The following is a 60,948-nucleotide window of genomic DNA, read 5'->3' on the forward strand; positions in this document are numbered from 1 at the left end:
TGAAGAAAAAAATATCAATTGACATTCACATGGAAGTAAAAAATACTTTTTCCCTTTGCATAATGAAAGAAGCTGAGTACAATGACAGCTGCAATTTCCTGCTTGCAGCTTCTCATAACAGAAGCTGTATAGTTTGTGCTTGCTGTATGTCAAAGCTGTGTCCCTTCTGTAAACCATTATATTCTAATTATTGAGTCACTCTACTACAGACTACAAGTCATAAAATGGAGAAAAAATAGTTTTCATGAACTCTACAATCAAATCAAGTCATTATTGATTTTAAAGTATTTATAAATAAGTTTTATAAATAAGTTTTATAAGATTTAAAGTCTTTATAAATATAAAGAAATAAATTAGTGGATAAGAGTTGGGTGTCATGCATTTTTTTTAATAGGGTGTAAAAGAAAACAATTATGTAGTCAGTAGTATAATTGCCAGTATTTCTTTCTTTTTTTGACTTAGTAGCAAGAGAAGACATCTTGACTTTTCTGGAACCATTGGTGTTTGAGTAAACATGTAGTATACAGTTTCAATGTAAACACTTTTCATTCCTTCACTCAAAGATGAACCCAAAGGAGGGTCAACTAGGCACAGTTAAGTTTATACACATAGACAAACTTACTGACATTAAGTCTTATTGTGAACACATGAAGTGTTGCTGCCCTTGAGAAAGGTAGCAGAGCTCCAACTGACTTCTATAGCAGCAACTTTTGCCCATTGAATCCAGCTGGATTTTCATGTGAACAAGAGTTTGGTGCAAAGAAAACAGGGACTGTATATGACTGTAGTGGTTGTGGCATTGCATTGCACCCGAGGTCTGTGTTTGTCGACCGACCATCTACAGCATCGGTAGAAACCAAATATTCACATGGTACAGGTGAACCTTGGTATTGTGAAAACACTTGATCTGCAAGAAAATTAGCCTAAATGCACCTATGTAGTAAGCAAGACTGGGCAGAAGGGACACCAGAGTGAGAGTTGAAAATATGACAGCCTGTATTTATTTAAAAAATTGAGCACCCATTAAGCCACAGGTTCAGGCTGCTCCTCTTCACATGTCTCTGTCTGCACTGTGACTTTCTAAATATGCTAATGTCCTTAGGTTGAAAATGTCTCAACATGAAAGAAGGTCTTAAAATGGAATTGTTGCAGGTAGTTGCTGTTAATGTGCTTTTTCTAGGTGGAAGCTTGTAGAAGTAGTAATAATTTATTTTTTCAGCAGATACTCCCTGCCAAAGACACTGACCAGGATGTAGGTCCTCCTGTGTGAATATACGTGTCTTTGAGAAATCAGTGAACAGGGCATTCTCTTTCTAAAGTCTATTAGAGCTAACCATGAGGTTAGCAGCAAATCCTGCCCAGTGTATTGGTTGAAGCTTGGTTTTGTTGCTCATCTGCAAGTCAGGCATTATACTCTTTTTTTTTTACATATTTGCTCAGGCCACAGGTAAAGTCCATGAATTCTGACTTGGGTGATAATTCTGACTATTTCCTATTCATTACCTGACACAGAAGGGAGCGTTTTCAGCCAGTCTAGCTTGTAAACTCTTAATACACTTTAATCAGTTGAATATGATTTCTTCTGGCTACACATGGGACATGTGTGCACTGAACGTGGGGAATTTACATGAGGAGAATGAGGAGTTACATGAGGAGAGGCTCATTGGGATCAAATGGAGGACTCACAAAGGATGGATAATGACGGTGTCTGTCCAAATGCTCTTCTGAAGCCTTGGCTTAGAGCCAGAGACCTGTGAGGATCCTGCAAGTGGAGGCTGCCAAAGAGACATTAGAATACTGCAGCGATGCATCTAGCCCAGGTGCTGCATCTTATTCTGAAGCATACCCATACATTCCACAGTAATGAAAAGATTAGCGCTTGCAGCCCTTCTCGCGTGTTGTCCTCCATCAAAAATATTATGCTTTTCTCCTGCCACAATAGAATCTTGCATCTGGTCTCGTAAGACATTAATTACTATTTAATGATTAATTAATTAATTAATTTTAATTGTACTAACTAATTATTTTCTGCATAATGGATAGTTATTGAGGAACTTGTGAAAAGGGACAGTTTTAAAGATTACCTTAGATTAATTCTGTAGAAATAAAACTATGCTCAGAAAGATGCTGACTTTCAGGTTTCATACAACTCTTGGTCACCAGGGGGAGTTACAGCATAATTTACTAAAACATTTCTCTGTCGAGTATAGTCGGTTCAAGTCTTCCACGAAAAACACGAGAGACTTAACAGATCTAATTAATTTTGTATTAATAATAATAGTTAATGTTTCTTAATTACCATACATATAATATTATACATTCAGAAGCATGCTGTTTGGGACTCAGTGCAAAAGAAACACTTGCTCCTGTGTACTTTACTTGTACCAGCATTAGGTGTGGAAAGCCTAAACAGGAGTCTCTGCACGTTGCGAACAGCCAAGAACAGTGTAAGGAATAGAGAATCCCTGGGCAGCGAGGTTGGAATGCATGTTAAGAGCCAGGCTGGGAAAAGGGCACTCTGGCTCCCCCAGCGACTTTGCCTGCTGCCAGATCCCCTTATCCCTCAGCAGCCCCACTCCTGTGTTTAGAGACAGTTTAGTCCTTAAACAGAGGCATCAGCTCACTATCAGCCTTTTGCAAAAGACTGCTATGATGGAAAGAGAGCCTCTGTAATTCCTTGTTTTTCTTATTAATATCCTCTTCATTTACAGAAGGGAAACACAATTAATCTACCCATGGAACACCTACGGCCCCTTGTCCAGCCTGTCGCTGCAATCCATGTGCTGCTCTTGCTCACACCGGCTGGTGTCAGGTTTGCATAACAAGCCATGTCAAAGCCTTTGGGCTGTCAGGGAGAGGAAAACAGCTACCTATGATTCTTTAGTCTCTCTCAAAGTTTCTGTGTTTTCTGGCACGGGTTTCTGATCATAAGCTGAAAAATTAAGTTTCAGCTGCCCTGTCTGAAGAAAGGCAGTGAAACTATGGAAATTGTCAGGCATACAAATTTTAAAACTGGTTTTAATGCTTACTTGTAAAATGTTTCAGATGATAGCAGCTTGTGGCTACTTCTGGCTTGCACCTGCATTCAATAGGACACTTTCTGAGAGCAGCTTGTCCCCAAATCTGTCTCTCTCAGGTAAGGAGCTAGGAGAGGAACAGCAAACAGAAGAGGATGTACAAGCTACACCCCATCATCTCATCACTTTTTCACAAGCTGGCAGTATATGTACCAAGTCATAAAGCAGGATTCATGGACAGAATGTATTCCACCTAAGGAAGCAGTAGTATTTGACTATCTATCTGCCACAAAATCACTCTCCATAAGAGATGCAGCAGCCAGCTGTGTTCAGAGATGTCTCTGTTACTTCTGACCATGATATTGTGATGCCTCTTCATTCAGTGTCCTATGGTATTAGAAAACAATCTCTCAGATTTGCTGATTAATAAGTCCTACTTGAGGTCTTCTTTCAATAAAACCAATAGGATTTAGAAGAACGGTATTTTCCTTATTTACTCTGAAATAACTGATATGATCACTTTGCTGAATTGGAACTATTGTTTTTTCTGGATAGACAATATACAAATCGCAGGAAAACAGAAATGGAGTAATTTAATAAAGAGCATCAGTGGAACAATGGAAATGAAATCTTGAGTCCTACGATAAAGAGCAGTAATACCATATTAGGGGTGAGTGAGCAGAACACAAGATTAAGTTACTTCATTTGGGCATGGATATATGAGAATATGTTCCTTGTTTATCACACTGGACTATCATTTCATAACTCTGTGAGTTATGGCCATTAGTTACTGCAATCAGTATTTGCATCCTGACAAATGAACATGTCCAGAGAAGGGCTACAAAGCTGGTGCAGGGACTGGAACACATGTTCTATGAGGAGCGGCTGAGGGAACTGGGGGTGTTTAGTCTGGAGAAGAGGAGGCTGAGGGGAGACCTCATCGCCCTCTACAGCTCCCTGAAAGGAGGGTGCAGAGAGCTGGGCTTGAGCCTCTTTAGCCTAGTAGAAAGCGACAGGACAAGAGGGAATGGCCTCAAATTGAGCCAGGCAAAGTTCAGACTAGATATTAGGAAGCATTTCTTTCCAGAAGGGGTTGTTAGGTGTTGGAATGCGCTGCCCAGGGAGGTGGTGGAGTCCCCATCCCTGGAGGTGCTCAAGAGTAGGGTCGATTTAGAGCTTAAGGATATGCTGTAGGTGGGAACTGTGCTAGGCGAACGGTTGGACTGGATGATCTCCAGGATCCTTTCCAACCTAGATGATTCTGTGAAATGCATCCACCAGATAACATGCGAACAATGCATTTTTCAGAGCTCTAATTCCTCATGATCAACACAAAAGTCACACATCCCAATGCAAATGGCAAAGGCAGCTGAGACACTCATAAATTGTCATTTCCCTTCGCTACTTGTCCTCTTTATAACTGACATTCCCAAAGTCACACTGATCACATATTAACACCAGCATTAGGTGCATTCCCTGTGGGAAGGGGAATGAGCAGGTTCAACTGTCTGTGAGGTGTGGCATTTCTCACCTTCGTGGTCATAGGAGCATCAGACACCTGGGCCTGGCAGGAACCATGGGAGGTCTCCAGTCCAAACCCGTGCTCTGAGCGTGCTCTCCCATAGGGTCAGACCAGGTTGCTCAGCGCTTTTCCTGGTCAGAGTTCAAAACCCTCCAAGGATGGAGATGGTTTCAGCAATTGCTCTTGCTATTTCTTGCCTGTCCCTGAAAGTCTCCTCAGTTCAGAGTTCACTTCAGTTGCCACTGATAAAAGAGGTGTATTCTGGTTACTGGGAGGATTTATATGTGTAAGAAAAAAGAGACTGGCTATAAAGTTTATTGGGTTAGGCAACACATCCTTGAAAAATGAATGATATCTTAGATGGCTACTAAACACATCACCATTATATTACTACACAATAAAATCACTGCAGGTAATACCGTGTTACAATCCTACTGCTTGTTATTACTATTAGTATTGATAACAAGGTTGTATTACTGTGAAGATAATTTATAAATCAACCACAGAAGCACTGTTTCTACTTGCACCATTCCACTCCTTTAAAAAGGTTTTTTTAAGGCTGTTTGCAGCACATTGCAGAAATGTCCTTATGCTATTACCTTTAACTTACTATACAGCAGTTTGGTTTTGGTGAGGAGGTAAAAAATTCAGCACCATACTTAACTGGTATGTAACCCACAAGGCTGCCATGCAAAAATATCAGTTTTGTCACATACATCTACTGAAGAAAATTTAAACTGTGTGTTATGGCAATAGCAGTTAAACATGAATATTCATTGTGGCAGACAGTGTTCTTGCTGAAGACCTAGGCCTATGACTGAGGATAAATAGATTAATTCCTCAGTGGATACATGACAGAGGAAAGAAGGGTAATTGGAGAAAAATGTGACTGTGGTAGAGTGAAGCATATAACACAACTGGTGCAAGATGTGTGTTTATTGCTGCACTTCACACAGCTGTGTAATTAGCTAATTTATTAAGAAGTTATTTTAAGGAAACGGTGAACCTATAGAGTATGGGGTACAGGCAGAAGAGATGCTGCTATTAAAAACTCACTGCTGGTTGGAACTGCCAACCACAGCAAGCATTTTGGATGTGTTAAATCCAGTGGCAAACGAAGAACCTCAGCACTAGTGAATGTTCAGCACTGATGTTTTAACTCTAAGAAACCCAATGTCTTCACATCTAGCATCAGAGTTGCCACAAAAAAGCTATACTTTGATATGTCCTGCAGAAATTACCTGCTTGTCAGGATTTTCTTTCTGTTTGGATGTTTGAGCCCAGAGAGCAACTGAGCACCATGCAGCTGTTCACTCATACCTTCCCTGCTAGCACTGAGAAGGAGAAAATAAAACAAAAGGCTCAAGAATCGAGATAAGAACAGGGAGGGATCGCTCACCCATTAACAGTCACAGGCAAAAGACAGACTCCTTAGGGGAAGGAAAAGAATGTTATTTTAATTCAAAACACTAATGATAACAACAATTAAAAACCAGAATGGGACAGTGCAAAGTGTTACCAAATCTTAAAAACACCTCCCTCCACCCCTCCCTTATTCCCAGTATTTCTGCCTTCTCCCTCAGCAGCTCAGGGGCAGGGCTTGGGGGGATGCAGTCAGTCTGCTGCCTCCTATTCCAAGGTGGGGGAAGCACTCTGCTGCATTCTTCCCCCTGCTCCATGTGGTTCCCCTCTCACGGGAGACAGTCCTCCACAAACTCTCTCTGCTGTGAGTCCTCCCCACAGGATGCATTTTTCTCCAGATGCTCTGGCCTGTGTCATGTCCAGGTGTTGCAGTCCTCCCAGTGACGAACTACAACAGCAGGACTTGCTTCTTCCCACAGAGTCCCGGGGATCCTTCACAGGCTGCAGACAGATCTCTGCTCCACTGGTGACCTCCATGGTGGCAGGGGGGCAGCCCTGCCATCTCACAGTGGGTTACAGGGAGGGCACACCTCCCCCCTGCTTTCTTCCACTGACCTCAGTGTTTGCATAGGTGTCCTTCTCATAACTCATCCTCAAAGTCCCCCCTTCTTTGGTTTCCCTTCTTAAATATGTTATCTAGAGGAATGGCCACCATTGCTAATTGGCTCAGCCTTGGCCAGAGACGGGTCCAACTTGGAGTCAGGGGAACTTTGAAAAGCTTCTCACAGGGGGCCGCCACTGTAGCCACCTCTCCCGCTACCAAAAAACCCTGCCACAAACCCAGCACATTGGAAAAACAGTAAAATGCACAGTTTAATGCAGCACCTTGGTCCAAAGGCCTTGGAGTCTGAAACCTAGTGTGGATCATTAGGGTGTGTGCTGAGGCAATGGGCAGTGCAAGTCTTTTTCTGCACTAGCCTATACCAACACTTAGGACTCACCATGGAGTCTCAGGTGAGATGGGGTGATGTGTTGGGAGAGGACTGTCAGGTAAGCAGGAGCTGTGGGTGGGGGAGATCTGGACTGTCAAGGCTTCAAGCCCCCCCTCATCTTCAGGCAGGGTCTGGTTTGCAGCCCCCAAAGTACACTAGGATTGAGGAGTGGAGTCAGAAAGTGGGTGATTGACGGATGGGGTTGTAAAGCAGAAGATTGAAGGATGGGGTCAGAAAGGAGTGGATTGATCAATGAGGCTGGAAAGGAGGAGATTGAGGGAAGGGGCTGAAAAGAGGAGTCTATCTTTGATGGATACAATTTATGATGTTGTTGGCACTGAATACATTAATCTATATATACCCTGTGTGAAGACTTGTGAAGTATTTCAGTTCTTGTTTAAGGGAAAATCTGTGCTGACTTCATAATGATCAAAAAGTGCAGTGATTAGTGGCTGTAAGTGATGCATGTGATTCAGTCTGATGTTTGATAAGTAGTTATTTACTTCTCTTTCTTTAAAGGTAAATGAAATTTCTTTTTGACAAAGTAAAATTTCTGTTTATTTTCAGCAGTTATTATTCTTATTATATCTTATAGTTCTTAACCTGTTTTTGTATTATCTTATAAATCTTGGACATCGTGGTTCATCAAATGTAATTCTAGACATTTGCTTGTAAAATACTTTTACAAAAAACAGAAGAGGGTCCTCATTGTCTCCAGCACTGTAAAAATAACAGTTCCAGACAAAATATGTCCATGTTCTCTTAATTCTCTGTTGACTTACGGGATTGAAATATGTGGGAATAATTGTATTTTATTTTACACTGAAAGTTCTATAAAATAGCAGTATGAAAACTGTAGGATTTGGATTCAGGTGAAAGAAAAACTTAGTAAAGCTGGGAAAAAGACTGCTGAAATACCTGCAAGTATCTCAAATTCTAAACTGTAGGCCTTTCATCTATGTGTCTGACAACAAGATTTGACCTGAATTGCAAGCACTGCTTTGAGATTCATGCCAGCTCTGTGCAGACAATCTCATGAAGCTTTCAGCCTGGAGAGAAAATTCATGGGTTTAGTGCAGAACTGGACATCTGTAGGATAATTAAATTCTCAGAGATGCCAGTATTTAAAGCTTATGTAGATTTTGGAAGAGATGTAAATGCCATGCTTCAGATGTGTCTAATCTTAGCAGTTAGAGATCTGGATGAGTCACCAAGCTGCCTAACATGAGGGTCTTGCACCTTCTGAAGAAATGGTACTAGGTGATGGAGACAAGATGCTGGGCTACACCAGCCTCATATTTAATCTTATATAGTAACTCCTGAAAACTCTTGGGACTTTATTTTGCCTTTCTTTTAGACCTGAGGCCTGTGGTTACTTCCTGAATGTTCCCATGTGACTTCTTTTTGGACTTCTTTGACAACACCGTATGTTTTTTTCTCTGTGCATTCAAAATGTAAGTTCTCCAGGGCAGCACCTGTCTCTTGCCACATGATTGTACAGTTCCTGGAGGTGTCATACAAACAAACAGCAGCAGCAAGCCAAATCCTACAACGTGTCCATTCATACCATATTAAAGAAAACTAAGATATAGCTGGAGGTTTCCCATTTGAAATGACATCCTCATCGTTTGCATCTACCGAAAAAATTATGCTCTGGAACTTGTAACCCATGTTGAACTATTTAACAAAACATAACTCAAAGACAGGCATGTCGGTATGTTGGGAGAGGCGCTCGGAAGACCTCGCGATGTACGGGAGGAATAGGGAACCAATCAAACATGTCAAAGAAGAATGTTCCCAAAACACAGCCATGCTTAAGGTGGATCCCTTTAAGGAGCATATATAAGGCAATTGCGCATCTAATAAGTTGAACAAGTAGCAACCATCATATTGGTGTTTGTGCTTTTGTTCCTGCGAAGGTTTTAACCTCCTGCAAGGGTTAGCTGTGATCTGAACGCCGCATTTCTGTGGCTTAGCAGATAGAAAAAGACAGCTAATGCCTTACCACAACAAATGGTGACCCCTATGTGATGGCAGTGGTGATTTCGGTGTGCGGACCGGTGGCGGTCGGCGGCACACGGCAGGAGGTGACGGAGCTCCACGCAGGACGGAAGACTCCACGGCGCGCCATGGAGCCACAATCAAGGTAATAAAAATATGGGGCAGACAGCATAAGACTTCCGTGAAGTCGAGCACTTTAAAAGCTATGCTACAAAGATTATTAAGGCTCAGCATTTTGGCCGAGCTGATGGATTGCTTGAAGTCAGAGTTCTGGCCTCTAATAAAAGCTGATTTAACAGAGCAGGCAAAATTGGGAAATCCAGAGCACTTGGTGACTTGGGATAAGGCAAATGCATCGATGAAAGCCACCCAAGCCGAACAGCATGCATCTAAGGATGCACATAGGGGACTGCAACGTTTCTCAGAGGAGACTACTGAGACGGGGGAGTCCGCGGGGTCCAGCAGCGGTCGGGGCGCGCAGTATGCAGCTGGCACCGGCGGCCCGGGGCCTCCCCGAACCCGCCCGCGCCGCGGAGCGGCCGCCTGCGGATGAGCCCGGCACTGCGCGCTCGGCCCGGCTCGCCCCCGGACAAAAGCGGCACCTTTTTCACAGAGAAGGTGCTGACGCTGCCATGCAGCAATGGCTTTATATGTTCTTAATGGAGTCACTTATGTTGTGTCAGCAATGAGTGTGGGGTTCGCCTCTGTGTGCCCGTGTGTGTGTGTGTGTGTGTGTGAGCCGCGGCCGCTGCAGCCGCCGAGTTCTCCGGCCAGGGAAGCGCTGGACCCACTACAGGGTCCTAGTGCCCGCCGCTGGGTCATCGGTGCTGCGGCTTGTTTGGGCTCAGTGTTCTCGGTGTTACATGTACAGTACCTCCTCTAACGGGAGGCAGTAACTCTGTGTTGGTTGTTGTCTTGAATTTAGGTGCATGCTCTGCGGGGAGAGTGCACCTCTGAACCATCTGCCTCATGGAAATATTGTCAAAAGATCATCTACAACCTTACAGGGGTTGTTTGTTTTACCAGGGGTCGTAGATGCTGGTTATGAAGAGAAAAATCAAAATTATGGCCTGTACCCGTGTGTTCTGTAACAAAAGGGTCAAAAATTGCTCAACTTGCTTACTTACTGCAGCTCCCCCTAATAGTATACCAAGAAGCCGCAATTACTCAGGATTTGGATCAGCAGGTACCCCTTAAATATTGTTGGACTCAGACAGTGACACAAGGTTAACTTCTGGTAAAATGTACTCTCGTTAAAACTAAAAAATCTGTTGAGCTGACAGGCATTTTAGATACTGGTGCAGATGTGACCATAATATCTGTGAGCAGATTGGCTGTTAGCTCCTGTAACTCAAATGCTTTTCAGGGTTGGTGGTCATGCTGTCACAGTTTAAAGCAAGGATCTCATTCATGTAAGGGGCCCAGAAAACTGGGTAGCAAATATCCATTTATATTGGAAAACCCCTATTGCATTTGGGGGTCATGACTGTATGACTCAATGGGGAACTCAAATTGGATCAAATTTGTCTTAATCACCACTGCAGCACAACCCACCCTGAAACCCACCCTGACACTAAGCTTGTAAACCGAATCACCTGTGTGACTCGGTCAGTAGCCCTTGCCAAGCAAAAGTCATCCCACCTTAATGATTTCATTCGGGGACAATTAAGTTTCTTATTTTAAAGAAAAGTGGTAAATAGTGACTTTTACATGATCTCCAACATGATACCATGGAGGATAAAAATATTTTACAACCATGAATGCCCTCCCCAACAGTGATTACCCAAAACTGGCATCTTGTAGTAACTGATCTAAAGGATTGATTTCCTTTATCATTCCCTTGCATCCAAATGATGCACCTAAAATTACCTTTCCTATTCCCACTATTAATATTAGTGAACCTGCAAAACAATACCACTGCGTTATTTTACCATAAGACATAAAATCCCACCAGGTTCCCTCAGGCTGTTATATATCATTATATGGATGTCATCCTTATAGCGACAAAAACACAGGAGATCATGGAAAAGTCTCTTGCTTTAACCAAACACTCACTATCTCAAATGGTGTTGCAAATACCACTTCAAAAGCTACATATATAATCACCAGGCAGTGCCTGGGCTGAAGAATTTGTGAACAGACTATTGTCCTGCAACAACTTAAAACTGCTATTAAGACTTTAAAAGATTTACAGAAATTTCTAGGAACCATAAATTGCTTACAGCCATTGTGGGCCTAACTGATGATGATCTGCATAGCTTGTTTGATATTTTATGAAAAGATCCTTCACTGACATCACCCAGAGTACTTACAGAGAAAGCAAGACAAGATCTCCACCGTATAGCTAACACGATCTCAAACAGACAAGCATCATAGGTATACTGCACTCCCCCACGGGACAAGCCATCGTAGAAAGAGCACACCAAACCTTGAAATCGCTTTTGCAAAAACAAAAAGGGGGGAGAGGTCTTGGCTCCAGGTCAACTATATGCTCTGCGTTTTCAGTGGGATGAAAAACACATGCATTTTTTCCACCGGCATGCCAGGGCAATACAAAAACAATTTTCTTTATCAACTTGCCCTGAATACCAGACAGACTCCATCTCTTCAACAGGGAAGTGGTGTCGACTCTTGGGGACTCACCTCCGCAGAATTATAGCAATCTGTTGTCACTCACTTAGCTGCATTTCAAATGTTAAAATATGTACATGTGTCTGTTAATACCTTTTCTGGAGCACTGTTTGCATCCTGTCATACAGTGGGGAGTCAAGCATCTGACCTGCATTCCCCATTCACTGGCTGGTCAGGCCACTGTGAAGCATACATCTAGCAAGCTAAAGTGACTATTACAACAATAATAACAACAAAGGGGAGATGCACAGTATCAATCTATACCTCACAAAAGGCTAAATAAGGCATTATATGTAATGAACTTTTAAACATTCCCCTGTGTTACAGGTGCCACCAACATTGTGTCATTTCTCATCACAGATACCAGATCAACAAGAAGTCCAAAGCAAAGCTCAAGTGTTAACAAAAACCTAGAAAGGGGTAACTGGGAAGGACCATTTCCTTTAATAACCTGGGGAAGAGGTTATGCTTGTGTCTCCACAGGTCACAGTCCCTGGTGATTACTGGCAAGGTGCGTGCAACCACACCTGAGGCATGAGAGGCAGCCAACTCTCAGGATCCAGCTGTGAGTGCTGTGGATGCCCCTGTATCAACTGTTTGCAATCTCTTCGACTGATAATTTAAGCAGAATGTCTGGATAATGTTTGCTACTGCAATAGAACAAACTACACTACAGTTGCCAATTCTTTTAAGAGAAAATGCTAACAGTAATTGCAACTCCTTAATGAGATATATAGGCTTATTAGTCACTAGTGAAAGATGTAGTTTAGATGAAATGTAGTTATTAATAAGGATGAAATGCTATAAGAATGCATGTATTCAACTTTCTTTGCTTAGGAATATTGAGAATTAAGAGCTTAAGTGTTTAACCTTATTTAGAAACTCCCTTGGTTTTCCCCCTGGAGTACTGGCCAGGCTCTGGGTGGAACCCAAAAGGAGGATGAGATCAGATGTTTCCGTTCAAAGAAAAGTGCCAGTTATTTTGGCCTGTTGATTTAGAGGCTGGACCTGCTTGCCGCAACTTTGGATGTCTCACCTACGGATGGACGCATCGCGTAGGGTTTCCAGTTTGTGAGGAAGGGCACTCTAAATTCTCACTGCATCCAGGGTTCCCTAGCAATTGCGGATCTGAATGTTAGTACTTCTATTAATTAAGTGTGCTACTCCGTATTTTCCTTACTGTTTATTTTTGTACTATTTAGTCATATCCTTTAATTATAAGTAGTGATATTAGCCTACTCTTTTTAATCAGAAATTGTAACCGCTGTATTATTTTAGCCTTCTGTGGAACTATTCTAAGTATGCTGTGTTTTGAAGTTTATCTAACCCTTAATTGATAACAGCTCCCAAACAAGTCTTGCAGGTGCCGCTGCAAAACAGAGAAAGACGAGATCTGGGAGGCATCAGCCTTACACAGCCTCTGACAAACAGCTAAGCTTTGATGAAGAGCAGGCCTCATAAGATAGATAAGAAACTGCCGAGTTGTGCCAAGGTGGCAGGGAAAAATCAGTCAGGACAGCAGACATTTTGCCTGGGCTTAGCAACTGCTGCCGACCCATCTCAGACCTGTTTGATTGGAGTTAGAGCTGAAAGGCTCTCTTTCCCCAGTAGCTGGGAATAGCATGCAAGATCAGGCCTGGGGACGTATATAGGCTAGGATGGCAAAATGTGACTCCTTCAGCAGTACCAGTAAATAACACTTGGTTTTGTAGTGATGCTTACACAATAGGTTTACATCTCGAAGAAGGAAGATTATTTAATAATGATTCAGCTAAAAGGTTACCAATTACTAGATGGTTAAAGGATTTGATTTTATATTGAATAACATTTTTGATTGTCATTGTAATCTTTTAATGATGTTAAGCTGTGTGTGGAAATGTTTTATGAAAATGATGGACTGAACAATAAAAGGGGTCTAGATCGCTCAAAAACAAAAGAGGGATTTGTGGACTGGTTAAAAAACAAAAACAACAACAAAAAAACCCCCAACAGACATGTTATGAGTGATCCAGACCGAGTGGCCTCACTGTAACAACAGGCTGTAGCTGTTGTGAAGAACACCTGCAAAGCCAAGGGGCTGACAAAGAGTGTGCATAGCAAAAAGTAAGAAAGCTGTACTGTTGAAAGCAAGATGTTTGCCCAGCAGGAGAACAGCACATGGACACCACACCGGGACCAATCATAGAGGGCAAAAGGGCAAGCAATAGAGGAACGTGCGCATCGCGCCCTAAAAGCAAAACTACAACAGCTTGGGGAGGGGGAGGGTCATAAGGGGACAATACCCATAGACCGACAGCAGACTCTTTTGTCCCGCGCCCTTTATGCTTTAAATCACTTTGTTAGACGCGACGAGTCCACACCTCCCCTGTGGAAACACGCCAACCCAGGCGACAAAAAACTATCCTTTGGTTCAGATCAAGGAACCAGGAGTGATGGCATGGGAATTGGGCTGGTCGCTGAGAGTGTTTGGGCGTGGGTACGCAGCAGTGGAAAAGGATGGTTTAATTAAATGGACACCTGCATGATGTATAAAACCTGAAATAACCATTTCTTCTTAAAAGTTTTTGCAGATTTTCTGTGGCTTTTGGCTACTTGGATCTTTTGCTAAACAAACCATTTCGCCCAGACCCAACGTATGGGCAAGCACTACAGAGAAGCTTGCAGCAGCTGTGGTGAATACGGGAAAAGAACGAAGAGAAAGCAAAGGAAAAAGGGAAGGGAGTAAAAAACCCTACCTATGAAGAAATAGAACAACAAGCACTTCAATTATTACAAATATAGCTATATAGCATGGGGAGGGGGAAGTGTTGGGAGAGGTGCTCGGAAGACCTCACGATGTACGGGAGGAATAGGGAACCAATCAAACATGTCAAAGAAGAATGTTCCCAAAACACAGCCATGCTTAAGGTGGATCCCTTTAAGGAGCATATATAAGGCAATTGCGCATCTAATAAGTTGAACAAGTAGCAACCATCATATTGGTGTCTGTGCTTTTGTTCCTGCGAAGGTTTTAACCTCCTGCAAAGGTTAGCTGTGATCTGAACGCCGCATTTCTGTGGCTTAGCAGATAGAAAAAGACAGCTAATGCCTTACCACAACATCAGTAAACCTTCAAAGATGCTCAGCACACGGAAGAGCTAGCACAGCCTTCCTTTGAAAAATATATGCCATATAAAACTTATCCCATTTTTTTCTGAAGAAATAAATTGTGTCTTCTGCTCTGTATTTTTTATGGGAGGGAAAGGCATGGCATTTGGTTTTCTGAGGTTTTTAGGCACTTTTTTAACATATAATGTTAGCAATATGCATCATCTTAACTGCAGATCAGTAAGGAAAATGAAATATATCATGCTGTTTTCTTCTATTATGTAACTTCTCCTCCCTGCTTGGGTACTTTACATGACCGCACAAGAACAGAGAGTTTTGAAATGTGAGTTGTGGTGTGGTGCGTGGGCAGTACCTGTCATTGTAGGTCTCTTGCAATGAAGTAAAAGCATCCCAGAGACATGCCCAGTCTGATGAGTCACACACGGTTCAGTGCAGACTGTCTCTAGGCAGCATACAGATCTGGATATAGTAAGTGTCTTATTTCATATTAGCTAGTTGTTTCAATGCATAGTCATCTGGAGAACAGAAAAACCTGCTGCCTATTTTAGTTTTAAATCAGAGGCTTTAATGTTGAAATTCAAGAATTAAAAACCTGTCAGGATTGATTTGAAGAGGGCAGAGCATGATACTATGCAAAAATTGCAGAAACCTGAGCTCCTCTACTCCCCAGCATTTCTTTCCCTGGATGACTGAATATATCTTACAGAAAAAAAAAAAAATTTCCTTAGACAGACACTCTTAATTTTTTGACATGGTGGTATCATTTCAGTTATTAAGCTAATAATGAAAGAACCCCTCAAATAAGCCTGATTTGTTTTCTATTGATTAAATAGTGGTGTTCTTCATAAGTGCAGGGTTTGGGTGTTTTTTTCATAAAATGTACTTAATGCACGTGTAAGACAGTCTCTGGCAGCATAGTCAATTTGTTTTCATCCCAGCAGCGACAAAATTCAGTCTGACCTACTCTGCCAAGAAGCCTTGAGTTGGCCCCACTCATATACACCAGACTATCACTGTACAGACACCCGGGCAACCTGGGGCTACAATAGCTCTTCCTGTGCATATTGCACTTTATTATACCCACAGAACAGATAGAATTATGCAAACAGATGTGACAGGGACACAACTGAGTGAGAATGAATAAATTCACACAGCCTCCAAACTATTACCATTAGATGGAATTATTTATATAGACTTGAATGATGGCATGTGTGAAATGTGGGCATCTGCTCTGCTGGAAACGTTTAGGCCTTATAAATCATTAAAGCAACCAAGTTTATACTTCTAGTCCAAAAGCTGCAAGTGTTTATTTTAAAGATCTTTTGCAATCAAAGATAGGTTAAACAGATCTGAAAAACATAAGGAGCAATTTTATAGGCTGGCATGTGTTTGAGTAATGACCAGTAGGCATACCTACTTGCACTGCCCAGTTTCTGATGGAGAAAATTGAGTTCCATTGGGGGGAAAAAAATTTAAAGAAAAAATAATATATGGTTGTGTAGAAGTGTTACAGACACTTTATTTCTTTTCCAGAAAACTATTTCTTTCTTCCTTGGCGCATACTGAGGCTCACCTTTCTGTACTATTTGCCATTGTGTACTAGTGTAGATTTTAAAGTTCAGTGTTGTCTTTGCCTTTGCTATGATTTAGTTCAAAACAAAAATTAGTGGCAATTTATTTGGTAGACTTTGGTGGGTTTGTACAAGTGTATTTAGGATATAAATACTTGCTCAAATGGTTTCAGTAATCCATGCCTTAGTGTGATTGTATGAACCTCATGTGTATATACTACAACAGAGATTAAATAATAATACCTAACAAACTTGTCAGAAAATGAGGAAAAAGGGAAATCCTGTGTTTTCTCATTTTTTCCTTCTGAGAGGAAAAAAGTGAACCATAATATTTTATATCAAGATCTTTTCCTCCATCTTTTAATAGGAAAAAGATACTTGTCATTCCTTTTTCAAAAGGCTTTAGCCATGCCTCAACTCTCTGCAGTTTGGGGACCTAGGGATATATAGTCAGGTCCACAATTAATTTTGCCATATATTGTTATTACTTACATGGCCATTCAAGTCAACTGTCTCCACAAAACACAAATTCACTTCTCATCTACAGCAGGGATGATACTATTTCCTAACTCTTAGCTTCTTGAATGTGCAGAGCTGCTGATGCATTATTAACAGTCTTATACAATCTGAAATGTGAATAATGGTTTAGTTATTGCCACCATCTACCTGTAGAAGAAGGACTAATTACCTAATTCCTAAGGGTAAATTCTTCTCCTGCATGGAAGAGGAGGTGTGTTTACATTATGTGAAAACTCCTGACAGCAGGCTGATTTTTTTTCTGGAGGATTTGGAAGGAAATTTTTAACACCCGACCTTGAAATTTGTTGGCTGAAACTTCTTGGAAGGAAGGATAAGATGCTGACATATATGTTTTCGCTGTTTACGGTGACTCTAAATACATGTACCTGTTAACCAGTGAGAAAGACATGTCTGGATATCATAAATAGAATGAGTGTTTAAAGAACTGGTTTTATATATATACACACACATATATATATATATATATAAAATTTAAAATATATAATTATTTTTATATAATTATGTATTTTTATATATAGCTCTATTTTATAAGAAATACCAAGACAACATTTATAAAACATCCCATACTTAAGATATAAACCAAATAGGATATATACATCCTATATTGCAAACTTTAATGATGCTGTAGTTGCTATCTGCTTGAGCTGAAGCTGAATTATGTAATTTGGCTTCTAAAAGCTGGAAAAATTAAGGTAAGCTTTCAGTTATTTTTTATATTTCCATTCCCACTGACAAAATCTACTGAGTCCATGTATGGTCCCTTGAAATGAGCAACTATATTTCATTAGTCATCAGCACTGCTGAGCAGGTTACCACTGTAAGGAGGCACAGTACATTAGAGATAATAAATTTGTCAATTTTTAAGCTGCCTGTGTCACCAGCTGTGTGACCAGAACAAGTCCAGACACCTCAGTACTTGCACCACTATCGTTCTGTCCTAAGGAAAAGTGTGGAGGGATGAAACCACTGTGAAGTCTGAGCTGTACATAGTTTTTCACTTCATATATGATGCCCACTTCACCAGAAGATCACACAACACCCATACTGCTAATATCATCCCTCAGTGACACAATTCCCAAACATAAAACAGAGCAAGATCTTGTTTGTTTTGACCCAATGGTGAGGATAATGGGAACTGTCAGATAAGAGAAGAGAAGATTGATTTCAGTTGTAGTGGTATGGCTTCACAGAATTTATTCTGCAAGAAGATAAAATCCTTCCTTGATTTTGTTCTTACCAAACTGTGGCACTGAACTTTTCCTGCATTAAAGTATTTCACTTTCCAATATTCAAAAAGTTTTGAAAAATCCTAATAGAATAAATTTGGTAGAGATTTTGACCATGTCATTATCTTCAGGTGTGATGAATAATTGTCATTTATGAGTCACTGATGGTGAAACAAAAGACAGATCTGTGAGTGGAAAGAAATGTTTACAGCTTTGTTTTGTTGGCAATAGAGTATTTAGTTCAGCTCTACTGATGCAATTCCATTTTCCATTCCATTACACCCAAGAACACTTTCAACTTTGAAATAATTTGTTTGAAGAACACATTTTGTTTGCTTGGTTTTTGTTGGGTTGTTGGGGGTTTTTTGTTTGTTTTGTTTTGTTTTTTAATATTAAATTGACTTGGTGACATTATAGGGCTTGTTTTCACTGTACGAGTTAGACTTTACGAGTACATGAACTGTAGCGGTGGGTTGGCCCCCAGCTAGAAAAACAAGCTGCTCAACAACTGTGTAATTTGCTTTTTTGTCTGGCTTCTGGTACTATTGTTTGGGGGTTTTTTGATTAGTGCTGAACAAAGGAAGCTTTCCTTGAAGCAATCTCCCTTCTCTAAGCGGCATCTTATTCAGTTACAAATTGTACTGCTGCTTAAATATTTTGTTAACTGCATTTCTGTATAACTTGATTCCATAAGAGTAAAAAGTGTCCTTTCCTTTTCCTGTGGCCTCAAAGCAGAAGTATTTCGTAGACTTAACGGCTTTGGAAGAAAGGCGTGTCCCTGTGTTGAATCAAAATATGGCTGCCTGCCACTTACCTTGACAGAAAGGGCTGAGGCAACACTTAACTATATCTCTCTCTATCTTTTATGTTAAAACAAGTTGTATTTAAGAAAAGATCAACTTCTTTATGGAATAGGGCTCCATATCCACAGTGATAACCAGATCTGATCAAACAAACGCACTGACATGGGACTTCAGTGACTGATGTTTAATTGATTAGATGAGACATAAAACGTCAGAATTGGCTCTTGAGGGGATGTGGGTAATTAAAACTCATATAAGAAATCCCAAAAGATTTAACTTACTGTTCTGGCCAAATTCAGAGCTTGACTCATTCTGTTCTTCCTAAGAATTATGGTGCTTGTCAGGTGGAGCACTGTTCCATCTTAGCTTGCAAATAAAAAAGTTCCTGTTAAGCAGATGCCAAACTGTAACCAAGAGGCTTGCATTTCACTGATGATTTTAATAAGGCTACTATACATGCTCTCGATGCAAAGGCCAGAACTGACCATTAAGCTGATCTGGTCTGACATCCTGTAAAACGTAGACTGGAGAACACAAACCACTTACCTTCCCTTCAAGTCAAATACTTTTTATTTAAACTGCTTTTGAGAGAGACATCCAACTCTGTTTAAAGATTTCAAAGTAAGGAGAAATCCATGTCTTCTCTTGGTAAACTCTTTTATTTGTCGTTATTGTTAAAAAACAGGTTCCTTACTTCCAGTGGGGTTTTTTATTCTTCATTTCACTGTTACTAAAATGTATTACACATCCACCTGCAAGACTGTTAAAACCTAAGCTATTGCACATCTTTCTTTAGTTGACCAGAGACTTGGAAAAAAATGTATCAATTGGGCAACTCCTCCCCAGTGAAAGCTTGCAGCACAGATTTCTCAAGACCAAATTTAGAGTTTCAATGCCAAAAAACTCACTAATTTAAAAATATCCTCTAAACCCACAATGTAATTCTATTCCATTTATATCCTCTCCTGAACAAATGAATAGCAATTTTTTAGGCTAACATGTAAAACAGAAATAAAACAACAATCAACTATTTTTGTGGGATAGAGCAGGCAAAGTGAAAAAATAAACAAGCAAGGTCTTGTTACTTCAGCTGCTGTAATCATCTCTTTACTTATGTCTTATCATCTCACTTTTCATCTTGAACTAGTATATGAAGAAGCTGCAGGATACAAGAAACTAAGATCACTTTTGTCTCACCTTCATCTAGGCTGGCTTTTGTTTTTTGTTGCCAGGTCTAGTGAAGTCAGGCTGATCCCCAAAAATCTTGGTTTTCTAAAACAATCTCAAATGCTCTAAATGTAGTGGTTAATCCTCATTACGACTTTGACATAGAGATAGGAAAAATGACCATTTGAGGTAGACCAGGAGCTGATGAGTCATTCAAGACTCTGAAATAATAATAATAATAACAATAATAATAATATAGGGGTTTTCCATTCAAGTTTGCAGTGTTTTACAAAGTAATCTCAATGGGATAAGTCTTCAGTCTGATATTTTCCTTGTGTCTGATTTGCAACTCTGTTTGCACCTCTGAACATAGATGAAAACACAGGTTTTGTTTTGCATTTATCCCAAAAGATCCTCAATTAAAATTTCAGTTGGCTTTGTTAGTCAACCTGCTGAAGTCAAAACTGTGAACCCAGTTTGGTCTTTTGTCATGCCTGCTTTATGTTTTCATCATTCGCCAGTGCCATTCATTTGAAAAAAGTGTTAATAGAGACCTGAACTGGAACTGAAACTTACCAGCTCTTCCAAGCTGGCCTTCTTTGAGAGAGGTGGCATGTTTATTTTCACTTAGAATCTCAAAAATAAGATTCAGTGTCTTTGTAAAAGACTTGATGTGACTTTTCCACAGTCAATGGGCAAGAGATGGGTATCACTGAATGTAATTCTGCAGGGGCCTTTACCCAGAAACACAAAGTACACTACATTCATCATGATTTATCTTCTGTTATTTCAACAAAAATTAAGGAGGACATGACAAGGAATAGTCAGAGGAAGATCAAACTTTCAGCAAGAGTAACTATGGTTTTCTCAGGAGAGATACATAATTCACAAATGCTTTTAGACATGAGAGCCTCATCTTTTGAATTTTTTTTTTTTTTTTGACAACTGCATTCCTTGTTGACTTATATTAGAAGAAGGTGGTTAAATTGGTAGAGGGAGAATTAGCAAAGTTCTTCCATCACTGTTATAATCTATCTGTGGCAGCATAGGCAACCAAACATGTAGAACCTTATACCTGTTCACAGGCATGAAAGCTGGAAGCCACTGAAATGGCAGTGCAAAATATGGACATTTATCTCTGAGTATTGATTATGCCTTAGTTTCCTCTTTATAAAATGGAGGTGGTATGAAAGTGGTGTGAAGATTGCAATCTAAAAGATAAATAGGACAGGGAAACTATGTTTTTTCCATCTATGAAAATCAAGCCATTTCACATCTCTCTGAATATTCAAGAAATATTCGATTTTCAGCCTTATGGAATAATTAAAATTCTGACTGAGATTAAAGTGAGATGTGGATGCTCGCCTCTTGGAAACATGGATGCAATAACATAAAAAGTAATACTGCAGCTGAAGGAAACAATCTTCCCTTAAAATGAGGGATTGTCTCAGCCTGCACACCCAGAATGCTGCAGAGGAAAAATCCAGACCCACTGATTTTTGTCTGTAATGCACAGAAAGTTTGTCATATAAGGATCTGAACTGTTAATGCTGTTTAGTATATATCTCCTGCCTTTGCCATGAGGATTAAGCGTATTTGCCAAGATCTGTTCAAATTTTTCACCTGTGTATCTCTCAATAGAGCAATGTGAAACCTGTTTCTTGAAGCAAAAATGTTTATCATACTTCACTGTTTCTAAGGAGTACTTTTCTTAGTATACATAAAACTTTTTTATGTTGTCTAGTTAGTGTACAAAAAATGCGATACTTTCCCAGCACCTGACAGTCTGTAAGAGGAAAAAGAAACTTTAGCATTTTGGAGCTGGGTTTTCTTGGTTTTTTTCTTCTAGAATGTGCCCAGCTGTTTATTCTTTCAAAGTGCAAGGAGGTACCTGAAGGTACTCACTTGGTACCTGAAGATAGCTGCACTTGGTAGCAGCTCCAGAAACTTTGCTGGTAAGCTTCAGCCTCCAAACTCATTTTACTTATGTGCTAATCTGAAACTGAACTAATTGACTGATGCTTCTCCCACACAACCAGGTGTACGTGTGATTTCTGAGAAATATGAAAAGCGTACCTGTACCCCACTGACTATTCTGTCGATATCAAACTGTAACAGAGGAAAAGAGGCTGTCATACTTAAACAAACAAACAAACAATGTGGCTTGCTCTGTATATTCTTCTTCCGAAGGAGCAGAAAATTACGAGGGAAGATGGACACTCAGAAAATCGTAGTGGGAAGAATTTCCTGTGTATTTCCATAGAGGCCAGTATTTACTCCTGACTCAGATATTCAAAGTTATCAGGTGTAATAGAGTTGGCATTTTTAAGAGGAGGCAAGTTTTCAGTCATTTAGGGGCAAAGCTTCACTACAATCCTTTCTGTCTTATCTGATGTCTCTTCTGCCTGTTTTTCCAACCTCACTGGCATTATTCTTTGGCAAGAATGAGGAGCAATGACTTCTGTTCTCCTTTCCTTGAGCTTTTGTACATATTGTCCAGGGTTTAGGGCTGTCTCATCACCTGGCTTTTTACTCCTGTCCTTAGTCATTGTCTGAAAATCAGCCACACTTTCCTCAGCTGCTCCATGCCACAAGTGGTTCATCTAATATCAAGTGTTATGTTGTGTCTTGCTGTCCCTAGAGTTTCTGGGCTTCAGGGGAAGCTGGGGACAGATATGAACTGTACTGGATTATATGGAGTGTTTGCTTTAGACCTGTGAGAAATTTTGACCACAAAGGATGTAAAATGAAGAAAATAACATGAACACAAAAGGAAGATAAACAGCCTTTCAATTAACATACCATGTTTGGGGGGGGGGGGGGGGGGGGGGAAACAAACCAAACACTTTTAAAAGAAACAGTTAATTTTCTTTCAGATATTATCACGCTATTTGAAGAATAAAGTATACCTTGAGTTTTTCTTTTTTCTGTTTAACCTTCCCACCTCAATAAAGCTTGAATACCTGTAACTGGAGGAGGTATTCAGAAGGTAATCCTGCTCAAAGGCTAAGTTTTCTATATTACATGTTTGTTCTTCTTTACTAAATCATTCTTGAACTCACTATCCCTAAATTAGCCCTTTCCTTCATTCTTCATATTTTTCCTTGCTTCATTTTTGTAAATGAACCATGAAAGAACACTTCTCTCCTTCTCCTCTTTGTGTCTGCCTGTGTTTCAAACAGCAGGTTCTCTAACTTTTGCTATGACTACCTGTTTTTTTAATTAAGGCTTGCAGGGAACAAGGGAGGGAGAGGTCTTTAGAAATACTGTATAATGGTGTCACAACAAATCTTAGATGAAGGTTGAGGTTTATATAAAGGGTATACCTTCTCAGTGTAACAGATGTTTCCTAGATCTTTCATTTCTGCTTAGCCTGGGGGCAAATGGGCTTGATCTGTAGAGTGACCAGTGCCAGTTTCAAAGGCAGAAGCAACCCTTTCCTCCTTATTTTACAATATTCTGGCAGCTGACCCTTATGCAATTTAACTGAAAGCTGCTTCTGTGAAACATTTGGCCCATTTCTTCTCACCAGAGCCAGTAAACAGATTAGATGACCGAGTCCACAAAGCAGAAGGATAACAGCACAGCAGAGAGCCTAGGTGGCAGGTTTTCAGCATGACAACTCCCACACAGTATTATCTGCAGAATTGCTCATGGTCATAAAACCAAATCACATTTTATGACAAAATTAGGATAGAGGCGCGTTGGAGTCAGCTGTAAGTCAAAGCCAGCTGTAAATCTGTCAGCTATGAACACCAAAGTCTGCAAAAATGTTAGGTAGCTTACAAAGGATTTCATCTGAAGACCTCTGAAATGAGCAACAGGAGTAAATTAACTGTCACCAGTGTGTTTAAAGAGACATGAACATTAAATATAAAGAACCTGTGCTACTATGGTTAGCTATTTTCTTGTTATTTCTTGTTCAGCAACACCTAAATGCTTGCTAGCTGGGTCTTTTTTTAAAAAATATTCTTCTTTCTAATACAAGGAAATTAATAAATACATCAAATTATGATCTGGAACATAGAATCACAGAATGGTTTGGGTTGGAAGGGACCCTGGAGGTCATCCAGTTCCAATCCCCCTGCCATGGACAGGCTCACCTTCCACTAGCCCAGGCTCAGAGCTTCGTCCAACCTGGCCTTGAACACTGCCAGGGAGGGGGCAGCCACAGCCTCTCTGGGCAACCTGTGCCAGTGTCCCACTGACCTCACAGTGGAGAGCTTCTTCATTAGATCTAATATGAATCTACTCTCTTTCAGTTTAAAACTGTTACCCCTTGTCCTGTCACTACACTCCCTGATAAATAGTCCCTCCCCATCTTTTCTGTAGCCCCCTTTAAGTACTGGAAGGCCTTTATAAGGTCTCCCCAGAGCCTTCTCCAGGCTGAACAACCCCAACACTCTCAGCCTGTCCTCATAAGGGAGGTGCTCCAGCACCAGATCATCTTTGAAGCCCTCCTCTGGACTCACTTGAGCAGGTCCATCTCCTTCTTATGTTGGGGTCCCGAGAGCTGGATGAAATAGTCCAAGTGTGGACTCATGAGAGCAGAGTAAAGGGGGAGAATCACCTCCCTCAAACTGCTGGTCCACTTCTTTTGATTGATCTCAGGGTACAGTTGGCTTTCCGTGAGCGCATATTGCTGGCTCATAGTGAGATTTTTGTCCCCTAGCACCCCCACCTCCTTCTCCACAGGGCTGTTCTCAACCCATTTTCCACAAAGCCTGTATTTGTCCTTGGGATTGCCCTGACCCATGTGCAGGACCTTGCACCTGGCCTTCTTGAACTTCATGCACGGGCCCTCCTCTCAAGCCTGTCAAGGTCCCTCTGGATGACATCCCTTCCCTCCAGTGTGTCAGCTGCACCACACAGCTTAGTGTCATCAGCAAACCTGCCGAGAGTTCACTCAGTCCCACTGTCCATGTCTTCAGCAAAGATACTAGACAGCACTGGCCCCAACACAGACCCCTGAGGAATGCCACTCTTCGCCACTCTCCACCTGAGCATCAAGCTGTTGACCACAGCCCTTAGAGTGCAACCATGAGCCAGTTCCTTATCCACCAAGAGGTCTGACAATCAAACCCATGTCTCTCCAATTTAGAGACAAAGATGTTGCATGGGACAGTGTCAAATGCTGTGCACAAGTCCAGGTACCTGGCATCAGTTGCTCTTCCCTTATCCACCAGTGTTGTAACCCCGTTGTAGAAGGCCACCAGATTTGTCAGGCACAATTTTCCCTTTGTGAAGCCATATTGGCTGTCACCAGTCACCTCCTTATTTTCCATGTGCCTGAGCATAGTTTCCAGGAGGGTGTACTCTATGATCTGGTCAGACACAGAGGGGAGACTGACTGGCCTGTAGTTCCCCAGGTCCTCAATTATTTCCCTTTTTAAAAATGGGGCTTGTGTTTCCCCTTCCAGTCAGTGGGAACTTTGCTGGACTGCCATGACTTCTCAGATACGATGGATAGTGGCTCAGCCACTTCATCCTCCAGTTCCCTCAAGATCCGTGGATGCATGTCATCAGGACTCGTGCATCTTCAAGTTCCTTAGATGGTCTCAAACCTGACCTGCTCCTACAGTGGGCAGTTGTCCTTTCTCCCAGTTCCCACCTTTACCTTCTGCATCTTGGACAGTGTGGCTGGAGCCTGTGCCAGTGAAGACTGAGGCAAAAAGTCATTGAGTACCTTAGCCTTCTCCACATGGTGGGTGACCAACTTTTCCTTCGGGAGAGGGCCCACATTTTCCCTAGTCTTCCTTTTATCACCAACATACCTATAGAAGCTTTTCTTGTTGACCTTGACATTCCTGGCCAGATTGAATTCTACCAGGACCTTAGCTTTCCTAACCTGATCCCTGGCTGCTCTGACAATTTCTCTGTATTCCTCTCAGGCTAACTGTCCTTGCTTCCATCCTCTGTAGAGAACACAAATCCTTGTATGGTATCTGTCAGCTGTGTTAAATAGTTCATGTTTTACCCTCTTAGGACAAGAAAATAGTAACGTATTAATAGAAACAAACAAACACACAAACATGTCAGCTCTATTAAATGTGCCTACAATCTGAAGTTTCTGTTGCCTCCTGGTACTTCCCTTTGAGTTGTTAGTGATGGCTGTGTACAGACTGGGGGAGATGGTAAATTTAATTTCCTCTGTCTTTGTTTTCTTTCCAATTAACAAAACATCAATAGTGAACATCTCTATGTTGGCATACAGTCATAACTAGCTCACAAAGTTAAACAGTTGCCTGGGTCTTCAAAGAAAAACAAATACAGGACTTTTCACAGCAGGTTTTCTTTGCAATTTGTATTGGAAAATAGTGAGACATTTTATCAATCCCATGATGATAAACTGCTTGCAATCTCCCTTTCTGTGCACTCTCCTTGCCTGTCTCCTGCGGGCCCAGTGAAATGTTAATCATGACAATAGGACAAAATATAAACAGGCAAAGACTGATGTGCATGTTGGAATTTCTAATGTCACATTATTTTAATTAACTTTTACAAAAAACACCTGCCCCCATTCCATTGCCTTGCTCTTTCAGCAGTTGCACTTAGAAGGGCAGGGACCAGCAATCTTGCCAGTAACTGTGACTGCAACCTCCTAAGATGGCTGAGAGATACCTGGCAAATATGACATCAGAGGGAGTGCTGGGGCAAGGGAAATGGCAGAGGCACACTGTGTTGCCTGCTCCCATATTGTGTATTGTCTAAAAAATGTCCAGTTTCCAGGGCTTCCCAGCAAGGAGAGCCTTGGCAGCCCCTGCCTCTGTGCACAGGTGGGTACCTACACAGCCCAGCAACCTCCACACTAGTTTGCCAGTGCTGCCAAGATGTATGATGCTATCTTGAGGGAGGCGGCTGGATTGCTCAGACCCCTTACTTGAGCAGGGCTAAAGGCTAGCAAATTGTGACTGAATACCAAAACTAAATGGGAGTGTCAGGATCTCTCACCTAATCAATACCAACACGAAAACAGAAGCTAAGTGTCCACTAGAAAAAAAAAAACAAACAAAACAAAACAACAAAAACCCCACAGGATCTTAGAAATTATCAGGAAAGGAGTAAAGAATAAAAGAGAGAATTTTGTTGTGTCCTTATACATCTCCATGGTGTGCCCACCTCTTGAATGCTGGGTGTAGGTCCTATCACCACCCCCAATCACAAAAAGATAAAGCAGGAAAAAAAAGCTCTGTTCAAGTTCTCAGAGTGGCAACGTGAAAGCTTATGGGGCTTGCTCCCCTGAGAAAAGCAGACTGGTCAAAAAAGCAGACAATAAGGAATGAATATGGTAAGAATCTATAAAATCAGGAGCAGGATGGGAAAAAGTAAAGAAAAAAAGAAGTACTCATCTATGGGAACAAGGGAACAGCAGGTGAAACCAAAAGGTTTCAGATTCAAAAGGGAATGAAATAATTTTTCCCACAACATGTTAATCCATGGAAGTGATTGACACAAGATGTGGATGATGAAACTGTAGAAGGATTCCAAGTCTTAGAGAAGTTCATGAAAGAAAAAAAACATTAAAGACTATAACACATAAAGATACCACTTCTGATGAAGAAGTCCAAGGTTCAGGTGACTGGACACCAGGAGAGCAATACCTGAGAGGCAGCATTGTTTTGTTGCCTTTATGTTGCACTTGTGTTTGACATCTGTAATTGGCTGCTAAGTTTAAAGGGCCCTGTGGTCCAAGCAAATTGTCATGTGAAAGATCACAAAATACAGAGACAACTGAAAACCAGCCCACTGATTGGCATCGGTGTCCCTAAAGTAGTGGCTTAACAAACCACCATGAGATTGAGCCATTTTAACAGCTATGTGCACTGCTTGCACCATGTAAGCAAAGGAGACCAAGACAGAGCAACTGGACATGAACTCCCAGGGCAATGCCATACCATAGAAGCACATACATCCCACCTAGATTAATTAGTATCCCAAAGAGATAATCTCTTGCCTTTATATGCCTTACTTGAACACGGAATAGGATGCTCTCCAGGAGTCTGGCTTTGTTCTAGACTGTTTTAGTACCTGATCCAAAGATTCACCTATGTTAAATACATAAAAGTTTCCTGAGGCTTTCAAAAATATGAGAAACATGGAAAATCCTTAGTGCTTAACTAATTTGTTAATGTTACCAGACCTCTGATATGTAGTCAACACCTATTCTCATACATTAGCAAAGTCTGAGATCACAGAAATGACGTTTATAGGAAAATGGATACCAGGCACTGTTGCCATGCAGCTATGGTGGCTGCTCCCTGGTTATAAAGACTTAAAATACAAGAAGCCTTTGAAAGAAAGATATTTCTCTGTGTATGAGTTCATTTGTATTCCAACAGAGAAAAGTGGTTTCTACTTTCACTGCTCAGAGAGAAAATAATTTTCATATACTTTTCTCAAACTGTCTCATGCGTTGTTCATATGAATTATATTCTGCTGGCAGGACACAGAGCTGGAGGAGGAATTTCTTCCTTCCAACAGTGTATTTCCATTGTTGATCAGGTGTGTTCTTTCCTTGGATTTACAAAACCAGAGGAATGACTGTCCCTGTCAGCTGGGGGTGGATGAAGACTCTGGGCACTCTGCAGTTCGTGCTGTCATCACAAATGCTGAAGTAAACAGGGACTTCACTGGAGCAAAGCTGGAGATTTCCTGAGCAGGCATTACATTGATGCAAAAAGGTGGAACCCAAATGATGATGGCACATTTCTGGTGTGATGATTAAACAAGTGTTGAGCATCTGCAGACAAGCACTGGGCTGCAGAACATGTAAACATTGGTGTGCTGTCTTTTAAAAATCTACAGGAATCATTTGAGGGGCTGAGAAGGGGAGACACAGCTAACCTCAAGGATGAGGAACAGGAGTGAAGATTTGGAGAAGACATTAGGAAATCTGGCTGTCATGATCTGGGTGTCCATTAAAAGAGATTTTACAAAGCTGTGAAGATGTATTTTCTGAACATCAGGATCCAGATTCTGTTTGGCTCATCAAATTTGAAGTATCGGAATGACATTTCAAAGTTTCTGATTTAGAAGATGGCATTTCATTTCTCATTTCTGTTGAGGGCTCCTAGTATGGCCTCTCTATTAAGACTTTCAGATTTTCAAATGTATAAAATTATCTAAGTCATATTTCCAAGTAATTAATTCCTCCATCCATTCCTTTATATATACACCACTTCTGAACAGAACCTTTTCCTTCATTATTCAGAAACATTTGATTTAGAAATTAATCAGTCAAGATGGATGTTTTTCCCATTTGGAGCAGCATGGGAAAGACTTGCAGACTTACTTAACCCCTTCTAGTACTGAACTGTGACTTGGGCTGCAAGTTTCCTTGTATACAACTACAAACGTCATATTTTATCTATAAAGAGAAAACATCACCAATATTTCTTTCTGATTCAGGATTTCGTATTCACATCCTTTATCAAGGTTTGTATTGACCATAATTGCAATGTATTAGTGAGTGCCATCAGGGTTTTGTTGCTGTTGAAGATCTAGTTGGGAAAAAACCCCCTACCTATTTTGATTTCAGGCCTGATTCTGACCTCAATTACAATGAGAAAAAGCAAGGTACTAAAATATTATGGGGCAGGCCCTCACCTCTGTCAATAGAACTTCACCAGTGGTATTTGGAGGCAAAAGGATGTCAGGAAATGGTTAACTATGAAAGTGGCTGCTTTAGACAAATTCTGGGAAGGGCTGACTGGAGTTCTGAGGGAGAATATTCAGCACCTGACACTTAGGAAATATGCAGCAGATACTCAGCAGAAATCGAAGTTTCTGAAGAACAGCCACGATACTGCGTTTGGTTAGAAGTCGTACTTTGAGGTCTGCTTTTAGGCTTTTTTCTTGCATATTAAATAGCGTTAGTCAGTACAATATTTAAACCTTTTCTTCTCATAGACTCCAGTTGCACGCCAGAGCGCAGTCAAACCTTAGAAAGACCTGCAGAAAGTGAGCGCCATCTCCTGCCCGTTCCGTTCACCGCGACTACGCATGTTGCTTTGTAAGGACTGTTTTACCTGCAGACCAGGAGATATTTCTTCTACACTGGTACTCGAAATTTTTCTTCTGTGGTTAAGTTATGGAGTTCCCAGTTGTGACTGGTTGTATTACATACGAAAACGTGTGTCAAGGAGCGTAATTATGAGCAAACAAGGTTGACACAAAGCATTTATATCTGCTGCATTTTCTTTTTTCTCCATAACATACCACTGAACTGAGGCTCTTGGGTGAGATCCCTGTAACTAGTGAAAATGCCTCTTATGTAGGGGTGCTTCGACATGTGTCATGCTAATACTTTGCTTTGGGCATGTTAAGTCATCGTCTTCGGTGGAAGCATTTGTGTGAGCTAAGTCATGCGCTCATAAGCTGTTACAAGACTTGAGACACAAAGCTACATCCTTCCTAGGGCTGTTAAGCATTCAGAAATCTGCTTACAAGCTGTTTTTGTTGTTCCAAGAAGAGGAAAAATTGTGGGTGTGTATGTGTCAGTATTTAAAAAGCTTCCATGAACACCAGCACTTTTTTTGTTTGGTATTAACAGTTGGTCAGTTAGTGTTTCCACCAATTGCTGGGAATTTTTTAAGTGCTCAGAGGACTTGGTCAAGCAAAAGGAAAGTGTCAATGGGTTATGGAAAAGATTATATTTAACAGTACTTGTAAAACTGCATTTTAAAAAACATTTGCTTTTTACTGAGGTATGGAGCAATTTATTTGCAGTGGAAGGCTTGAGTATGCTTTAGTGATGAGGGGTAATCTTTTGGTGAAAACTTTCTAAGATGATTCTGAGGAGATGGAGACATGGACTCTGTGTACTGTGTAAACAGAGACCTTCATTGTTCTTAACACTGAGAATTTATACTCAGAGCTGTGTCATTGAGCACGCATTAGGCTGCGTTATTATAGTTGGTTACAATGTACTGTGCATTTGCTGTCCACACACTCTAGTCTATACACTGACTGGCTAAGCTAAAACACTAACATCGACATCCTGGGTATCAGTTCTTTAGTTCTGCAACTCTGCATTTTTTTGTTGCACAGCTGCCAACTTTCTTCAATTGTTCTTTATTCTTCAGTCAGGGACACAGTCGAGCCAAGGTGTCCATTTTCTACCAAAAAGCTCTCCACATGATTCAGTTGATGATTTTACTTAATCACCCGTAGCTGGGCTAAAGACTGCTGTGCGCACACATGCGCGCACACACACACACACACATGCTCTGTAGGTCCCTACAGTAACTGTCCTTACACACTCAGACTACTCAGTAAATGTCATTGACCTGATATTCCCTTCCCTCCACTTTTCCCCTCTGAAATAATTAACCTGCCTCAGTCCTGTTTTCCACATTTGCCCCCATCCTGCCAATGCAGCAGCATTATTTGCTGACTCCACACCCATGCTCAGCAACACCAGTAAATCAGCATTTCCCCCCTTTCAACATCTGTCATTTGTCACCCTCAGGCTCCCCAACAGACTCCTTCCATCCTTTTCTCTGGTAGCTTCTCCCATTCCTGCCTTACTACTTCAGAGGCAGGCCAGTTTTTCATCACCTGTTTGCCACACCCAATAGTTTCCTTCATTGTGGTCCCATCAGTTTAAACTTGGGCTAAGGCTGGTCATCAGCCTCAAGACCACCTGTGCCATGTGGACAATTGCTTGCCACCCTCCATGTGGTGATCCTGGGAAAAATCTATATCTGATAACCTGCAAATGTTGGACCTGCAAAATCTAAAGCTGAGGACCACAACCATAGGCTCTGCTCTAAAAATGGCAGAAAAATGTCACTCATGGACCACAGCAGCAACATTCCCCCCACCAGGTGCTGGAGGGCACCCTAAAGCAGGATTTGGTGGGTCACCTGGGCATCCTTCCAAGCACTACAAGAGTTTCAGAGGGAAAAGCTAACACTTTTTCTACAGTTTGGCCCAGAAAGGTCTCCAAGAAACTGCTCAGCACCATGATTTGCAGCAGCATGAGCAGGTTAAGGCATTCCCAGCTCCATGGCTTGTTCTCACATAACACAATGCAGCACCCTCCCAGCCACCTGCAACTGACCACTTGTACTGCAGCACCCAGACACCAAGTGGAAGAGCAACATAAAACAGACACCATGGACACAAACATGAGAGTTTCAACAGGCCACAGCCTGTCCCGCTGCACCACCTCCCTGCAAACATAAAAGCAGATACAAGCTAGGGAGAGCCACCTGCTCTCACTGGGTGCATCTCCAGCTTGGTGGGACTGGTCCCCACACTGCAGAACCCAGCCTGGAGTCACCCTGCTCAGTAGGTGCCATCCCACCTCCTGTATGCAGGTGCTTTTTCCCCGTACCTGCTTTGTTTAAGGGCAGCATGTCAATCTCCAAGGCTGGAGAAGCAACAGACAATGAGCTTGTTTCACTCTCTTGGTCTCAGACAAAGCATGGGGTTGGGTTTCTGCATGGGAGGATGTTTCCTATACAGCTGCAGCACTGATTTTTGAGTTCTGGAGCACGCTCTCTCTGTGCTAGATGGAGCTTGAGTGCTAAAATAAAAAATTGTCACTAGTAGACTGAAAGCTGTAACAGGCACTTGTAAAATCAGCTGCTGAGCAGGAAATGTTACTGGCCCATCTGAAAGCTGCACTCTGCAGGGTGAGCTGTGTGACTAACCTGAAGGCTAATACTTCCACCCTGTTATGCACATGGAAATTAAGCGATAAGGGATCTTACTGAAGCAGACTGGATAAATAAAAACAAAAGTGATCTCTGAGAAGTCAAATCAGGCTGCTTGCCATATCAGTAGGCTGCAAATTAACCAACTTCTCTTATTTTATAGAGATGAACAGGAACAGTGTCCTTCCTTTCCATACCAAATAAGGAGCTGGAAGGTATAATGTCAAACCAGAATTCCAGACTCATTACAGGACCGATTCTGTAATTGTGTATATGATTTATTTACTTTGAACCATTTATGTGCTCTTGAGGGATGGATGTGGTGCTTGGGGGTATGCACTGAGTTAAGGGGCAGAGTGGCTTGGGCCTCTGCCCGGAAATATTGGCTATTTGGGCAGTTGGAAGGAGAATACTAATTTTGGGGGTTTTGGAGGAGAAGGTTTGAGTTCTCAGTTCTATCTAGGAAGGAAATCTGGGCTCTTCTAGGAGGGCACAAGTCATGATTGGGGGGCAAATTTACTAATTTTTACCCGTTTGCTCATTTTAACATTAAACTCACCAGTTTTTATTTCTGTTCTGTAGTTGAGGGCTGATGTACCTTTCTGTGGAAGCAGAGCTCAGGCACAGTGAGGTCCAGAAGCTCCTGCTTTGTTCACAGCGCAGGAGGGATATTCAAAGAGTGAAGTGACTGATGCTGCCATTTCTTGCTGTAGAAGCTGTGCTCTCCCAGTTGTTTGACATTTCTCCAGCTAGGGGTGAATAACATTCAGCTGAGTGTGGCATTTCCCAGGTCCATTTCACTGCATAGGATTAATACTAACAGTCCAAATGCAAGACTTTTTTTAATCCTAGGGCCCTCTGGGATGATACTGGCCAACGATACTACATCATGGGGGTGATGAACGTGGTGGTGATGAACAGGGGATGTTTCAGATGATATTTCCTACAATCCCTTTAGAACTGGGTGGAAAAGACAAAAAAAAGAAGACTCAAGAGAAAGAAAAGAAAGAATATTAAATACTTGAGAGTAAAGATGGACTAGAACAGAGTAGAAAATGCAATTCCAATGGTAGCACTTCCTTCTGTCTCCCCCATTCCCCTGTCCTTTCAGTGCAAGCCCATCACTCAGTGGTCTTGTGTTGCCATGATTTTAGGAAGTAGACATCTTGTATTGGGCTAGTACCTGTTAGTCGTCTATTTGAATATGAGATTTATGAAGCTGCAAACAGCTGGATGCTCTATATATTAATGTTTAGAGGGAGGTTTGCATATGGAGTTGTCAGGTTTAGCAGCACTTCTGAACTGTAGATACTTTCCGCTCTGCAACCTGCTGGCCCCCTTTGTGAGCCTTATGCTTTGATTCTCACTTTCCTGCTACAGGGCAGTTGGACAGACCTTGTAATTTTGACGTTCCCAAGCTATATAATGATAGCATCTTAGGAATCACTTGGTCAGAGCAAGTCGGGGTATTGCCTTGTTGTAGAAAATTATTCCTGAGTCTTTTAAAAAGCAGTTCAGGTTTCTTGGGGGGCAAAGGGAAGAGGGGGTAGAGCAATGCCTTTATTCCTACTACCTCCCTGTGCCCTCCCTCACCCGGACAGCCACAAGCCGCTGGTCACAGGCTTTCCAACGTGTGCATGCACATATGTTTGCCTTTTTTTTTTTTTTTTTTTATTTTTTCTCCCCTCCCCCCTTCTTTCTTTCCGTTTTGCTAAGGGTAGACAGCAGCAGAAAGCATCGCGGTGCCTCTGCCGCAGGCACGGCCCCCTCCTCCGGGGCCACTTTCGGTTTCCATTTTCTCGCGGGCCTGAAGTTTTTATTTCCCGTTCGCTGCGTGTCTTGGGGGTTTCCTCTCGCTCCCCGGCGGCACTGCTGGTGCCAGGGCAGGGGCCGAGCTCCGCACCCCGCACGCAGCCGGGACCGGGAGCGGTGCCGGTGCCGCCGGCGGTGCGAAGTCGGCCTTTGCATGGCTGCGGAGGAGAAGAGGAACCTGCAGCGCTGCAGGCGGAACATCGAGGGGAGCCTGAACCCCACCTACATCCTGAGCAACATGACGGACTGGCTGTCCGACGGTGAGGGGCTTCCCCCGGCGCTGCCATGCGCCCGCATCCTTCCCGCTGCCGGCGCGGGTGGGGAGCCGACGCCACTGCTGGCCCTCTCCCCCACTCTTTGCCTGCTTCGGGTTTTTGCTAATGGGAAGGAGAGAGTCCGGGAGGAGGAGGAGAAGGGGGTGACGGCGGCCGCCGCGCTGTTTCTGGACGCCGTCCTGCAGCTGTAGGCAGAGGGCTGGCTCCGGGCCTTCCTGGACGCCGGGGTTGCAGCAGGTCGGTTCCCACTCGCAAGCGTGGGTTCGTCCGCTTCTCCCCTTCCCTGCCAGAGCCGCAGCGGCCGCCGCCGCATTCAGCCGGGGAGACCAGCCCCGTGGGCCCGGGACGTGGAGGGTCGCTCCATTACCCTTGGGCTTCTGCCATCGTGTCTTGTCACATCAGATGAGATGCCTTAGGAAAAATGAGTTTGACAGAGGTTGGAAAAAAACTTAAAAGGCACAGGGAAACGCCCATCTGAGAAGCAGGTGGAACAATTTTGATGATGGAGAAAGTCAATGTAAGATGAAGGGATGTAGAATAAAGCCTCATTGACAGAAGACTTGTCTGCCTCAGAGACTTTAGAGAAGACGTAAGACTGCTGTTGTTCTCATCAAATATAATTAAAGGAACCTAAGTCCTCTAAAATACAAAGCTTAAATGGGTTTCATGATGTGCATGGGAGTTAACTGGTAGCACGGGATAACTTCATTCAAGGACAGAGTCTTAAATTAAGAACTGATTTTTAAAAATTATTCAGAGATCTGAAAAGTCTTGTGTTTCAAGAAGTAACCATTAATATTTTATAAATGAGATGATTGTTCCTCAGTAGCTACGATGGTGTGTGATCTCCTAATGCAATTTTCTTTCCAAAGTGTGACAGAAGAGATTGTGAAGGTGTACCAGGTTCTGTCAGCTCTCATCTATACATGTAGCTTCTATCATAGATTCTTTCTGGTGATTTACCAGACATCTTCAACCCCAAAATCTCATGCCATAAGCCACTTCTGTTTTCATTCACTCACTATTAACTATGGATAGTTACAGTATGTCAGTTAGCAATTATTACAAAATTTCTCATCACTCGGATGTAGCCCACTTTCCCCTTAAAGCAAATACTAGGTCCAGAGCAACTTTGTACCAGGCTGTGATAGTTCCGATTTCTGAATTGCAAAAGTATCTTATTTGAACATGTGCATAGCGTTCAGTTTGGTGTATCTTTGGCAGAAAGCTGGTTAAAGTTAACCTGCTGACTCTAAGCACTATCCCAAGTACTTATTAATTGGGCCTGAGACTAGAATTTAGCATTACTCTTGTATTTGGCAGGTGCAGAGATTAGGTGGTAATTAGATCAAAAACACTGTGGTGGTAAGTATCCACACCGCTCTCCTGATCCTCTAAAACAAAAAGTTTGGCAAATTCCTTCTGTTTGCCTGGAGTTCCTCTGGGACCCTGAACTACTTTCTTCCACCTCTGGACCCTACACAGCAAATTGCATAAGTCTTCTAAATATCATTCCCTGCCACACTCTGTTCCAGGACAGTATTTTCAGCTGTTTGCTGACTGTCAAGGCTGAAGGTGTCTGCCTTGCTTTCAGTCAGGGACTGACTTTAATCCAATATAATAAGGATTTTTGAAGGAGGGTGGAGCCAAGGACAGGACTAAAAAGTAAAGGGCTGGTAAATAATAGAAAAGGGGACCAGAGGTGTTTGTGATTCTGAGTGAGTGTCCTGTGCTCCGGGAAATCTGTGGAAGACTGCCATGGACGGCAAGGGTATCAGTATTGTATGGATCAAAGGAAGGGGTTGTTATTGTTGCTTGGGTGATGTAAGCTACAACATTGTATAGCTCTTTTTCCCCTTTGCAAGTGTTACTGCTCTTTTAGCATAGGGTTTTTCATGTTATACATACAAGTGCTATAAAGGACAACAGTCACTTTATAAAAATTGTTTGTGGTTCATCTAGGTTTTTGTCCATTAAAAGGCCAAAATAATTTTAATTTCTCCAGTGTGTTTTTTCAGTTTGTTCCTACCTATTGTAGCTAGAGATTGAATTCGTAGTAACAATGTGTCTCTTTTTCTGAAAGGTTACACTGGGCTGGCAGAAGCCATTGAAAACTGGGACTTCAGCAAACTGGAAAAACTGGAGTTGCACAGACAGCTCTTGAAGCACATAGAAGCAACAATGCGAGAAGTTGATCCCGTAGCACTCATGCCTTACATAAACACATGCCTGATAGAAAGGGAGTGCAATGAGATCCTGCAGGTACTGTTAATGGTAAAAATCCTGATATTTGTCTAGTTTTGCTGTGGAGAAGTGCTGGCTGTCTCATCTGTGGGATGAGTTGCTGCCCAGCCATCCGCTGCCTAGAGAGGGGGGATGACAAGCCACAGTTCCCTGGGAAGGAATTTTACTTTCTTCTGCTTAGAGGAGGCTTTACTGTGTGGCTGCAGCTTCACACAGCAGCGCTCTCTGAGACACCCGCACATCTCATTCTTCACCCCTCCAGCTCGGTGAAGTGGCCTGTGAAAGGGCTGCAGGCAGGGAAGCAGGATGGGGTGGCTTTGGCTTTGACAGTGCCCAGCTGTGTGTCTTTGCAGGGTCCAGGGTCCCCCAGAGAGACCTCAAGGGCTCTGGAAGGTGCCACATTACAGTGAAATGGGTGCTTTGCCATGCCTTTGAAATAGATTCCTTTCTGCAGTGTTCATGCTGCATTAATGCTCCTAAAAATACAGACAGAATTAGGCAAAATTGCATTTAGATGTTGCCTAAATTGATTGATGCTTGTCATAGGATTTGACATAGTCTATTACCTTAACTGTGGCAATCCCTAGAAACTTTGTGTGGCTTTTTGAATTTTGTCAGTACCCAAAGGGACGGTCATAGGGTAAAACAAAACTTCTGGTTTGAAGTCATTAGCTGAATGCTGTGCCACAGAAGTCGACATTTTCATTGCCTTTGGATGTGAAGCTGCTGTACTGTTACCCAGTTCTAGCTCAGTGTCATTATGGATGGCTGATACCAAGTGATATTACCAATCACTCATCATTTATGACTCACTAATAATAAGTTATTGATGCTGTGGGAAGGAGTCTGTTAGGTGTTCTCGCTCCTTGTGACTCCTGAGAAGGATTACTTGCAGCTATTTGATTTTTAAAGCAATATTTTTTTATGGAGACCCATAATATTTGGAAAGCTGTTGCATCTGACCAAACATCAGGCATGCCATAAACTTTGTACTTCTGCATTTCCCAATCCTGGAATGTTTTTTAATCAGTTCGGTCTCAGAGGTTTATGGCAGATACAGCTTATTACAAGGACCTTGCCAGATGAAAATTCACAGTATAGCTCTGTGATGTTTCTGACCTTGTGAATATTTAAGCAAATAGCCTACCCGTTGATATAGTCTGGCTAAGTTTAGAATACACCTAGACTAGCTGAATTGCAGCTGTAGTAGGTAAATGACTGAATTTTACTGGAGACCTTTTATTCTGTGAAAAGGAAAGGCAGTTTTCAACTGAACACCAAACAAAACAAATCAAGATATCAATCAAGAACAGTGGTTTTGATCACTCAGAAGCTACAGCAACTTTGTTTGTTGTGTGTGCAGATTAGCCAATACAGAAGCAAAGCAGCTGGGTTAACTAAATTCATCGAATGCCTCTGTCGATTGGACATGGAAAATTGGCCAAAAAGCCTTCAGCTGGCACTAGATAATGCAGGATTTTACAATGCAAGTGAATGTGGGATATGAGAGAAGGTAAACTGTGAATTGTTTTTATGATGCTCTTTTTCTCTTATTGTACCAGATAGTAATTTTTTTTTTCAGGAGACTAAGACTAATTTAAAAGAATACCCTCAGACCACATTGCTCATTGTTGTTTAAAACCCTTTAAAAATTTTATTTAAAATAAAATTTTTTACATAAAATGAAATAGAGGTACTACCCTACAAACAGTCAAAAACTATTTTTTGGGTATTCTTCCTCCCATATGGTTATGAATCATGATTTTTTTTTGGTAAACAGAATCAAACAGCATACCAGACACTGAAAGTACAGAACTAACCAAATGTTTATAATCTTTTCTCACTTCTACTGTAATTCACCTTTTTCCATCTTTTTGGTTGCTTAAGTTGTGATAGACGTGATGTTTTCTGATAAAATATGATCAGTAACTTGATATTCTAGAAAGTGATAGACTTCTATGATTCACAGAGCAGATTGTATGCTTTTCTCTTTGAGAAACTGATAAGCAGTATTTACTAAGTGGCTATGTTCATATTTTGTAAAAATGCAGAATTTCCCCTAGTAAGATTTTGCTTTTGACATTGAATTTATCTTTCCCCACTTGAAAAATACCCAAGTACCCTGCAGCATGGGAGTATTTAGATCAGCATGCAGTATTTCACTACAAAATAATTAAGGCAAGTGAATTTAGTTAAACTGGACTGCATTTCTTTATATCTACATTTGCTTTCTCCCAAACCATAAGTGATTTTTTTGAATAGTTTTTAATTAGCAATTGGGACAAGCGACTTTTAAATGCCTTCTTAAACAGTATTTCTAATTTTGAAATGCTTTTATTGCTGTAATCAAATGTGTGTAATTTCTTATCAGGACATTTAATTATTATATATATGTAGTTAATAAATTTATAAATAATTTGATATAAAATAATATATAATACTTATATGTATATAGATACTATTTTATGTAGCTGATGGCTATACACATTATTTGGTTAACAGTTATATTTTGTAAGTTAAAGATATCACTGTCTTTTCGGGCAGCTTCTGCTTATACACACCTTAAAAAAGCCAAAGTAAGCCAACTAAAGAAACATTGTGAATGTTGGAAGCATTTTAATATTGGCAGATAAAAAGAATTGCTAGCTGAAGTTAATTGCAGATATTGTGTGCTTTCTGAAGCTGAATTAGGGTGAAAATGTACTCTTTGTCTCTGTCCAAAAACAGCACTTTGTGATCACGTGTTCTGTTTGCAATGAGACGCTTCATGAAAAGCCCAGGGACGGTTCTCTGAGAAGATAAAAATTATGAGGCCAAAGAAAATCTTAGCAAGAATCGTTGGAACCTGTCTTGATTATCATGTAAGATAAAGGATGGAAACAGTCTTACAATTTTTCAGTCCTTCAAAAGCAGGGGGGGGGGGGGGGGGGGAAGGGTGAACAACATCTTGAATTTATAAAGCTTCTTTGAACTGCTAAGTATTTTTCATGCTTGTGGTTAATGTCCCTGTTAAATCTGTGATCTTGTCACTAAACACAGATGATATAACTTTCCTCCCAATCTATTACCTCCTTTGATATTTAAACACTAGATAAATGTGCATTGAGTATGTGGGTCTTCTAAACCCAAGACTCTCCATGCTATCCATCTTACTTAGAAGGGAGCATCATTTTATGTAGTCTTTCCATGCTAGTAACCAACTCCTTCACCTTGTCATCCCAGCAAATACAATATTTTAAATTCAAAGGGATCATTAACATGGCTTTTTTGGTGATTGTACAGATAATGGCAAAGATGTTGACGGTGAAATGACAGACATCTCTGAGAACAGTTTCGAAACCACGATTACATTTTTTGAAGAAGCAGAATGTGATAATAATCTCGGTGAAAATCTTTGTTCAGCTTCAGGTAAGACTTAGAAACTTAAAGCAGTTTGTGGCTGGAATTCTCCATTTCCTTAGACTCCCGAAGGACACAGTGTACCACATAGGAAGGTACTGAGGAACGGTACGAATCTCTGACTTTATTTAGCTGCCTTCTGTTTTAATGTGTAAAGGATCACACGCTGAGCAATGCACATGTTAGGGGTTGCCCTTCATTTACCACATTTCTAGTGAAAAGCTGTTCTGTCAGCACATTATCAAGAAGGTCTCCAAACACCAGACTGTTGTTCATGCATCTCTTCTCTGATACAACTAGTTCACACATGACCTGGTATTAGCCGGTTTAGAGAGCTGAATATGGCTGTAAAAGATCTGTGCTGTGGCTGTCATGTCTCATATGGCAAATTTTGCTCCAGCAGTGTTTTCTAGTTCCTGTTCCATAAGTGCAAACTTTCTGACAAAACCACAATTTAAGAGAGTATTAACTTAAAAAGTCTGTAGAGCAGAAGGCTAAAAGGAATACTGTGCATTTATTTGGGGGAACTGTGCATTTCTTTGGAGGAAAATAAGCCCTTTTCTTTCTGAGTTGAAGAAAGACCAGTTAAGATGACAATTGTCAGCCAAGATCTTGAAATAAGTTAAGCTTAGGAAGCACAGTCAAATGGTAACAGGAGTATGCCATCACACTACACAGGATTCCTGTCTGGTGTGTATGCCCTGTTAAAAGGTTTGTCTGCCACAGTTGCTCAGTGTAGACTGCAAGGACTCTCCCTCTATCATTTTAGATAGCAACTGTATGGGGCACAATGTATTTTATGCATTTCTGTTGCAACTTCACAAAAGCATGGTTCTCTCCTAGAAGGGACCTATCAGTCTTCACCTGTTTATGAACCAAAGGAGGATTGGAGATACCAGACTGAACTTGCACAGCTTGCTATCAATGGGAAAAACACATTGATATGTGGCCCCACAGGTAAGAAAACACAATATCTTAGAAAAATTCCCTTGGTGGAGAGGTCTGTGAAGGATAGGGAAGGGTAAAGGTTGAGTCAAACTTTTCCAGCTGCTTATTTAAAAGCAGTCTTCCCTGCAGGAGTAGATCCATATCTAATCTGAAATTAATGACCAAGAGCAGCGCAGAGACTGAGCAAGACAGACATGTCACTTCAGTGCTTGTATTCAGATTTCCATGTTCTGACCTCTGCTTTCTCACTCCCCAGTGTGGATTTTTGAGTTAAAAACACTCACTGATGTTTCCAGATCTTTAAGAAATTTGGCTTGCAAGTTAAAGGAAAAATAGGATGAGTTGCCATGAGACACCCCCTGTCTTCTGTACTGCTGTGCCTACAAGATCAAAACAGCATGGGGAACTTTGGCAGTAGCTCAGGACTGAATTAAGAATATTGAAGTTCAGCAGCAAAAGAGAGATCAGTCGGCTTTCTCTCCACCTGTGTTTTCCATCATGCTAGCCTGATTCTTCCTGGGCCCTGGAGAGGCAGGTGGCATAGCAGAGGCAGGGACACAGCAGAGTTCTGCGTGGCCTGCACAGTGAACCTGAGTGCTGAAGGAAAAGCAATGTGAGAGAAGCAAGGCTGTGTGGGGAAGGACATAACACTGCTCAGTGCCCTGTCTAGCCTCCTGCCCAATGCTCCTGGATAAATCCCTAACTTCTGGGAAGAAGCAAGTGGCCCTTGTATCTTTCTCATTAGAAGTTAGAGGTTGCACTGTTCTCTAACTTCTGGTTTAGCAGTAGTGTGTTGTAAAACAGCCTGTGATCTGGTGTGTTGCAGTGTTGACTGCAATTTCAAATCACTGGACTGCCTCTCCTCTATTGTCAGTAGTTTCCTAAGAAGGAATAGCACCGCTCTTTGCAAGAACTGAGTTTGTTTTGTTGCTGTCTTTTGATGTACAGTATGTCACAGAGATTCTCCTGTCAGTTTGCTACAGAACTTTTTTTCTGGGGATTTTATTGCATATAACCAATAGCTTTCTTTGATTGCATCTGAAAGAATGGTATAGAAAATAAAAATAAATGCTAAAGAGAATGTGGGTGGCATTTGAAAGTAGGTTTGGGTGAGAATTCTGTTTTCCGCATTAAAGAAGGAAAGTTATTCAAGAAACTGCTCTTTTCTTCCAGAGAAAGAACCAGAACTGACTTCCCTTTCAAAAGATGAATCAAATTAGAATCCCAAGCTGGAAGAGCTTGCTTGCATCCTGGATGAAGCATACTGCTATAACCCACAGATTCACACTCTTCTCTTTGCTAAGACAAGAGCCTTAGTAGCTGTAAGACATTTCTTTTTAAAGCTTCTAAAATGGGAAGTGAGAAAATATAATACCTCATCTATTACCCTTCCCATTTTGATCTGGAAACAGAAAAATATATATGCATTTGATCCTTCTAAGAAAAGATTTATCTTTCTGTATCTTCCTAAGCACTGATGCTCTGAGACAGGATGAGTGTTTTTTTGTTTTCTTTTTCACAAACTACAGTACAGGGATGGTGTCCTTCACCACTTCTTGCTACTTGCCCTAGTTGATCATTAAGTTGTCAGATTTTTACTTTAGGTCTGAAGTCAGTTTTAACAAGATGTGTTACAAGGGTTTTGGCTTTCATGTGGCAGTGTTACAAACCAGGAGCTCTGCTCTATTACTGACTGCACATATGCAGGTATTTATAGGTTTCCCAGAGGATGCGTATGGGCCCAAAGGAGTGTTTTGTGTTCTTGATCAAGAAAAAGGAAAGACTGTGCAGCAGATGTCCTCTGAACCCTTCTGATGCACTGGCCTATTACATATGTGCCTAGGATCAAGGATCTAGGTGGAATAATCTAAAAAGGTCTCCCTTCCAATACCTTGTTCCCAGAAAAAGTTCATATTTGAAGTAAGAGTTCTGCTAATCATTAGCTTCTCTCAAATTCTCTCAAATATTTACTGCATAGTCTCTGGCTACTGATTTATCATTTGAGAGTCCCAACCCCAATTTTACCCTTGGGTATAGACATGCTGGATGAATTGCAAACCACAAAAAAACTAAAGGCAGGCTAAAGTCCAAACTAACAACACCAAGCAGCTGCTGACAACTTGCCCTTACAGATGTAAAAGCCTACTGTAGCTTGGCTGAATTTTTTTCTTATGTAAAAGCAGTTTGAAGGTGCTGCTTTCAGTGTGCAGGGGGAAAGTGCAGTTTGTAAATGGCAACTTATTTCCTTTGGATTCCAGAGGTGTAGTGTTCACTGATCTGTTTGTTTATAAGAGAAAAAGGCATACCTTTTAGCAGTGAAAAGCTGCTTGTTCTCTAGCCAGTCTGTAAGTTGAAAGGGTGGGCAAAGCAGAAATCAGCTGTGGCATGGTTTCATTTGGAGTCGTGGCTGTGACACTTGCTTCCTCACCTATTAATAGATGTTCATTCCTGATGCACAAGTTCCACCTTCTTTTCTGCTTCTGGTTCTCAGTATTAATTGTCTAGGCAAGCATGGGCAGGATCTACCTATCTATCCCAAAGTAACATTTCATCTGGACAGTGATCTAACACACTGATTTGCTTTCCAGGCTTTGAAGAAGTGGATACACGCAAACCCTCTCCTTAGCCACATAAAGTCAGATGGGTTGATGGGTCGTGGAAGAAGAGATCAAGAGATTTGCTGATGAAGGCATTGATATTTCTGAGTGTAGCCTTGTTGTGCTCTATGAATACTTCGGTAATGTCACCAAAATGATCCAAGTAAGAGGTATGAAATTTCAGAGTTATTACTTTAGAAACCCGTTTTGGCCAGAAGTGGACATAAAGTGCTACTTAATGGCACTTTGGAAATACTGTAGTAATATATGTATATTTTGCTGTTGTTCCTCTGTGCCCCTGAGTGAAGTCAGATGAATGATGGGACTGGGCATGACAAATTTCTTCACAGAACTGAGTCCTTGATGTTGTGTGACTTCTCTTTTGCCACGAAAATTAGCCATGCTGCTCAAGGTTATTGAACTGTTGAGGACTGATCCCTCAAGTGGGTAATTATACAAATAAGCAGAAGTATGGCTAGAAGAGCTGTAGTCAGAAATAGTGCAAATCGTTCTGACTGTGACAATTTACAAAGGCCTGCTGCAAGGGAGTTTCATGCATTGCTTTGCCTTCTGAAGACCTTCACTTGCCCAGCAGCTTATTAGCAACCCAACTACACGCGGGTACCCGAGGCCTTTGCAAGTGCAGACCTCTAACACTGAAGACAAAAAATTGTAATGGTTTGACTCTGGCTAAATGCCAGGTATCCACCAAGTCGCTCTATCACTTCCCCCCCTTTCCCTTTGTTTTCTCAACAGGGTAAAGAGGGGAAAGAAGATAAACGAACCCTTGTGGGTGAAACAAAAGCAGTTTTAATATAAGCAAAGCAAAGCAAAAGTCTGCGCGCGGAAGAAAAGCAAACAGATTTATTCTCTACTTCCCATGAAGAGGCGATGTCGGGCCTTCTCAGGAAGCAGGGCTCCAATACGCATAGCAGTTGCCTCGGAGGACCAAGGGTGACCCCACCCCCTTCCTCCTTTCTCCCAGCTTTATACTGAGCAGACGTCATATGGTATGGAATATCCCCTTGGTCAGTTGGGGTCAGCTGTCCTGGCTGTGTCCCCTCCCAAGATCTTGCCCACCCCATCCCACTGGGGAAAATGTCAGAAAGAGCCTTGGTGCTGTGTAAGCACTGCTCAGCAGCAGCCACAACACCAGGGTGCTACCAACACCCTGCAGCTCCCAGCATAAACCACAGCACCGTGAGGGCTGCTATAGGGGAAATCCAATTCCAGTTCAGCCAGACCCAATACAGTCTCCACCCCTTATTCCATACCATTTACGTTATGCCCAGGTCCCACATAATATTCATTTATCTATTCCATAAGCTTTCTTCACTCCTTCAGATGTTCAGTGTCTTGGCTTCCATCTGTCAAGATAGATGCTCAGGACAGAAGTATGCTTGACCGTTGGACTCCAGCACCGGCTAGGTTTGGGTCGTCATTGCATGTGTCTGGTTCACTCTTCATCGTTCCTACTTCCTCCATCACTTCCTGCAACATACAACTCATCCCACAGATTACTTTTCCCCCAAGGTTAAATGTTCTTGAGGCACACACTGAGTAGTCCCATCCTCCCGCATTACCCACCAAGTACATCCAGGTCCCTGAGCAAAGACAATCCCACGAGTGGGCTTGCCTTTTCCCAAGGGAGGAGCAATCCACACTGCCTTCCCCAGCCACCTCCCTGTGTGTACTACAGGGACCTTATCTCCTCCCACAGTATGAAGGGGGTTTGTTTGGGCAGGCCCAGGACGGTTAACAGATCCTCTGGTATTAATTAGCCAAGTGGCTTCTGCTAAATTTATATCCCAATGCTTCCATCCCCCATTGTCCAATGCTCTCAGCATAGTCTTCAACAATCCATTATATCTTTCAATCTTTCCAGATGCTTGTGGGTAATAAGGGATGTGATACACCCACTCAATGCCATGTTTCTTTGCCCAGGAGTTTATAAGATTATTTCGAAAATGGGTCCCGTTGTCTGACTCGATTCTTTCAGGAGTACCATGTCGCCATAAAATTTGCCTTTCAAGACCCAAGATGGTATTTCGGGCAGTGGCATGATTTACAGGGTACGTTTCTAGCCAACCCGTAGTTGCTTCTACCATGGTGAGTATGTAGCGCTTGCCTTGGCGTGTTTGTGGCAGTGGTCCAATATAGTCCATCTGCCAGGCCTCACCGTATTGAAAACTCAGCCATCGCCCTCTGTTCCAGGGAGACTTTACTCGTGTGGCTCGCTTGATTGCAGCACATGTTTCACATTCGTGAGTGACCTGTGAGATGGCCTCCATGGTCAGGTCCACCCCTTGATCACGAGCCCATCTGTACGTTGCATCTCTGCCAATATGCCCTGATGTTTCATGGGCCCATCGAGCTACAAACAGCTCACCCTTACGCTCCCAGTCCAGGTCCAGCCGAGCTACTTCAATTTTGGCAGCTTTGTCTGCTTGCTCATTGTTTTGATGTTCTTCAGTGGCACGCCTTTTGGGCACATGAGCATCTACATGACGTACCTTTAGAGCCACGTTTTCCACTCGGGCAGCGATGTCCTGCCACAATGCAGCAGCCCAGGTGGGTTTACCTCTGCGCTGCCAATTGGTCTTCTTCCACTCCTGTAGCCACCCCCACAGGGCGTTAGCCACCATCCAGGAGTCCGTGTAGAGATATAATACTGGCCACTTTTCCCGTTCAGCAATCTTTAGGGCAAGTTGGATCGCTTTTACTTCTGCGAACTGACTTGACTCTCCTTCTCCTTCAGTGGCCTCAACGACTTGTCTTGTGGGACTCCACACAGCAGCTTTCCATTTCCGATGGCTTCCTACCACACGACAGGATCCATCAGTAAAGAGAGCATAACGCCTCTCATCTTCTGGTAACTCGTTATATGGCGGTGCCTCTTGGGCACGAGCCACCTCCTCAGGCCGTACTCCAAAATCTCTACCTTCTGGCCAGTCCATGATCTCTTCCAGGATCCCTGGATGGTTGGGTTTCCCCAGTCGAGCCCGTTGCGTGATTAATGCGACCCATTTACTCCAGGTAGCACTGGTTGCATGGTGTGTGGAAGGGATGTTTCCTTTGAACATCCAATGTAATACAGGCAATTGTGGTGCCAAAAGGAGCTGTGCTTCTGTACCAACAACTTCTGAAGCAGCTCGAATCCCCTCATATGCTGCCAGTATCTCCTTTTCAGTCGGGGTGTAGTGGGCTTCTGATCCTCGATATCCCCGGCTCCAAAATCCTAACGGTCGACCTCGAGTTTCACCTGGTATCTTCTGCCAGAGGCTCCATGTGAGTCCGTGCTCCCCAGTTGATGTGTAAAGTATATTTTGCACATCTGGTCCTGTCCGAACAGGCCCAAGAGCTACTGCCCGAGCTATCTCTTGTTTGATGTGCTCAAAGGCTTGTTGCTGCTCAGGACCCCACTGAAAATTGTTCTTCTTTCGGGTCACTTGATAGAGAGGGCTCACAAGCTGACTGTAACCTGGAATATGCATCCTCCAAAATCCCACAAGTCCTAGGAAAGCTTGTGTTTCCTTCTTGTTGGTCGGTGGAGACATAGTTGCTATCTTGTTGACAACATCCAATGGCACATGACGGCGTCCATCTTGCCATTTTATTCCCAAGAACTGAATTTCTCGTGCTGGTCCCTTGACCTTGCTTTTCTTTATGGCAAACCCAGCTCTCAGAAGAATCTCAATTACTCTTCGTCCTTTCTTGAACACTTCTTCTGCCTCATTGCCCCACACAATGATGTCATCAATGTATTGTAGATGTTCAGGGGCATCACCCTTTTCCAGTGCAGTTTGAATTAGTCCATGACAAATAGTGGGGCTGTGCTTCCACCCCTGGGGCAGTCGATTCCAGGTATACTGGACACCCCTCCACGTGAAAGCAAACTGTGGCCTGCACTCTTCTGCCAAAGGAATTGAAAAGAATGCATTGGCAATGTCAATTATGGCGTACCACTTGGCTGCCTTTGACTCCAGTTCATACTGGAGCTCTAACATATCTGGTACAGCAGCACTCAGTGGTGGCGTCACTTCATTCAGGCCACGATAGTCTACTGTTAACCTCCACCCTCTGTCAGACTTTCGCACTGGCCATATTGGGCTATTAAAAGGCGAATGTGTCTTACTGATGACACCTTGGTTCTCCAGTTGACGAATCAATTCTTGGATGGGAGCCAGAGAGTCTCGGTTTGTACGATACTGCCGTCGGTGCACGGTCCTCATAGCAATTGGCACCTGTTGTTCTTCAACTTGCAACAGTCCCACAACAAAAGGATCTTCTGAGAGGCCAGGCAGATTAGACAACTGTTTTACCTTTTCTGTATTCACACTGGCCACACCAAAAGCCCATCGGTATCCTTTTGGGTCTCTGAAGTACTCCCTCTTGAGATAGTCAATGCCCAAGATGCAAGGGGCTTCTGGGCCAGTTACAATGGGATGTTTTTCCCACTTGTCCCCAGTCAAGCTAACCTCGGCCTCCAATACTGATAGTTCTTGACAGCCCCCTGTCACTCCTGAGATCCAGATAGGTTCTGCCCCTCTGTAACTTGACGGCATTAGTGTACATTGTGCCCCGGTGTCAATTAAAGCCTGGTACTTCTGTGGATTTGATGTGCCAGGCCATCGAATCCACACTGTCCAATACACCCGATCATCCCTTTCCTCCTCCTGGCTGGAGGCAGGGGCCCTCTATTCCTGTTCTTGGTCGGAGTACTCACTGTCTGACTCTTGCCGTGCCAGGCCGGAGGTTCCTTCTTCAGGATCAAGGGAGGTGATCTCAGTCTTTCTGTATCTGGGAGATCGCTGGTTACTTCCTTGTGGTTTTACACCAGCTACATTAGCAACCTTCTTAGATGTCTTCTTGTTGGCAGGGGTCTTTCCTCGCAATTCATGTACACGTGCTTCTAACTTAAAGGTAGGTTGACCATCCCACTTCCTCATGTCCTCCCCCTGGTCGCGCAGGAAAAAACAGAGTTCGCCACGTGTCATGCGCCTTGGCTTTCCTTTCCCCCTGACTGGGACAGAAGAGAAATGATTTCTTGGGGAGCTCCTAACATCCAGGGCACTCGCCCGTAGAGATGAGGAGGTACCAAGACTCTCTTCAAAGTTCTGAAGCCAGGAAGAGACTGCCTCCACAGTTGGCGTACATCTTAGTCCTTCTCCTGCATCCATTTCTGGGTAGTACATCGCGGCCAAGCCGGCAGAATACGAGGATGGCGCACCTTTAATCACCTTCCTCCACATGGCCCGTGTGCATGGGACATCCTCTGGATTTTTAGGGGCTTCATCATTATCTGGATCACCATAGATGACTTCCATCACTGCTAATTCTCTCAGGTACTGGACACCTTCATCTGCAGTAGCCCACTTCCCTGGGGTGTGGTCCATAAGATCTTCCTTGAAAGGATACCTTGCTTTAACACTTGAAAGGAGCCGTCTCCACAGACTGCAAATTGCTGTCTCTTTTCCAATTCCCCTTTCAATTCCTCGATTTCTAGCAAGGGAACCCAGCTGTTGGGCTTCCTTACCTTCCAGCTGTTGTGCATCTGCCCCATTATCCCAGCATCGCAGCAGCCAGGCAGCGATTCGCTCACCCGGCTAGCGGCAATAGTCTTTCCGCAGATCTCGCAGTTCTGATGACGTCAGGGACCGGGTAGTTTCTGCCTCCTGTTTCAGTTCTGTTATTCCCTCTTCCGATTTCTTTGCTGAAGGACCAGCTTCTTCCTCCTCTTTCTCCTCCCTTATTAATCGAGGGTATGGGCCTGTTGTTCTCCTTGTCCATTGTTTCTTTTTTACTACTGGGGCAACCTCTGCTGTTGTTGTTATTGTTTGAGTTCCCATGTCAACCACAGCCCTTTGAGAGTGCTGAACTGCAGCTCGATAAGCACAGGCCAGGCCCCAGTAAAGTGCTAGAAGTTGCTGATTCTCACTGGGATAGGCAAGGCACCCTTCTATCAGGTGATGTGTCAATTTTGTGGGGTTGCTTGCCTGTTCAGGGGTGAGATCCCAGGCTACAGGAGGTGATAACCGTCCTAGGAATCTGCCCAACTCCTTCCACTCTCCCTGCCACCCAGGAACAGGCCACCTCAGAGCACATTTTGGCACCGATTCACTCAAAATTTGCGTTCTCTTACACCAAGAGCATACCGAGCTCCACACAACCCACAACAGGCGAACAGCATTAATAAAGAGTATCAATGAACTAACATAAGGATGACTAAGTACCTCGGGAGCCTGCAAAATAAAACCACTCATGATGTTCCCGATTCCTTGCAGCATGTTCCCGAGCTTAACAAAATAAAGATAAGCAGCGCAATAAACAAGCCCGTGACCAGCACAAGAGCTTGTTGCTTAATAACTACTATAGCTACCGCACATTTAATATAAAACTGCCGTTGTTTTGCCCCACGCTGGGCGCCAGAATAGACTGTAATGGTTTGACTCTGGCTAAATGCCAGGTATCCACCAAGTCGCTCTATCACTTCCCCCCCTTTCCCTTTGTTTTCTCAACAGGGTAAAGAGGGGAAAGAAGATAAACGAACCCTTGTGGGTGAAACAAAAGCAGTTTTAATATAAGCAAAGCAAAGCAAAAGTCCGCGCGCAGAAGCAAAAGCAAACAGATTTACTCTCTACTTCCCATGGACAGGCGCTGTGGGGCCTTCTCAGGAAGCAGGGCTCCAATACGCATAGTAGTTGCCTCGGAGGACCAAGGGTGACCCCACCCCCTTCCTCCTTTCTCCCAGCTTTATACTGAGCAGACGTCATATGGTCTGGAATATCCCTTTGGTCGGTTTGGGTCAGCTGTCCTGGCTGTGTCCCCTCCCAAGATCTTGCCCACCCCATCCCACTGGGGAAAATATCAGAAAGAGCCTTGGTGCTGTGTAAGCACTGCTCAGCAGCAGCCACAACACCAGGGTGCTATCAACACCCTGCAGCTCCCAGCATAAACCACAGCACCGTGAGGGCTGCTATAGGGGAAAACCGATTCCAGTTCAGCCAGACCCAATACAAAAATAAAAAAGATGAAACCCTGTTTCTGTCTTGGCTTGTCTAAAGAAATCTGACTTCAGTCTTGAATCTTGGTGATTTTACAATATGGCCAGTAGAGAGGAATGAAGAGCCACACTAAATATCGGTTTCTGTTGAACATTCCTAAATGTCATAAAACTGCTTACGTCTTTCAAGGGTGGATCTGCAAAATTTTATCCTATCACCCAAGTAGTTAACTTCATAATTTGACAGGAAGCGATCTCCACTGTACTTATTCCTCTGCTATCAGGGTTTGTGTCCCGTGATTTTCTTAGTTTTGTCTTGCAATGAAATAATTGGCCCAGAATTCATGTTTATGGGTGAGAGGATAGTGTTTATTCTTAACAAGCCATTAAAGATGAAAAGAAAATAGGTTGCATCAGTTTTAAACATCAAATCTTGATTTTGTGGGAATGGGAACTCAAAATCATATGTGAACACTTTCTTACTGAAATTTTTCTAAACTGGCATGACATCCCTGTAGTTCTTAGTTTGCCTGTGTCACAGCAGCAAAAAGCAGGCACGCAGTAGGCATAGAGAAGGTGGAAGAGACAGCACTTGCTCTTTTTTTCTCTTTTCTTGCCAGCACTCTATTTCCAGTTCCTCAGGCTTTTTTTGTGATAATTTTTTTTTTTTTTAATAGACACCAATTAGCAGGGTAGAAAACCAGTAAAACCAGTAAGTAAGGCTAAGATGAACTTTTCTCCTCCAGCTTTTTTTTTGCACAAGACAGCAAGATGCTGTACAATAACTGAAGTGTCAAGCATGCCTGAGCTTCAGTGAGGCAGGCCACAGAAGTAGCCAATACAGCAATGGCTGGGGGCTATCCATGAGGATATCTGGAAGGGGGCATCTCGTTCTGGTTTGTGACTGAAGAAGAAAGAACTGAGAAAATCCTCTTTAGAAGCAGCATTATCTGAATCTGAACATGCAAAACAAAAGCAGCTACACAGAAGGTCCTTAATGCTCTTTCATGCCATAGCTGCCGCTTTTGCACATCTTGTTAAGAGTGACTAAAGAGGATAAATGTATTGCTGTATAGGTCGTGGAAGGGCAAGAGGTAGCAAGTGCATCCTTGTGACAAGAAAACAGAAGTGGTTGAGAATGAGAAACACAACCATTACAAGGAAGAAATGATGAATGAAGCTACCGAAAAGCTACAGAATTGGGATGAAACAACATTTGCAAGAAAGGTTTGTACTTCTGCAGAATTTTCATACCCAAATCTACAGGCATAATCTACATCACCTTCATCTATGTCACTATCTAGGACCAGGTGATAACCTGAGAAAAGTGTTCGCTGTTACTTGTTTTCAGACCAAGGCTAGATCAGCAGAGAAGGGACAGTGTGTCCTGCTATCTTGGAGAATGTCATCTCTACTGTAAATGTAAAAAACTTAGAAGTTGAGGTAGAATTTATATAAACTACTCACCTTAGAAATAAAATATAAACTGTTCTGTCCACTGGAAGAAAAATATTGCTGTGTCTGCTTAGGATAGTGGACAGGGAGATGTGAAACTATGCAGATGGTTGTAATATGTACATCCATATAAAGTACTTCTGAACATGAGTCTTAGCGGCAGACCAGTACAAGTGCTTTTCTAAAATTGTTTGTCGCTATGCCAAGTGCTTGTGAACTTCAAGCCATTTATTTCTGGGAGAAAACATTGCCTGGGACATTAACAGGATGACATTTGGGGTTGTACATGCTCTTCCGCTGGTGATTTCTTTTGTACTGCCTACCTGCTTTGAGCAATGGTAGTATCTGGCAGATGAACAAGCCTAGTAGAACACCTCAGCACACATTCAGTGCTTTACATTAACCCTGCTGTGCTGCACACATACCAGATCAAAAAAGATCATGAGAGTAGAAAGAAGTGTCAAGAACTATGGTGCTGAGGTGACATGAAGGAGGTGTCTCAGACTAAGCCAATGATGGACTTTTGGTCAGGCAAGGTCCTGCCTGGTGCAGCAGGCACGTCTCCTCTGTGACCACCCCACCTTCCCAGGTGCTCTCACATAATAGGTATGAGGTTCTGCAACTGGAACAAAAAAATGATGAGGATGATGGTTCACCTAGCTTGGAGGTGTTGCCAAGGCTAAGTTGGCCTATGCTCTGCATCAAAACGACTTCCATAAAGAAAAAAAGAAGGGTCATTGTCATAGGACACCCTCTCCTGAGGGGAACAGAAGCCCAGTATGCTGACTGGACCCACTTCTTAGTCAGCTGCCTCTGTGGGACACAGGTTAAAGATGTGAACACTTCCTACCCTGGTACAGCCCTCAGATTATTATCCATTATTGATTTTTTTCATGTGAAGTTGCAACAGGAAGTCCGAGGGCAATCAAGAGATACCTCAGGGCCTTGGGACAACTGGTTAAGGGATCAGGAGCACAAATAGTGTTCTCCTCTATCCTTACAGTTTCAGAGAATGATGAGGGAAGAAACAGGAAGACCCAGCGGATCAGTACCTGGCTCCATGACTGGTGTCATGAGCAAACTTTGGGGTTTTTGATCATAGGTCAGTCTACATGACACCAGGCCTGCTGGTGACAGATGGGGTACACCTGTCTCAAAGGGGGAAAAGGATCTTTGTGCAGGAGTTAGCAGGGCTCATTGAAAGAGCCAATTAGATTTTAAGGGGTAAGGGGATAGAACTATGCTTGAGGGATGGTGTGCTAGCAAGGTCCTTCAGTCTGCCATCACAGTGGAGGCAAGGGATGGAGATCCACACAGCAGTGAAGACACAAGGGTTCTGGATGTTTAGAAACCACGGGAGTGCCTAAGAACAGTCACATAGGAATTGGGCTTCTCCCCCCAGAAAGGTGGTAGGATCAATAGCCCAGCTGAGGTGTATCTACACCAAAGCACACAGTATGGGCAACAAACAGGATGAGCTGAAAGCCATTGTGCAGCTGGAAAACGGTAATAAAGTTGCAATTGTGGAAACCTGGTGGGATGACTCACACAACTAGAGTTCTGCAGTGGATGACTATAAGCTCTTCAGACGCGATAGGCAAGGAAGGACAGGTGGTGGGGTAGCCCTGTATGTTCAAGAGTGCTTTGACTGTCTAGAGCTTGATGATGGGTTGACTGTTTGTGGTTAAGAATCAGGGCGAAGGCCAACAAAACTGATATCATGGTGGGAGTCTGTTACAGACCACCCAACCAGGATGAAGAGGCAGATGAAATACAAGCAGCTGGGAGAAATCTCAAAATTGCTGGTCCTTGTTCTTGTGGGGGACTTCAACTTAACCAGTGTCCTCTGGAAATTCAATACAGCAGAAACAGCCTGGGAGGTTCCTGGAGTGTGTGGAAGATAACTTCCTGACACAGCTAGTGAGTGAGCCTACTAGAGAAGGTGCCCAATTGGACCTGTTGTTTGTGAACAAAGAAGGACTTGTGGGTGAAGTGATGGTTGGAGGCTGTCTTGGGCACAACAATCAAGAAATTATAGTTTTTGATTCTTGGAGAAGGAAGGGGGTCAGCAGAACTGCTACTCTGGACTTTCAGAGGACAGACTTTGGCCTGTTTAGGAGCCTGGTTGACAGAGTCCCTTGGGAGGCAGTCCTGAAGAGCAAAGGAGTCCAGGAAGGCTGGACATTCTTCAAGAAGGAAATCTTAAACGTGCAGGAGCAGGTTGTCCCCATGTGCCAAGAGACAAGCCTGTGGGGAAGATGACTGCTTGGCTGAACAGGGAGCTTTGGCTGGAACTCAGGGGAAAAAAATTAAAAGTTTATCATCTTATTGGAAGAACGGGCAGGGAATTTAGGAGGACAAGGGTGTCATGAGGTTATGGAGGGAAAGAATTAGAAGGGCCAAAGCCCAACTAGAACTTAATCTGGCTACTGCCATAAAAGACAATGAAAAGTCTTTCAATAAATACATTAGCAACAAAAGAAGGGCTAAGAAGAATCTCCATCCTTTATTGGATGCAGGGGGAAAAATAGTGACAAAGGCTGAGGAAAAGGCATGATACTCAGTGCCTTCTTTGCCTCAGTCTTTAATTGTAAGACCAGTTGTTCTTGGGGTACACAGCACCCTGAGCTGGAAGACAGGGATGGCGAGCAGAATGACGCACCCATAATTGAAGGGAAAATGGTCAGTGACCTGCTACACCACTTACAACATAAACAGGTCTCTGGAGCCAGATGGAATCCACCCAAGGGTACTGAGGCAGCTGACAGAAGTGCTCACCAAGCCACTTTCAATCATTTATCAGCAGTCCTGGCTGCAGGACTTTATCAGCAGTTGACTGGAGGTTAGAAAATGTGACTCCCATCTACAAGAAGGGCCAGGAGGATCTGAGGAACTACAGGTCTGTCAGTCTGACCTCAGTCCTGTGGAAGGTTATGGAGAAAAGCATCTTGAGTGCCATCACATGGCATGTTCAGGACATGCCCAGTCAGCATGGGTTTATGAAAGGCAGGTCCTGCTTGACAAACCTGATGTCTTCCTATGGACAAGGTGAACCGCTTAGTGTATGAGGGAAAGGCTGTGGATGCTGTTTACCTGGATTTTAGTAAAGGCTTTCACACTGTTTCCCACAGCATTCTCGTGGAGAAACTGGATACTCATGGCTGGACAGGCATACTGTTCGCTGAGTAAAAATCTGGTTGGATGGCCGGGCCCAGAGAGTGGTGGTGAGTGGAGTTAAATCCATTGGTGGCCGGTCATAAGTGGTGTCTCACAGGGCTCTGGTGGGTCCAGTTCTGTTTAGTACCTATACCAGTTCTGTTTAGTATCTTTATCAGGAAAAAATTCTTCACTGGAATGGTCAAGCACTGGAACACGCTGCCCAGGGAAGTAGCTGAGTCACCATCCCTAGAGGTGTTTAAAAGATGTGTAGACATGGCACTTAAGGACATGGTTTAGTGGGACTTTGCAGTGTTAGGTTTGTGGTTGCACTGGATGATTTTGTCTTTTCCAACCTGCATGATTCTATGATTCTGTCTTCCTAGATCTTTGTAATAAATTTCTCAGAGAATACTGGAATAAGCCAGTGGCAGCCACTACAAATAAAAAGGCTTTGTACACAGCTCTGCCAAATCCCCGATGATCCCTATCACAGATCATCCCATGTTTTCAGGCAAGCTTTCAGACACTGAGCTGTGCAACAAAGGATATCCAAGGCCCTCTTGCTTTTGTGAAATATCTTCTCCTGCCTCTGAGGCTTGGTTTGGCTGCTCCTGCTTCTTCTCAGAGGATTCTGTTTCTGCATTAGCTGCAGGTTGCCAGCTCCAGGCTGTGGCTGTTGCCTCTTTCTGTGGTCTCCGGAGTCTTCTTTCCAAGCTGTGAGACTCCCAGAGCAGCAGTGCTACTTCTGCTGTAAGGAGTCTCATATGACTTAAGTCTTCTCAAGGACTTACTAGCATTATGACCAAAGGGGCCATAGGGAGGTAGGGGGGAGGGAGAAACACATGGCATAAATGCTGTCCCTCATGTAGTTCTATTCTAGCCTTACATTCTTAACCTGACAAATGTACCATGTTCTTCCTTTGGTATGAGTTGCTAGAACAAGGCATGTTTTGTTTGCTTTTAATAGCTTCCTAGATGTTACATATCCTGAGTGTTTAGACAGACATTGGAGCTTCTCTTAATTTCATAATGATCTTGATTTTTGTTTACTTTTTAAAGATACATGAACTGCAAATGAAGGAAAAGGTATTACGAGGTTTCAGGAAGAAGGAAGGAAGACGTACAGTAATGGAAGGGAAAAAAAATCTTCTGTGTGGAAAAAGCAAAGCATATGCCTGTAGTACAGATGACAGAGTTATAAAGGTATGTCTCTCTATGCAAACCTATATCCATGAACACCAGGGAAGTCAGCATTATTGAACTAACAAACAGCAATTTTTATCAATGTGGAAAGTAGGCTATTTTGTGCAACCTGGAGCAGAAAAAAATTTTGAGTAAATTGGTTAACTACAGGACCAATTATAACTACTTCTTGTAGCATGTTATGATGGTACTTGATGATGTCCAAGGTGTGCAAATATGTGCTATGACAGGAATCACTTCAATCTTCCTGAATCTCCTTCTGTTAGAAATTAATGAATATTGTGGAAAACTATGTGACCTTCAATGACATAACCTACTGGATAACTGCTGGATATTTACTTTCATGATTAGCATAAGATTGGAAGTCTTCCTGCAGTTGATAGATTTGTCCCACCATTTCTGTTGACTGAAAATTGTCTGTACAAACTACTGAGATCAGCTCACTGGCTTATGGGCCAGTTTTCAGTTTTGAAAGGCAAGACAAACCATGGTTTTCAAGAGGAGACCTTTAATTCTTAAATATTACTTTGTTTTGCACTCTTTAGGTAGTTCACATTGCTTCTATGTATCTCATGGGGACTTGAATTTCTCTGTAGGCCCAAGAAGCCAGTGTTCTACACATGAAAGAGATGATCATGAAAGAGAGCCTTTTCTGGGCACTTTGAACCTTTCTAGTTCTGAAATTTGTTTCGTTTAAAGCTTCTTCTATTTGTGCTACTCTGAAAAGCATGGTTGTGATGTGATAAGGGGCTTCAGGCCACAGCTGAGCATTACAGAGTGCGCGTCTTCAGGCACTTCCCTTTTCAATCAAGAAAAAATATTTTTTTTACGAGCTGTTTTTGGAACATAGATGGAGTTCACGACTCCTCTGTACAGGGAAGATCCACAGGGAGGCGTTGGGAATAGCTCAGCCCTGTGAAAACCTACTTGCATTTCTCTGACAAATAACAAGGGATCTCTAACGTGCATCTCTGTTACTCCATTTTGTGCTACTGGCTTTTTTCTTCAGAAAGAGTTTTTGATTAATACTCTGCAAATAACCCCTCACAATATTTTAAGTAGTCCCTACAAACTGAGTTCTGTCACAGTTCAGCCTATAGATGTATATTTAATGGAAGCTGCACTTCCAGGAAGAACTAGCATTTTCATACCCAGCTCAAATTGTACTTATGCTCTCAAATTAAGTTGTTAATTTTTGTAATCTTTGATTATATGTTATAAACAACAACTGTAACTCCTTTACCTTGTTAGGGCTACTTTTTCTACCACTCCAAAGCAATTGTATGACCCCTCATAGAAAGGTGGAGTCATAGAGTTAAAATGAGCGGGAAGCAGGAGTCTCTCAAACTGACTGCTGTCCAGATGACTGTTAAGTTTTATGCACATCTCAAATACTGCAAGCATGATTTTTAGAGAAGCTAAGTAAGTTCAAATATATATAAGCTGGTGTCTGGTGATATATAGTAATTTTGGTTTTATAAACCCTGGTATCTAACAAATGGGGAAAAAAAAGTGATGAGACAATGGGGCTGGAAGGTGAGCCTCCTGAACAACAGGAAGTACCCTACCAGGGAAATGGTATTTGTGAGGGGAAGGGGAATGTCAGGAATCTTCTTTCTACTATTAAGCACTTCTGGCTTGTGTTGTTCCAGGAATCTCATCACACTGTCCTAGGAGATGTGTTCAAGGAGCATTACATAAAAAAGCCTCACCAGAAACCAGTCCAGTTTGATCATTTTGAGAAAAAAAGCAAGATGCATTGCCAAAATACTAATTGTCAACTTGACAGGGAAATCATAGTGAAGTACAAGTAATCTACCAGTGATCAAAATCAAAAGCTTTGTAGTAGAGAACGTTGAGATTGGACACAAATGGAACTTCAGAAATGGAAAAATTTTTTTTTTTTGAAGAATTTTGATGGTGAAGAAACATCCAGCTGAACCCAGCATTTTAATGCATGTATCACCCTACTCCAGTAAGCTGAAATAGTGGATGATCTGTTTCTGTGTATAAAAAAAAATATCTTGTTCTTTATGCTGTCTCATATGCTATGCCTGTCATCAGTGTCTGGCTAGATAAAAAAAGGCTAGTATGGCCACTAAAAGAAATTTGCTATCTAATGAAATATTTCACCAGAAGTTTTAATATAAGCATGGACAAACATGTGCCTAAGCATCTAGATCTTAATCCTTGCTGCTATGAAGTTGGTCTGAAAAAAACAAAATCAAATTGAATGAGTAACTAAACATCTCATCTTAGGTGACAGGGCACAACTTCAAGCATTTCTGCGTGAATCAATCTTTGTTACTCATAACTTCTAGTTAGATTGTACCTCCATGCAGACAACATGGCTTATGCATAGTGACACTTCAGGCACTACTTTAGCTATCTTTAAAACTTCTTAAAATTATTTTAATACTCGAGGCATTTTGATATAGAGAAAATTAAGAAAAAATATCCAGCAACTTTTCTGTAAGGAAGATACTGCATCTTTTAAATCCATCTTTAGTAGTCAATGTTTCTACAACAGTCTGAGAAAAGCAATAGGGCTTCACTGACCCCTTTTGGAGGAGGCTTCTGGATTGAAACGATAGCACCGTTTTCTTCTATCACTACACATTTGTCAAGTTGCTGTTACTGAAGTTGCAGAATGGGCCCCTTTCTATGTGTGGCTTAACAGAACAAGTTTCAAGGGAGACAGGCCAGTGCCCTGTAAGACAGGTGAAGGCTTAATTTAGATGATGATCAGCATTTACCCTCTTGTCCTGCCTCATGAATTGCCATCTGAAATCTCTTAAGACACTAATATGAGTTCTACAGATTTTTTGTCAGAGCTGGTCTAAAATTGGAACAAAGCCTAGACATTAGTGTGTTTTTATCTCTCCTCCTCACCCAAATCCCAGAGTTCTTTTGGAAAACCAGAAATTGCTACAGATACAATTATGAAACATTGTTAAACTTGCACACTTTAAAGCACTTGCTCATTCTGCTTATCTTCAAGGAGCTTAATCTTCAATATTTCCAGAACCAAGATCAAATATATTTTCAGTTCATTTCATGTGCTTGATAGTGGAATAAAGTATGTACATAGATGAATTATGGGTCTGAAATACCTGAACTCTGAAGAAAAATCACCTTGAACAGGAACTTAACTAAGGGTCCAAAAATTATTAAACTACCTAAACCCTAGTCAGTGAGACTTGTGGTGTTCTTTTAACCAGTGTTATGTCGCACTAAAAGCAAAACAATATTTTAAGCACTGCTTCATGTTCCACTCCAGTCCATGCCTTTTACTGTGAAGGCTGTATGCACTGTACAGAAAGCCTAACTCTCAGTCCTACAGTAACTTTCTCTGTGCTTAACTTTTATCTAGTAAATTTGCTGTTCTTATAGCTGCTTCCAAAAAAGAAACACAGAACAATGGATAAATATGTTTTATGGTTGGATAATGCTTCCCCCTCAAAAATAGTAGGAACAAAGATTTTGAAAAAGGCTGGTTTAGTGCTTTCATATTAAAAGTACATGGAAAAATCACAGACCTTATCAGTCGGTTGCAGGAAAGGGCCATCTATTTTGGGACTCTTGTCATAAAAAATAATCAGTCTTAAGTTTCACAGCTTATAGTAACAACTACTGTAAAGTTAAGGGATTTGAGTAATTTTAGTCTTTTTCTATTGTTTCTATGCAAGGATTGCAGACTGAAAAACCAAGCAGTTCACTACACAGGAGATGGGAGGGTAGGGAAGAATACTAGCACTCTACTTGACCTTTAAGAACACCTGAAATTTTTTTGCAATTGCACCCAAAGTTGCATTTTTATTACCAAATAATGCTCAAGATTATCACCATATTAACAGGTCTCTGTTAAGATGTTTCACAGCATCACAGAACAGCTGAGGTTGGGAGGCACCTCTAGAGGTTACCTTGTCACATACAGCAGTTGGCCCAGGAACATGTCCAGACAGCATCTGAACGTCTCTAAGGATGGAGATATCACAGCCTCTCAGGGCCATCTCTTCAGTCAGTGCTTTGTCACCCTCACAGTGTAAAAAAAAAAAAAAAGTTTCCCGATGGTCAGAGGGAACCCCCTGTGTTTCAGATTGTGCCCAGTTTCTTGCCCTCACATTAGGTACCACTGAAAAGAGCCTGGCTTCATCTTCTTTATGTCCTCCATTCAGACAGTTGTACACAAACAGCAGAGATGTCCCTGAAGCTTCTCTTCACTGGACTAAAGCAGTGCCAGTTCTCTCA

At 42.3% G+C, this 60,948-nt stretch overlaps 1 protein-coding gene across 1 annotated transcript; it reads left to right on the top strand.

Moving 5' to 3' along the window:
• The first annotated feature begins 34,468 nt into the window (after positions 1-34,468).
• Positions 34,469-58,646, top strand: RIGI (RNA sensor RIG-I). The gene is given in 16 exon segments (XM_074932720.1): positions 34,469-34,674; positions 34,795-34,926; positions 36,773-36,951; positions 38,297-38,423; positions 38,426-38,446; positions 40,216-40,341; positions 41,176-41,354; positions 42,417-42,602; positions 43,869-43,954; positions 43,956-44,047; positions 51,957-51,995; positions 51,998-52,107; positions 56,554-56,697; positions 58,350-58,507; positions 58,509-58,561; positions 58,564-58,646. Coding segments are annotated over 16 exon segments (1,812 nt in total). The 5' UTR covers positions 34,469-34,568; the 3' UTR covers positions 58,638-58,646.
• Positions 58,647-60,948: the final 2,302 nt, after the last annotated feature.

Source organism: Athene noctua, chromosome Z (assembly GCF_965140245.1).
Source record: "Athene noctua chromosome Z, bAthNoc1.hap1.1, whole genome shotgun sequence".
NCBI classification, from domain to species: Eukaryota; Metazoa; Chordata; class Aves; order Strigiformes; family Strigidae; genus Athene; species Athene noctua.